Here is a 71,215-nt window from a genome sequence, read left to right on the forward strand (position 1 = left end):
GGCTAAAAATGAAATATAAACTTACCAATCTGTAAAATATCTCAAATATGTGTGTAAAAGTAAACCTCAAAACGTTCTGTAGGTGACATTTGACATAACTTAAGAATAATAATAACAATAATTTAGGCAAATATAGCCTTTTGAAGATTTGGAATTGTAGCCTAGACCTTTATTAAACGGTCAAAATCATGCAATTGTATGCTTACATATTATGTGTTAACGAGTTACATATACACAGTTGCACACTTACAAAAAAAAAAAAGAGTAGAAAACAAACCAATATCTATTTTTGCACAAGTTTTCTGTCCATTAGTCTGACAGAAAACATGTATTTGAAGCAAAGTGGCCCGGTCTAAAAACTGACCAGTGTAATGAGAAAAAAGAAATACATCTTTGCCTGTGTTGTCTACATGTCCCAAATACAATAAACTTCCTCTTTGTACTGTACACTATTTTACTGGATTTATTCGTAATTTGGCCAATAAATAATCAACTCATGGGACTGGAGATTGACTTATAGTGTAATAAAATGCTTTTTTTATGCTCAGTGACGGCTGTGGTAAATACATCGCCGTCGTTCCCTGATAATCGATTGGACAGCAAATCACGACGGTTCGGGATAAGCGGCCAACACTGCAGGCGCACGCGCTGCTCGCGCGCCTCCCACGAGCACACATCAGCAGTGGACACTCTCTCTCGCCCCAACAATAGAGTGGTTCATACCATTATCACTGATGGACATGGGGACGCCCCTCTCTGAATAAGCGTCGTTTCACACTCGTTACATCGCAAAAGAAAACGTACGTCGCACAGGAGTCAGTCCGGTTGATGTTCCGCGTTACGGAATCTGCGGTTGGCTTGACCGGACGAGATTTAATGTCAACTGAATCAACATCCACGCGGAGAATCCCTTAAAAAAAAAGTGGCTGGATTCTTCCTCGCCGCCGCCTCTTCGAGCAGGAGTGCATTTGATATCAGAGACTGTGCAGCCATGGATCTGACCCGGGGATTTAAATTCTTGGACACTGTGGCACGCTGTGCTGCTCAGTGAGGATGGGAGACAAATAAGTGGAATTTTAACAAACGTATCAGGTATTGTTTTAACATCATGCTTTTTCAAGTTGGAAATCTGACTTAAGTAGCGTTCGGTTAACCTTATTGCATGTCAACAAAGCAGCATCTTACTGCCTAAGTACCGACTCACCATGTTGTAACATTATACTTAAACCGGAGCTGCCCGACTAATAGCGGTCTTGGTAATTCAACACTGCATGGCCATCTCGAGCTTTCCCATTAACCCCGCATAAAGATGAGAGAGAAAAAAAACGTGGCAATGTTGTCAACGCTAGGATTCCTAAGTGGTCAAATCCTGAAAATAAGTGCAAATCGTACGTTTATTGATTATTAAACAAAGGGCTTTTTTTTTTTTTACGGGACTACCAGTGGGCGAGAAAATGCAGATCTGCATGAGCTCCCGCTGCAGCGTCTTGACATACAGTCTGAAGACTATCACATTGGTGAGAAACCCGAGGGCATATTTGCAGCGTCCCACCAATGATCAGTAGGTAGTTATCCAGTGTGTATCCGATTCGTCGGTGCGCGTAACCGGAACGGGATCGTGGAGTTTAATTTTTGTTACAGTATGATTAAGCCGAAAGCATGCTGATAATCCCCCCCCCCCCCCCCATCAAGAGCGCACCGACTTGACTCTCAGGACTGGAGCTGAGGGTATATTCCTGCCCGCTCGGTTTGCACACTGATATTGAGAAGGGGGGGAGGGATGGTAGCTTGCAGCCGGGTGAAAAACCGTGGTGTGTGAAATTCGAAACCTTCTTTGTACTTCTTCGAGTGCATCGAAGAAAAGTGCACTTTTATATCTGGAGACAACTTTAAGATATTCGTTATAATAATAATTTTTTTTTTTTTTTTTGCGGTGAGATGGTCATGCGTGGTGTTTGACTTGCAGTTCATAATATTTTCCGCAGCATGTCAATTCAAACCCAGGATCCTATACCGGGTTGATGGTTTGCCAGATCTAACTGCAATGTCAGAAGTAAGAGCACGAAGATCTGTTCCTGGTGAGGACCGATTTCTCTCGCGAAGCATCGGCCGAAGAGCCCGTCGTTGAAAACCGAGCTACGCTGTGGTGCCCGCTGCTTGCAACAATCGAGTGAGGCCAGTTTCTGCCTCTGATTTATTGAAGCTGTCGTATGTAATGATGACACATGTGAGACACGAACTGGGGCGAAAATGCAATTGTGGCTGCATGTGAGAACTTGGTGGTTGATTTGTTTATTTTATAATGAGATCGGTCAGCAAAGATCAGCTCTTTACTTTCTTGGAAGAAAGAAAGAAAGATTGTGGGGAAAAAAAAGAAAAGTCTTTCACAAGACACCAGTATCTACAAATAAAATGACTGCAACAGTAACATTCGCAGCCACAGCTGGCTGAGCTGAAACAACTGTACAGGCCAGATCTCACCACTTCTAAAAGGCACAGAACTTTTGCTACATTGGCTGGATTGCAAGTTGGCTTTAAATGATGCTGACAAATTGAGTGATGATACTCCCGCTCGATCAGCGATGAGAGGGTGTTTGATGAAGGATGCTTGCTGTGGTCCAGAATCATGGAATCATGGAATCATAACCAGAATCAGAATCCTCATAGAACCTCTGTTCTATGCATGAGCTATAATAGTAGGTGCTGAGTTGCATGCATTTAACGGACATGCCCACAGGTGTATTCCTACAATAGAACAGAGCATATCTGTTTTTTTTGTTTTTTTTTTGCCTGTTTTCTGTGAACTTTTTGCTTTGAGGGATGACATTTCTGGAAATTTGGCACTTTCTGTGTGTTTTCAGAGCCCCCCCCGTGAGAGAACAGTTTTGGCATGCCTCCCATGGAGGCTTTTTGGACCTCTCTTGTTTGTTGACATTGCTCTGATCCTCTGCCAGTCTCCGGCTTTCTCATGCTAGCAAGAACAGTATCTCTCTTTCCATCTCTGTCTTTTGTCATTCCCCTCAGAGGTGGAGTGGGGTTATAGGAGGACAAAAGAATAACACAGGGCATATTGAGGGAGTATTCTGTTGGAGGGGGGGGGGGGCAAGAGCAGAATGGGGAGAACTTGGGAAGAAGGTGGGCCAGAGTTTCTGTTAAAGGCGAAAGGGAGCAGAATTTAATTTGTGTGCACAACGTGCAGTTTCACGTTTACGTGCCATTTAGTGGAGCCACAGACGGACCTCCTATCTCCCAGCTGTTGGGATGCTCCCGAGGATCCGGCACACTGGAGCTATTGTTCTTCCTCTTGGCCAGGCCCACAGCTCTATAATACTGCTTCTGTCCGCTGACTGAACCGGTCTGACAGAGAGACACACCAGGGCACAGTTTAGCCTGCCTGACTGGTGCTCCTTGTGTCTTACTACCACTGCCTCCACCACCTACCAGTAGTTAACAGCAACTGTCACGCTGCATTTCTATTCCCCATTTCTCTTTCAATCTGTTTCCTCATAACGGGACTAGTCTGTCCTCATTCTCCCCCACGTTCCAGTAATCCTCTACAACTCCTGAGATAAGGGTTGTCAAAGTGCTCCTTATTCTAATTCTTGATATCTGGTCTTACAGCAGATATTGTATTGTAGAACGTTTTTAATCTTACTTTGGAAAATGAAATTCAGACTTTTTATAGAGCCTGAATTCTTTAGCACGTTCATAGCGGCGCAATATCATGCAGAAAGTACTTCTTGTTCTTTTTCTAATTTCCTTCTCTTTCACGGTGTCCATCACCTTTTAGTACACCTAATCTTTTTCTTCATGTCTTGAGCAGCACCCAGTCTGTCTCCTCATCTTCTCTGCCTCCTTTTTTTTTTTTTTTTTTTTTTTTTTTTTCTCCCCACTTAGAGAAGCAGAGGGCTGGCAGGTTCTTGACAGAGTATCTCTGGAAAAGACATGCCTGGCCATCCCTGTAGCACTGTCAACGTGACAAAAAGGCAGATGTTCCAGCTGAGTTTTAAGGGCCCCCCTACAGTACTCAACTGTGGGAACAAAGTCTCATCTGTTAATCCCCTTTCATTTATGTTTTAACTCTGTCACAAGCTTCCCAGTCTCTTCATCCATTTTGCATCACTCGTACAGTATGTCTGTTTGCCTTTCGTTACATGGCAGATCCATACTCCTTGTGAGGCAACACTCTTGGTGTGAACAAGCTGAATCACACCTGCTGCAAGAAGCCTGTCACTCACACTGCTTATGGCTCAGATGTGTTTGAAAAAGGAATCTTGCTCTCATACAGTTTAGTCTGTCTTCATGTTATATCTGATCACTGCAGCAAAGAGCTTGTGCTTTAACAGCCTGTTGTAGAGAGAACTGTCAAAACCAAAAATGGGGAAAATGTTGCCATTACATAACGGCCAGTTATTTGGGAAATGAAGCCCCATAGTGTCCTGTGACTGACCTGGTTTAGACCATTAGCTGAAAGCCAAAGTGAGCCTCAAAATGGAATAAACCATGGACTGTTAAGGCCACTCCCAGGGTGTCATGTGTACGTTTGGATGGTAAATGCAGTCTGATCCCCTTCTCGGCACAGCGCAGCCTTGATTTGCTCCAGGGGGGAATCGGATACACGGTTTTCTTTGGAAGTTTTCGGCCCAAGCACAGAAGGTAGGCGTATGTGGGCCGTGTATTTGTACGTCCATGGTTTGTGTTGATGTTGGTAGTTAGTTAAGTTGTGCTGAGATGTGCTTGTTCCGAAGGGTCGCCCAAGTAGGCTACTTTCTGTCTATTTTGTTGTCATTCAAAAATGTGGTCTGTTGACTTCCGACTGATCTTCTTTTAGAGCATATCTTTGTTTGAATAGATTTGAATATTCAAAGTGAGGCAGAACACAGAACAAGGATAGGAAGCACACAACACATGCTCTTCCTTTTTACCCTCTTTTTGAATACCATATGCTTTTTGCTTTCTCTTGGATTCTGTGTTCCACTCCTCAGTCTCCTATTTCTGCTCTTTAACCGACTGGTTCTTATTGAGCTCCAGTGGCTGACACCATTGTCGTTGTGGTCGCATGCGAAGATTGATGGTGGCTGGAAAAGCGGGAGACGAGGCACGTTTATCACATCCACAGTTTAAATCCCTCTTGTCTGGATTTGCGTTGGCTTTATTCAATTACATACACATTGAATTTTCATCAGGATTTTCACAAGTGTTCATTTTTCCTCTCTGCTCCTCTCCTTATGCTGAGTAAGAGTTCTGGGAATTAGAAAGAAAGGGTACAGTAGGGAAAGACATTGAAGGATTAGAGTCAAGAATTAAGTAGAAAATAAAAGACCCATTGACTTTTGTTTCCGGTACATTATGTACCGCTTCATTTCTTTTGTTTGTAACGAGCCCAACATTGATGCTGCACTCTGCACTACATGCACAGTTGAGTCAAGCTACAGCTGCAGCTAGACCTGTGCATTTAACTGGACCGCCGTCCTCATCCCAGAATATATGCAAGAGGTGAAGCTGAGTTATTGACTGGAGTAAGTCCGACATCACAATCCTGTGGACAGTTTTGAGAAAATGTACAAGACATTCTGCTGCTTTAAACATTCTGAATTAACTGCACAGATGTTGATTTTGTGAGATGATGCTGCAGTTATGAAATCAGGATTTTATTAGAGCAGAGAGACTGGAAACGCTTTAAGCAACTGCGACACGACGTGTCGTCCAAATGGGCTGATTTTCAGTCACAATTTCTGAATGTGAATGAGAGCAGCTTTATGGAGAATTCCCCTATTTCAACATGTACTTAGGATTACAGTTGCACTGTGATTCCTTTTTGTCCAGTGTCACGTAAACGTGTTTATTGATTTACGTGACTCGGAACAGTTTAAGAAAACCACAAAAATCTGGACCAACGGCCTTTAAAACAATTCAAGACCATCGCCACTGCTCATATAAAGATGCCGGAGGACTCAAATAAAGTGGTGAGAACAGCTTAGAAGACCAAGTGGGGAAGTGGCCTCTTGGTGTCCTATTGTGTTTGTCCACAGTTTCACAGCAGGGGAGCCTGTGCACGCAGACAACTGCTGCCTTCAATTAGGAGCCAGTGTTTGGCTGTTCATTTGCAGCTCACTGCAAGAACTCAGCTCTGCTTAGGCCTTGCATGAGATCCCAGTACACAGCCCGGCAGAGTCTGCGAGCATAAGTTGCTTCTTAAGCTCGCCATCCTTTGGTCTTTGATGGTTAGCAGGAAATGCCAAAGTCACTTAAATCCTTTAACAAGAAAACGCACTCGTAACAGCCTTATTTAGCAGCTGTTTCATCTGCGTTATCACGTTAATCATGCAGCCATTCTGTCAGCTCTCCAGAGCATGGGTCTCGCAAAGGTCAGAAATTTCTTACTGGTGAAAAACGCATTCAATGATAGTAGATGTCGTTGGAAGGAATTTATGGCTACGTGACGAGGTAACCTTTTCGTTTAGTGCTGAGCCAGAAGTAGTGGAAAGATTTTATGTCTTCTGTGAGGCATAAATATTTAGCCATATTAAAAAAAAAAAAATCCAACATCTTAACTCATTTTAGACTAATGGAAATGGTCTGAGACAAAGCAGTCCCTTACATAACTGTCTTTCATTTATAGACACATGCCCACAGCTGCTGGTAAAGTGTCAAGACTTATGTAACAGAGGGAAAACGCTGTATTTTTCCCCGAACACGCATCAGTCGTATTGCCTTCTCTCTGCCCACTGGTATCGCCCCTTTGTCCTCGATCTGTAGCAGGGGGGCATTCGTTTTCACTCATGTGTGAATGTTTGCGTATCATGCGTGAGATCACACGTATCCTGCGTCATATTTTTTTCAATGCAAGATGGAGATGAGCGAATGTGATTTATTGCCTCGGAGGTCAGAGTGTAGCTGGCGAGAGAGCTTTAAGCAACGTCCTTTTGACCTAGACAATCGCCACTGCATGCCCCTCATGAACGTCGACACTGGCTACAGACTGGCCCAGCCTTTGGAATAACACCACAACCTGGAAGGAAGGACCGGTACGACCGTGGCAAAAAGCTTTCGGCGCCAACAGTCATCTTAGGTGGCAAACGAATCAGTTTGCACGATGGCTTATAATAGGAAGATAAAAACGGATATTTAACATGCTTTGATATGAATTCCTACTTTGTCGTGTTGCTTTTTGCTAATTAACAGTCAGTGGGGTAACATGGCACTGAAAGGATCGGATAATTTGCTAAATTGCAATAAGTTTGAGCTATTAAGTGCATATAGACACCTTAATCTGACAAGAAATTGGATCGGATCGAGTTACTCGCGATCGGATTAAGACCCCGAGATAACTCGGTTGAAAGTCAAATTAAACGTGTTTGCAGATGGATGAAGCACGTGGTGAATTAGAATTTGCGTTCTGCGCATGCTCGAGATTTTTTTTCCCGGGGTCGTGAACCGGAAGTCGGAAGAGACTATATCACAATTGTTCGTCAGAAAGAAAAACACTGCGATGGAGAATGCGCCGTTGTGCATCGCGTTTGTGCAATAAGCAGCTCATCACAAACAAAATGTAGAGGGACGTAGCTTCATCTTGCTCTTCATTCGCCATTTTCTCGAACGCCTGAGTTTGTTATTGGTTGTTGAAGGGGTCAACCGGAAATGGCTCTATTAGCAATAGTTGACATAGGTACAGCGCCACCTATCGTATCGGAGTATGACATGCTTTGTGCCTCCAATCCGATTCATTCACCGCCATATATCCAAGGATAATTACCCTTGCTCAACTCATTCTTATTGTAATTTAGCCAATAATCCAATCCTTTCAGTGCCATGTAACCCCACTGACTGTTGCTGTATAACTTGCTCACTTTCTATGCATTTGCGTTCTCATTTACTTGGTCTGTCAGTGTATTCCTATGTATGCGTGTTGTGACAGGTGCATATCCGCACTGGGGTATCGCCTCAAATTTAACTATGCACATATGGGATATTTGAAAACTTTGAAACTTCATTTTTAAGGGCAGAATGTGAAAATGAATCTGAAGGAAAGAAGAAATTCTGTATTAAATCGGGTCTTGACTGTGCAACAGATGTACTTTGACAAACCTGAACACTGTAAGTACATAAAGACTTGATGATTTCCCAGCCTTCTTGTAAACCTTTTCAATATGAGGTGTCAAGATGAATTCAGTAGCACAGTGAAGAGCTTTTTTGAGCAGTGGTCACTGACGGGTGTGCAGAGCAAACAACACCATCCACACGCACGTGCAGAGCGGTGAAAGTTGTCCTGTGTAAATCCTGTTAACGGCATAGTGTATGCGGTGCTAAGGTTGCTGTTTGGCAAGTAGAGCTTATTCAGTTTCCTACAGCAAACCACAAGAGGAAAACTTCAGAGATTGCAGATGATGGTCACTGATCGTTGAATTTGATGAACATTCCCAATGAGTCCAAACTGTCCCACTGATGAGATACAAAGCATAATGTCATGCACCAAGAACTCTGTCTTGTAAATGTCTTTGTTTGCCTAATCAAGCCTAGAGCTGGTTAAATGCCAGAGCAGTGTTTGGAGTTAAACAAGCTTGGCATAAGCTTCCTGGAGGACTGCCATCTTCCTCCAGCTAAACGGTAAATCTGCGGACCACATGGATCCATCCTGAAGTGTAGAATAAGGTCAACTTGTGACTTCACCGTTGTGTGTGGTTATATAAATGTTAGTGGCAACTTGAGGCAGAAGCATGGTCTGCGTAGCTGAGTCTCAGGACAGATGGGTGCTGACAGACAGCCCTGGCCTCACTGCCGGGACTACTGCGGACCCTCTATTTATCCCCCCACCCCCCCATTTCTTTCTCTTCATTATTCTTCACGCGATTCCTATATATTTATTATGTCTCTCGCGCTCCTCTCTCCCACGGTCGGCCTCTTGCTGAACAGTATGCCATTTCCCTCTCCTTCATTTGCCCTAGTTTTTCAAAACCAGGGCTGCACATTCAGAGCTGACTGCTTGCAATGAGGCTAATGGCGACTGTCAGTTTTGTGGTCAAGATCATTGTCTTCGTTGGACACGAGCCACGTCTTAGTGGTTGACAGTGAGTTCACGTGAAGGTAATAGGGGAAAAAGAGGAAACAGAATGATTAGGGCAGCTGTTGCCTGGAGCTTCAAATAACTTTTCCAAATGTGGTGTGTATTAAGCATAGGAAAAGAGGATTTATTTTTATTCTTTTTGTAGGCTCATTTAAGAAATATTGTGCCTTTTAGTTTCATATAGAGTCTTGCGTTTGGGAAATCTGCCACTTAATTACCACTAGAGCTTTTTTTTTTTCTGAAAGAGTATATGGCCTCATTACTGTTATGAAGAAGGGGAAAAATCCCTACCACACTCAGAGAAACAATAGCACGTGCAACTCTTCAAACCTTTCTTGGTGAAGATTCATAGAAAGGACTGGGCTCAGGTAGTTACAGATTTTAACCCCAAAATATTTGTATTGCAACTCGACCTGAAGAGTAAAGAGGCAGACATTCATCGCATTGCAACAGGAAAGAGAGACCTGGTGCTACACCAACATGGAGACTGTGATTGACAAAGGCATGATGACTCCGATATCCTCACCAGCGCAGGGTTAAAGTGATGAGGGGGGCGACAGGCAGGCCAAAGTCTGTCTGACCATGATAGACAACGTGGAATTGTGCGGGCGCACAGATAGCAGCTGCTATGGATTCTGTCTCCCTCTGATGTTGTTGCCAGTGCATTTGTGCACTCGCACACACACTCACACTTCAGCCTCACTTGATACTGAAAAGAGGAATTGGGGCTTGAAAAATGGCCACTGATGAGAGGTAAGCAGTAGAGACAACTTAAGGGAGAGAATACACCCATGAGAGGCTTTCCAACTGCAGGAAGAACATTTGTTTTCTTCTTCAAGATTTGTCAATCGGAGGTGAGCAGAGAGCATCAAAGTCATAAGCAAGAGGAAGAAAAAGGACCACGAGATGCTTTCTCTCCATCCTCTCTGCCCCACTGCCACCTTTCCTGCCTTTCCTAGCGGCTGGACATATTTAGACAAGTGGAACATGGGTTTGTCAGCTGTGTGGATGCACTGTATTGTGGCTCATCTGTGATCTTAGGACTCACATTCACAGCACTCAGCCTCCATCTAAATATAGCAAATTGAATCAAGCAGACACCTTAAGTAAAGTGTCTGCCACAATGTAAAAATCCCTTCTCACTGCATGGATGAAGTGTCGGACATGGCCAACCAGTCTTGATCATTATTTAGACATATGGAAGTGAATAACCGAGGCCTCAGTAAAAAGGATAACAATATTTAGCCTTCGTGTGTTGGTAACACAAATGTGTTCGATCACGTCTTTTTTTCTTCCTTAACCCCCTTTGCTCTGAAGAGAATCACCCTTTTCCCCCACCCCAACTCTTATTTCTATTTACTTAGAGAATGCAAACTCACTATTTGCCTTTGCTGCGTTTTTTTTTTTTTTTTTTTTTAAGTGTGGCTTTCAGAGCTGAGTGGTGTGCAGTTATAAGATGGAAACTGTTGTGGGGGTTATGAGAGGATACGGGTCACAAAAATCCTGCAGCCGAACTCGTATGCAAACGTTGCTTATTTTATACATGTATGCTTTTATCAAGCATTTAAGCCTTCAGCATAGGAAAAACTGTTAAAGTTACATTGAAGTACTATAGAGTTCAGTCACTGAAAAGCCAATCAGATTGATCTCTCTCATTGCTTGACCTGACAGCGATTTAACATGATGAATCGGGTGAAAATAAGGTTTGATGGGGTCAGTCAGAGCCAATACTATCGCACACCAAAAAGACAAGAGAGACAGACGCTTGGTGTATAAGAACCCTCAGTCCACCTGACTTGGAAAGCACTTTGGATCAACCCCGTGCTGATCACTTCTGAGGCTCACTGTTCTGTTCCAACTGGCACAGCCTCAGGCCTCCCCACAGCAAGGGCACCTTAACTGACCATCAATGCACTAATCTGCAGGAACTTTATTCCCAGAGCTATCTCTCTCATGCATAGATACATAATGTGTCATTGCACCCAAGTTCAAGAGACTATATGAGAAGTCTGCACAGCGCCTGTGGACGCTGTCTAATTGGTCCAATTTATCCATAAATCCCCCATGCTTCACCTCTTGAGACTCTGCTGCCCCCCCAAACCACCACACACACACACACACACACACACACACACACACACACACACACACACACACACGCACACACACACACACACAAAATGGAAAAACCAAACACTGGCACCTTACATACCAAGTCGACAATCTGCCATCGTTCATGTTCGGAGCATTGGTTGTCTCTCTTGTATTTTCGGTGTGTAATACACTGTACACATTGTTATTCTCTGTAAAGGGTCTGGCAGTGAGAGAACTCCCTGTTCCAGTACAGTGAATAACTGCAGAAGGGTGGCAGTAGTGATGTAAGAAATCAAACGGCTAATTTATCATATCACACACTGTCCCATCTCATTTGTCATCTTCATTTCTCTCAAACGCATTTTTCGCAACAGTAAATAGGTACAACTGATGTTCATGATTCCAGAGAGACCACTTCTGAATGACCCTTTACACACTGCGGGGCTCCCATCTTTTTCTTTTTCTCTTTTTTTAATTTAATATTCATGGTCTGATGTTACCCATATTGTATAACATACTTACTATCTCCTATCTGCTGTACTTGCAATGTCTTCCCGTTCAGGAGTCAATTGTTCGACCAGAATTTAGAAGTCATGCTTGCTGTATGTTCAGATGCCCCCCCCCCCAGACGTTTGTTATGTCAGAGACAGCAGAGGGGGGCTCTCGCCAATGTTGGTTCTACACTTTGGTTTGGTGTGTAAGAGCCTTAAGAGAGGCTCTTCACATTTTTGATGCCACTACTTCCACAATTTCTTCTTCTTGTTTTCTTTTTTTCTTCTTCCTCGTCATCCTTTTTATTGAGGCTAAAGCCGCTCCCTGCTTCCCCTTTGTGGCTCTGTCTTGACAATTTCCATGTCTGCACAAGAGCTCTGAATAATTTTCATAACATGCACCCAGAGCTGAAGGTCTTTTTGAGAATCTGGAACTCATTGTATTAAAAGAAAAGAATGAGTCACGTGTGGAACTGTGGAGAGGTTTGACTCATATAGTCTTCGTATGATAGCTTTTCCAACTAAGACCTCACTGAAAACCTCACATGACCCCTATGTTTGTCAAAACCACCCAGACAGTTCAGTGTAAGTTCCCTAATTTTTACATAGCAGCTATTCAACAATAGTCTTTCAACAAAAGCTCCAAAAAAAAAACAAAAAAAAAAACAAAAGAGCAGGAATTTGCTGAAGCTACACTTTATGTACTTTGCCCCCTGACTGGCTTATTGGCTGGACTGAATCGCCTTGGCTTTGCAAGTATCCCCTTCCCTTTTTGGAGATTTCTTATTGATAGGGTTATTGTTGTTTGAATTGACAGGGGTTGGTGCAGTGTTGAGTTTTTTTGTGCTTGTCTATCACATCTATGTGAGCAGTGTGGGAGTTGGTATAATGAAATTTCCCTCACAGGCCAAACAAGTGCATCTGTACGGTGCAAGCATGCAGGCATTTATTATTGAGCAGCAGGTTTTCATTATTCATATACCAGTGGGTTTAAATGCACTCAGCAGATAAACTTGTGAGAGTCTGTTTGTTCAGCAGACACTTTACTCATTGATGTTGCCACACAGATGTCCATGAATATTTAGTAATCTACTGTGGGAGAAAGCATGATTGCTAAATGATCTAATCTTTTGTTGTAACAAAATACAGTGTGGGCTGTGTCCAGCCATTCAGTCAATGTCAGTGGACAGACGACCTCTGTAACAACTTCTTATACGCTTGTGATTCTTTGTTGTTTTATGAAAAAATATTATGAGGCTTGGTTTTATGGCTCCTTATAACTCTTCATAATTGGGTCATTTTACAGTTTGGTACGTTCATAAACATAAAGGAAGTCTTCAGCATGAAAGAAACAAAACAGTTGCATGATTTCTGACTTGCATATTGACATTTTTTATTCTCCAAAGAGCTTCGTCAACAACTCAGTTTTTGAGAAAAGGAAATGGAGCGGGGGGGTGGATCTGTTTTTTTTTCCCACAACCCACAAACCTAGTTAGCATAGCTATCTCGGCCCATCCTGACAGCATTAGTGCTGCAGGTATATTTTTAGCCCGAGATGAGTTTTGTGCGTGGCAGTGTGTGCTTGTGTGTGTCTGTTCCTACAGTACAACACTGTTGAGAGCGTGCGAGGTGTCATCTCACCCCTGGAGGGATGTCGGCTGGTACAAAAATTTTAATTGGCAGGAAGTAACACAGTTTTATGCTATGATATACTCTGCCAACAGGTTCTGTTGTGACAGGTGGGTTGAGAGGTGGTGTTGGGGAACAAAGCTTAATGTTTGTGTGTGTTGGGGTATTGTAGTAATGCTGGCCTCAGTCAATTCAAATTCTGCTGCCTCATTGGTTTCCCTCCAAAAAATGTGCTGTGTATATGTGCATTTTATTTGATTTTTAGTCCAAATTACACTGTCCTATCTGATTTCCATTCACTTGCAACACAAATCTGAAGCAATCTTATGAAAAGCAGCAAAAAAGAAACTTAGATGAGACACATTTCCTGGTTTGAATCAAATAAACCAGGTTACGTAGCGTCGCCATGGGATGGCAGTAAAGGCTATAAAGGCTACGTTACCAGTGGCTTTAATTCAGTTGATTGAGTTGTCTTCTTAACCAGAAACTAACCTCGAGGAGAACCATAATAACAACTACTGTGGTGGACATTCATGAGACAAAAAAAAAGGAGGGAGCTCTCTGTTGAAATGATTTTTATCTCTCGGAATATCTGGAACATAAATCGAGGAAGATGCCGTTCAGTCACAAGAGTTTATTGTTTGCCAGCTCAGACTGGAAACAGCTTGGAAGTCCTGTCATTTTAATCTGTGCCAAGTCGGATGCAATGTTTCGCAATGTTGTTCTTGACCCGCCCCCCTGCTGTGCATCAAGTCTTCCCTAAAAGAAGAAATCAAGAACCACTGAAGTACAGTAGCCTATATGTGCTTATTTTTTGTGCATATTAGTGTATTAAAACAAACAAACAAAAAAAAACGATAGACGTTCCCTTTCACCTGTTCTTATTCAGATCTTAGGCATTAAGGCTTGGGTGAGCTTAAAATGATTTAATATTTGTTCTTAACTGTCATTCTCAAACATCCGGCAAATAGGTCACTATCCTAAAGAAAGATCATATTCAATACTGGAATGGGACTATAAAACTCAAGTGAAACGTAGGTTCATTTTCTATTACGTTTATGTACAATCCGACTTCTTTTTGTAATCGCAGGAGTCACCCCCCTACTGGCCATCAGATAGATTTTAGATTGAATGTTTTTTGCATCCATCAAATTGAGCCTCTAAAATACGGACTGACTCGAGCAGAAAATGCGATTGGTGTGCCGCCCCCTTTAACCCGCCGCTGTTCCTCCTTGTAATTCCCATATGCCAAACAGTGGCGGCTCGGCCCCGCATCACTGGTGTTCTTATACACAGCAATCTGGCATTGTGGAATCAGCTGAGTGATCACAACAGTGCTGGTTAGAGTTGCGAGTTCCATGATATTGGCTTGATGTGTGCAAGCGCACATGAGGGCCTGTTTTGCCAACAAATACCTTACTTGCTGGCTTCAAGGCATATCAGCGATGGATCAACTTGGTGATTGTTTAAAGAAACACTAGAGAACCTGGAAATTCTTCGTTTTTTTTTTCTCCCCCTACAGTTTTTGGATACAACAACATCGTCATAAAGACCAATCTCTGTGTGAGCCCTGCAAATGTACACACATGAATTTTTTGATATGCTGGAGTGGCCAAAAAGACTCCACCAGAAGCCCACAAAAATGTCCAGCATGCATGAAGCAAAACGATGAAGTGCACGGTTGGAAACCAAAGCCGTGAAATGCAGTGTGTTAGCCTGGGCTCTCTGGGGCCATTTCAGGCCCAGGTATGTGCATAGCAAAAGTCAACGCACTTCAGAACGAGTCATAATTACATAGTTTAAAGTTCAAAAACTTCTCTGGTGTTTCTTTAAAGCATTTCCAGACCGTTACTCTGCTCTTGTAAAATCCTGATTTTTGTAACCGTAGCAATAGCGGACAAAATCATCATTGGAGTAACTCAAAGACTGATTTGTGCAGTCTGTTTGGCCATTATGTCCCAGAAAGAAAGTTTGATGCAGCAGAATGTCTTGAACTTCTTTTAACACAGTCCATAGTGTATTGGACATGATGTAACTGTAGCTCAACTCAACTGTGCTGAGGGATTCCAAAAATCTGACTTTTCCCAAAATTTGTCTATGATCTCTGAAAGACTTCTGAAAGAAGCAAATTCACCATTTTAGTATCTTTGAATCTGATCTAGGTCAGTCTGATAGACTGTATTTCCTTGCATATCCAGTCATTTATATGATTACATTTTTACATAGAAATTGCAAGAGCAAGAAAATGAAGAGATAGAAAACATTTTAAAACGTATAGGTACCTCACAATAATAATAATAATAATAATAATAATAAAAAAACAAAGAATAAAACAATGTATGTTTGCTGTTGAACTTCTGCATTTGCAAAGAAGACATTTTTAAACCAGCAAAAGGAAACCGCGGCCCACTTGATAGATTTTGCACATTGTCTTTCTCTCTTGTGTGCTTTCTGTGGAAAATGAGCCGGTTCTGTCAGGCTTTGCAAATCTGTATCGCTGATTTAAACCAGCTGCTTGTATGTTTTGCCAGCTTGATCTCCTCTGCCATTGGCTGCTGCAGCTCTGCCAGTTTCCCCGATTAGATGTCTGCGTTTTTATGTCTGCAGCTGTTCATAGTTGCAAAAGTAGCCCGAATCCACAGTTGTAGAGTAATCTCCCGGAATCACTAAACAAAGGACAAAATGCAAAGAATCATTTTACAGGGTTATGCAACCATCTCAAAGCGGGGGGATCGAGGCAGCTTTTAGGAGCCGAAAGTGTTATTGTGAATTTAATTTACTCTATGGCTGTCTTTCAACTCCTAGAGTAACATGTACCGAGGGTCTTTGTTGTTGAATAATTCACGGCTATTGATGCACTCACAGGCCTTAAATTGTGGGCCCCTACAAGTTATCCAATGCTTTTCAATAAGTAAGGACGAGCTTCTATTTATAAAGTTGCATTTATTTGAGATGGTGGCGAAGATCTGAGAGTATGAAAAAGTGTGGAATTAAGTTTCCTCAAAAATGCTAGAGAAGACGAAAAAAAGATGTTGCAAAATATTTACTTTCGCCGTTATGGGTTTGCGCGACTGCGTGATGTGAGGAGATGTAAAAGAATCATGTTGGGGATTTTAGTCGGCACCATCGGACAGTAAAGCAAACTACTATTACTGCGGGAAAGATTCACCGTCTCATGATGAAGTGTCGAGGCAAGGAAAACTGAATAAACGTATGAATAATTGTAATTCGTCTAACCCATTTTTCTATTTCCTGCTCCGGTATGGGTCATGTTAGATATTAATCATGCCATTAGAAACTATTGTTACTTCTGGGAAATGGTGAAAAAAACATGATTATAGATAATTCAAATCCTACCAGGTTTCCCATTATATTTTCATGCTTTGAGTGCTAGGTCTGTGGGACAAGTATGAAACGGCACTCTTTATTCTGGTGAACCTGAGAGGAACTCAGTTTGTGAGCCTGTGGTCAGAACCCGACACTTTATCTCTGCCTTGTGTCAAGAAGGACGCAGGAGTCCAGAGTACCAGCGAACTGAAAAGATGTATGGAGAATCGGGAAGACTGGAAGCAACGATGGAAGGCTCGTCTGAGGACGACCTAGAGAGAGTGTTGGATTCTGTTTCACGGCGATCCACTGGAAAAAAAAAATGTAATAAAAAAATTTGCATTCACACCATGAACTAAACATCAGTTGATGATAAGATCTATTAAAAGCCAGAGGCTGTTTGATTTACAGTTCCAACCAGCTTCCTTGCTGCTTGGCTGGTGCTTGCTTCTTCTCATCTTGGGATTTTCTAGATTCATGGAGCGAGACAATGAATGCAAACTGGGGATGAAAATAATTCACTGGTGGCTGGGTGTTGTGTTTTTGGACATTTTAATTCATGTCTGGTCAGAGTTATCCTTTTTTCTTTTTGTTGTCCTTATGTAATTCATTTTTTTTTCATATTCTGCACAGCAAAATGTATGTGTATTTGGTTCAAGCTGATGACATATTAAGAGTCTGGTGTGTGTGCCAAGTTGTCTAAATACAAGGCCCTTGACCTCCACCATATTGAACGGTCTTTGGTTGTATTGTGAGTAAGTGAATACTCTATTAGGATTCATTAGGGTCTCCAGTTGGACATATTCTTCTGGGGGGAGTGAGCCGCACCGCTGGAGGTCCTCTGCTCCCTTCTGGCATGTGCCGTCCCTCGACCTGCTTTGTGCTTGGACACAATGGATTAGCAATCCCTGATCTGTCCCTCATTCGCTTTCTCATATTGCGTTCATTCATCAAGAGCTATTGCTGCTCTGATGAATGATTGTGGCCTATTCACTCCCCTCCTTTTGCTGCCCCCGCCCCCCATTTTTTTGCCGTCGTGTCTTTGAGGATATTATAAAGTGACCAATGACATCCCACCACAGCCGTTGTCATGGTTATCGGTGACAGTGCGAAACACCTCCCAAGATGAATGGGCCATTAAAAGTGGTAGCAGGACAGCAAGGGGTGTGCAGATAGGAGAGAGCCTGGCTGGTCTGTAGACTCCATGGAAAAGTGGAGCAGAAAAAGACAGATAATTACAGGTACCGTACGTTAAATGCTTTTTTGTGCAGTAAACATTCCTGATGATTTGAAACCAAAATTGAACCATGTCAACATCCAAGAAAGCAGAAAAGCTTAGCAGACTATATAAGAACAGTTGAGGGGAACGTCGGTTCTTGTCACATTGGTTGAATGAATATTAAACTGAAAATAAATTTTAAAAAGTGTAATTTTCTCAGTGTGTTACTTCTGTCATCCACATCTTTTTGTTGCACAGTGCAGCTATTGGGCTGCATTGTCAAAAATATGTCTAAAAGTAAATACTATCCATTTTTAAATGACGTGGGTGATAATTCTTTGGATATGCTGCCAGTGTGCTACCACCCAATTTTGTCTTTCGTTCTTCTAACGTTTCTAATTACATTTGTTACCAACAACTTTTGAATAAGTTTTATCTTTCCATTTGTGTTAAAATAGTTCTCCTCACATAGTTGGGAAAATGCGATGGAAACAGTTCAGAAAGTTGAATTTTGAAAAAAAATCATCATTAGAGGTGCAATGATCTACTTTTTTGGGTTCTGTTCCAATTCCAAGACCTTAATTTAGATCTCTGCTGACGCATTCTGATGCCAGACAAGGAACACTCGGTCCTCTCCGCCACTCTAAAGGGATTCTAAAGATATGACTCTGTCGGCTATTACATGAAGTTTTAATAGGCATTTGGAGCAAACTCTCCGATCATTATGTGTACTGAAATGTAGACTGCCGAGGTGTTTCTTCTCCTTGGAGGGAGGGTGTGACAGACTGAGAAAAGAACTGCTAAGGTGTTCTGAAAGTTGTGAAATCCAGTGGTGAAAGCGCATATTGGCTTTGGAGACAGGTGGTGGTCGTATTCATGTATGACATTTACAAAGCTGAGTCAGTGTGCTGCAAAGCAGTAAAATAAGATTGTATTATTGTGCTTATTCGTGTTTAAAACAGTTTCTTTTAAAGTCGCTTACTGTTATTACACTTGTTCTATGCATCTGTCACAGAAAGGTCCGTGTATTTACTGTCCAAGAAATCTAAATTTCCACAACAAATAGCGGTTGATTGTTCAGAATGATGGCGGAGAGCAACTTTTCTGTAAAACCACTTAATCTTCCTGGAGTTTTGCCTTTTTTAGTTGTCAATGTTTCAAAATGCAGAACTTCCACCTCTCCGAATGTTTACCTCACACAAGAATATTTTAAATTTTTTTTTCTCTTTCTATGCTGAAATACCTCAAAGGGAGGGACATGCTGAGCTTGCACGCTCTCTGGCAGTGGGCTCATGGTGGCAAGTTCTGCCTTCACACGATATCCGATCCATGAATCACTTCAGTATTTTTATACTGGCTCAGATTGGTCCCAACGCTAGTCACCATGAACATCCTGTGTTTGCTTTGTGGTTGAACACTGTTTTTTTTTTTTTGTTGTTTTTTTTTCAGCTTTACAGGAAGTGAGTGTGTCATCTTGCTCATGCACCCAGCTTTTAGTCTTCACACATATTTAGTTTTAGGAATTTAAATGGATTTGAGATTAGCATCCATCATTCCCCCGCTGTTTCTCACATTTTGACTTTCTCTCTCTGTCAGCTCCATGATGGTATGTAATTGATTTCTCATGGGAACTCGTGAGAAATTACATCATTATTCCCTTTGGGAATAATGCTGTCATGTGTAATCTTGTCATAGTATGGAAATGGAAATAGAAGTGGGGGAAAAGCTGCACGTAACTGAGTGTTCATGCGTGTGTTTGTTATGGATAATCAGCCTCCCGTGTGCACAGAAGTCTCCACTTATTTAATGCCCAATCTATAAAGCAGTAAGTGTATCCTGCAGCTTTTCATCACACCCCAAAACATTTTCACTGCGGCAGAGCAGCCAGAAGTGAGGCTTTACACTTTTTGCTTACTTATGACGTGTCAACGTATATATCAAGAAAATGTAATAACTCGTGTGTGAAAATGTACCCATCAAAACGAGCAGCAGCTGCCCTTTGAAAAGCCAACACTTGAGAAGAGTCGATATCATTACTTACACCTATTTCGAAGTGCTTCCACGTTGCAGCGCTTTGACTGACTTTTCTCTGTCGGTAAAGCTGGAATTATGATGATTATATTTATAAGAGTGAAAAAAAAACGTATCACTTGTGCGGGCTTTTCGACCTCCCTCCTTTGCTTAAGATAGTCGATTGTCTCTCTGTGTCATCTTTATTTCACTGCTGTCAGTGTGCTTAATTTGCCATCATTGGTATTTATTTCCCCAGCCGTCATTGTCGTCCTCAGAAATAATTCTTACAACCCACTAGGTAGGAGGATGGTTGTTGGGAGAACAACACATTCCTTCATGGGGAGATGGGGGAGGAGAGAAGCCTTGAAGAGAAAAAAAAAAAAAATTGGCACAGAGAAGAGCACACCAACTGACAACTGTATGTGTGTGCTTTTTAAATAAGCTAGTGTGCATGCATGGCAGAGGAGCAAACAAAGATGTGATTGACTGATTTAAACTTTTGTTTGGATCTCTGTTTATCTGCCTCAGTTTCTCACTGTACCCCAGTGATTTGCTGAATATAAGAAACATAGAAACATTTACTGTTGTTCTAAAGTAACCTGAAGTTGAAAGGTAATTGAACACCTTATCAGTGTTTTCATCTGTTTAGATGCAACGAAATAGCAAAGGGAAGCGGATGATTTAAGGAGGCGCTGAAAGCTGTGGTGTGATAAAGCTGCGATTAAGATCGTGCAGGAAGAGCCCGCTTCACTTTAAGGAAGAGTAGAGGAAGAAATATATTGAAGTTTTGTGCATAAAGTGGGGATATATAAAATGAATGATTCAGCTTATTGCTATTAAGTATGTGTTGATGGCATCAGTGAGTGGCCAAAGAAGGACTGCATAATGTGTTTAGTCTGACATAAACCTGGCTTTAATTATCTGCTGTCTCATCTCCTTCATAGACTTTCATCATATTCCATCATAGTCCTGCAGTGGTTACTAAAGCTATCACTTCTACTGCAGTTTAAAGTCCTTCCTCTCTCACTTCTTCCCCTCTGCTCTTGCCAAAGTGAGATATGCGATTGTTGCAGTTTTTTCCTGTTTGAAACCTTGATTGCAAGATGAAGCAGAGATTATCGAGACCATTTTCATTGAACTTAGCGGAGAGTGGTATATGATTACCAGCTGCTGCCTAGTTTTGAGTGGCACAAAGGATAGAAACAGAGGAAAGAGCTTTCAAGGAATACTCATGATGGATTTGTGAGATAACCTGTAGGATCTGGTGGAATGTGTGGCTGACGGCTGGTCAGCTGCTGCCATCTCTGCCAGTCACACAGGGATGCGCTTCAGTTTTCCTGAATGCTCCATACTTGAAGTCAACCTGATGTCATTATGTGCCAACTATTCAGTTCAATCTTTAAATATCACAGCTTTTACCACAGGCTCCACATCCAGACACAAACCTTCTGGAAAAAACCCTCTATTTCCCAACCTCTATTGACTGACATGTTTTTTTTTTGTTGTTTTTTTTTTTGCGAAATGTGCTCTTTATTTAATGAATTACTAAATAGAAGCTCAGACTAACATAAAGCCCAGTAAAGATGCCTGCATTTAGTTGCTTTAATTAGATATGATGTCACCTTTGCTTCCGTCCTTTCATCCGACTTGCATGTTTATGCTCAGAGTAATTCAAGGTCTATGTCTGCGGTCACCGGCCCACGACAATTGCAGTTAACTTTTTCAGCTTCACTATGGGTGCGGCGCTCTGAACCACAGTCTCTGCACAATGTTTTTTTTATGGACTTCAGATCTGATGTAACGCTACTTTTACTGTCCTGGTGATTTCTTCCTTCGGCTGCCGCTGAACAACCTGCATACATTTTTCTTTTCATTTACTCGCTTCTTTATTCTATTCTCCAGAGATGTTCATTTTCTTTTTATTCACCGTTCACTGGGTGTTCCTTGCACCCACAAAATTTGAACCTCAGTTTAACTCTGGCTTGCCATTGTGCAACTAGCTATTTTTATTTAATGAAAGTTAATTAAGACTTCTTTATGCTTAAAATATGATCATGCTTGTGGGTTATAATATTGAATAGTTGATGCATCTGACTGAAGATAACTGCTGCTCTGCTGAACACTGATTTATGGATGAGACAAAGATTGTTAATTTCCAACAGTCTCAGAGGAGAGTTTGGTTATATCAGCCAATTAATCAGCAAAGAGCTTTTTTCTGCCATCAAAAGTTTTCTATTGGTTTCCCTCTTCTCTGCCACGGTTACGCTGCTTGTTTATTTGTGTTTTTTTTAGCAGAATATTATAAAAGAGTAACACACAGAATTGCACAAAGTTTCCACCAGAGGTGGCGCATGGCTCAGTTTGGAACCACTTTATTTTGGTAACCAGTAGATATTCCAATAAGTTACTGGTGTGAGAGTGGTCATAATCTTCTCATCTGCCAACCAAAGAGAATAAGTTTAAATCTCAAAATGCTAAACTTTGGTGTTAACTAATTTTACTCACCGTTTGTGTTTTGTCCAACGTAACATCCACTAATATCTGACTTTTGAGTGTAATGGAAAGGATTTAATCCAAACTCGGTCCTACATTCAGTCACATTTCGTTTTTCTTTTAAAATGGCCACCCAAAATGCTGTGGTCAAGGCTACCAGGAAGGGCACCACTCATATTTCCTTTGCATAAATACAAATTTATCATTAGTAGCATCTCATATGGAGGCTCATATGGAATCTTACGAGGCAAGATGGGTTGATAAGATTTATTGATTTATTTGCTCTTTCGTACCTATTGTCATGAAAGCCGGCAGCTTGTTCTCTGTCCTGCTAGGTGGGGCTGACCTCTGTGGTCCAATCAAAAATGGTAAACTGTGGTTATCAGAAACACTATAGGATACAGTGTATATTCCATCGGCTTGCTTTAAATGGATGTTACTTTTGGTGTAAAGCTGCTATAAGATGTCCGGAGTAAAAACGGTCAGTTTCATTTTGAACATGAAAGTGAGCCTGTGTGCACATGTGCGACTAATGAAGCAACTGCAGGAGAGAATAGAGGCTCTATAACTCGGAGAGGATGTCTTTTTATTTTACAAATGGACAGAGATTTGAGGCAGTGCTTGGTTTGTGCTATTGAAACATTGCCTGCACATCTCATTCTAACAATTTCAGCAGAGGCTTAGAGAAGTGCATGTTTTCCTTTTACAGTCTCCAATGCCCCCATTTGAGACACTTCCAAGATGAGTCACCTCAGCACAGTCACCATCGCATAGCTGGGCAGCTTCCTAGAATAGCCTTTTCTCGCCCTACATTTCCATGAATACTGTCAATAACCATGTTTATTCCTCACTGACTGAGACTAAAAATACAGCGAAACATTAGAAGCACCACATGTCAATTAAAGTTTATGCTTTAACGGGGCCTAGCCAAGCAGCCGGGGCTGATGGGGCCCCCACCTGATCTCTGCATCATTGCACGCGCTTCCTTTAATTAAACACAAGTCAAAAGCAGAGACACAACATTGTTACCATGATTAACTGGTGTTGTCACAGAGGGAGTCACGCTCTAGATGGTGTTAGGCCCTCCTCCTCCATTAAACCCTTTGCTTGCAATCCTCACTTTTCTTTCCCTCCAATCCTTGCGATTCTCTCTTTTTTTTTTTTTCTTATATATTTCGATCAAACGCTTTTCATGCTTTTGTCATTTCATCTTTACACCCATGGTGTTTAAATTGTTACGGGCTCTGACATGTTTTGGGTGCAAGTGGATGGTAATTATAGCCTGTTGGTCAAATCCAGTTCAGAGTGAAATATTTCAACAGCCATCAGTGTAGGGATGGTACATTTTTGGACAGATATTAATGGTTTCTTAATGGTGTTTTCACTCTGGAGATTCTCTGACTTTTCTCTCAGTGCCATCATGAGTTTGACAGTTGTTAGTAGTTGGTGTTTGAGTATGTCAACAACTATGGGTTACCATGAGACGTAGGACAGATTCAGTCTGTCTCGGGATGATTATCTTTATCCTCTTCTCTCAGCACACAAGGTCAACGTTTTTGCTTGGTCCAACCTTTATGATCATTGTTGGTGCAAATTTGCATGCTAAACTAAGAATGTTAACACGGTAAACATATTACTTGCTGTATAAAGTATGCTGCGTGCATAGATATTAGAATGGTTAAAACATTTTTTCTCATGTAAAACATCTGGAGCATCAACTGGAGCAATTCTGATTTCTGCAAACATACTCTGTTGTTGTGTTTCAACGATCGTGCAAAAGCAGCACAACGTAGTCTAAACTGCCCTACACTACAACTAAAAGCCATTAGCGGGGCTGAATAGGCAGACAAAGTGCTAAAAGTACCTTAAATAGACTGTGAAATTTAGGACAAACTGTTCTTAGTGTGTGAAACCAATGAGGCTCCACCATTATTTTATCGCGTCATTTTATTTTTCTCTGAAGATCATGCTGCCGTTGTGTTGGTGGAATTTCCTCTCTCGTCTTGTAGGCTTCTACAAAATCACACTATCTGTAGGAATTTGAGCACTAATGCAAAGTTTCCTCCTTCCCCCTCCCTGCCCAACCTCTTCCCCCTTGTTTCTGACTCTTGTAGGTAGCGGTGTTGCAGCAAAAGGATGCCGCTGGTGAAGCGCACCATCGAGCCCAGGCACCTGTGCCACACGGTGCTGCCAAGGAACATCAAGAATGAGCTGGAGTGTGTGACGAACATCTCCTTGGCCAACGTCATCCGCCAGCTCAGCAGCCTCAGTTAGTAACATTAGGAGTCTGATGTACACATGCATATGTATTTTCCTTTGATTTTACAAACGCAGCCCTTCTCCCCTGCACATTTAGCCATGGTTGCAGTTTCTTTTTTGCATTGGCAGTGATAATGCAGTTATTTTTTTCCTTTAGTTTTTTTTTGCTGATATAGTCGGAGTGAATCAGACATCATAGTGCAAAAATGTAGTTAAAGAAATTAAATAAATAAACATTAAATCTTTTAAACAAATTGGATAGTTGGATAGTTTTCCTCCAATATTTACTAATTAAATTGCGCAGATTTCTAGAGTTCCAGCTTGTCTCTTGACTATTCAGACTCTAAACGTGATTTAGTGTTGATTTGTTTTTTTAAGGCCAAGCAAATTAGCACAAGGCTGCTCGTAAATGCTGGAATGTCAGTGGCCAGTTCTTCAGGTGATCTGTAAATATTGTGCTGTGAATTCAGACACAGCCAGCTCATTTCAGTAATGACCGAAATATTTTTAACACGATCATTGCAAGGGACAACGAAGTCGAAGATTTTCTCTGCTGTTATGTTCCTTGTGAAAAAATAAGCGGTAGTCCCCCAGTTTATTGCTGTGCTGCTTGGCTCTGATTAGAAACAGACTGTACATCTCCTTACTTCATTTACTTCCACATGAATGGGATAAGACCTCAGTCTTCAGTTTAATTGCGTTTCCTATTGTTTTAATGGTTCAGGACCATGGACAACGCACACGTGTGAGGTGATTATTAAGTCATTAAGGCCTAATGTGTTGTCTATGTAGGAATAAGGAAAACATTATGAACAATATTAGCTTATCAAATAGCCAGCTAATATGACTTTTATTCTGGAAAATAAATTCATGTGAATGTAAACCTTTCATGGATTAAAATCCTTTCTAGACTCCTTGGGGTGCCTCGAGAAGCTAGATAAATCTAAGCTTCCCATCAGCGACCTCAGGTCCAGGGAAAAAATAACAAGTGTAAAACCTGACTATAAAATTTCAGCTCTAGATACCAAAGTATGTTTAAAGAAGTGGGGGGAAAAAAAACCCAAAACATTTACAAGTAGTTTTAGTGCAACAAGTGTTTTGAATTCCTCTCCTTTGTGCTCATTTCCCTGTTCTCATAGTTTATTTCTTGTCTGAATTTATCCAAATGATTGAAGTTTTATATTATTACCATTAATATTATAGTTGAAGGTCCCAGGTCCTCGTAGAGTTCCAGGAAATTAAGAATATGGAGTCTTGGCATTCTATTTTAAAGCTAGAAAATGGAATATCCCATGAATACAAATGCACCAAATTTAGGCTCCATGCCCAAAACTGAGATTGGACTAGACGTAGAGAATTTGTTAACTTGATAAGCCTCCCGATGTAAGGTTTTGGATTAGAAGAATGAAAAAACTCAGCTTATTGGAACCAATAGGCCCAATATTAGCTCTGACAGGAAACCGCCTCAATCTACAGAGGCTAATGTTGTCTAACTTGCCACGTGAAGGCCTATAATAGAACGGAAGCTGGAGCGCACATCTTTATTAGAGCAGTTAGCCTGCACCACCAGGTTCTCCAGAGTCACCGCTGACGCAGTGTTTCAGCAGCTCTCTGTAACTACATATCTTTAAAATGGGAAAAGCTGAGACGGCGGAGGAACAGCCATGTTTGCTGTGATTGTGTTTGACAAAAGGACTGAGTTTTAAACCCAAAGACCCACAGAAAGTGTTACCTGCTGTAAGGGTTTCCAGAGCCAATTGTTGTCAATCATAACTGATGGCTACATTAAATAAAAAAGAATTCCCAGTTTTCTTTATCATAGCCAATCGCATGATTCAATTAGAACTATTTCATTCAACACAGTTCATTTGAAAACATTCATTGCTTTTGTTTGTAGGTAAATATGCAGAGGACCTGTTTGGAGAGCTGTTCAATGAAGCCCATTTGTTCTCTTTCCGGGTCAACTCCCTGCAGGAGCGGGTTGACCGTCTCTCCATCAGCGTCACACAGCTGGACCCCAAAGAGGAGGAACGTGAGTATTGTAGCCACTCAAATGTACACACACCATTCGCTTATCTCTTTATAGCCATAGTGTTGGATTGTATTAAAAAGTTCAACTTTACTCTTGAAATGTCAATTCTCTTAATTCTTGACATTTCAGCTCATTACTTTTTCTTTAACATGCCGCAGTTACTCCACCACGGCGCATATCTCTCTGCCAATAGTTAATGGTTCCTATTAGAGGAACAGGTAGCTGTGAGATGGTGTCATATTTCACACACAGTAGAAGTACACCTTCAAAGCTGAAAGAAACATTGTGTGAGAGTTTCAGTTTGGTTGGGTGCTCATTCACCCAATAAAAGTACTTTGTGAGAAGAGGAGCTTTGGCAATGGTTGTGAGCAGTAACAGAAAAAAAAAAAAAAAAAAAAAAGATTGCAATAATCTGTGTGTACTGTGTGTCGGGTAATCCAGATTTCCTGAAAGGGAAGAGGCAGAATGATAGGATAGTATATGTACTGCAGACTGTGGCGAGTGCATAGTAAAAAAAAAAAAAAAAATAAAGAGAGAGAGAGAGAGAATCACAGCAGGATAATACCACGCTCTGAGGCACCGTATCGATTTCCCATGGGCCAGCAGTGTGTTTACGGCTTTGCACAATGCTACTCTAACTGTTTCCTTGTCACGGACAGAGACAGTAAAATGCTCACTCAGTTGTACTCGCTGGTTATGGCTTCTTTTGAAAATACGAGTAGAGGCTTTGGAGTTTTTCGGACTCTTTCGATTGTTTTTGGTCTACCCCCTTTCCTTCTCCCTGTTTAATAAAACCCTCTCTGGTTTCACAGACTTTCCTTCCAATTTCCTTCTCCATTTTGCCTCTCCTCTTCCTGCATCATCTTCTTTCTCTCCTCTCCACCACTTTCCCATGCCCTCTCCTCCTTTCATCCTCACCCTCTCCTTGTAGGGTAGCTGTGCTACTTGTATAATTGAGAGTGATCTAATTGTAGAAGTCTGGTGTGCAGGTCTCGTCTGCAGAGGTTTAGGGGCAAGCACTCATGCACACAACAATGTATCTTTTTGAAATGCCCACAAGGTTGCCTGCAGAGGATAAAACATTAACATTTTTCTTTTTCGATAAGCATCTATAGATTTACTTTTGGAAACTAGTGATTTTAGCGTTTTGGCAAAAGGTCACTTGTTCACTTCGGTGTGATGTTACTGTGATTAAGACCCAGATTGTGTGATGGTTAATCCGTATTTAAGCCTTTCTGCGTGTGTGTGCAAGTGTGCATGTGGTCCGTGGCTTTATCTCACTTCATAAATAATCCCAACTGTCCCCTTCTAGCCTAAAGTGTTGGCTTGAGAGACGGTGGATAAGAATCAGCTCAGTTGCAGTTTAAGTGAGTAGTGTTGGGGAAAGTCGAGGGGAGGAGAGTAAGAAAGATGGAAGGATCGAGGGAAGGGTGGATAAAACAGGGCACTGCAGCAAAAGCACTGGAGTGTAAAAGGATTGTACCGCAGAATTTTCTGGGCCTCCTCTGCAGGTAACGAGATTTCCTACTCAGTTCAACTCCTCCACATTAATTTATGACCAAATGAAATTGCCCTGAAAATCGAAAAACTCACACTTCCTCTTCTGTCCTATGACTCATTTAAGATTTGTGAAATCAAGTGATGAAAGTAGCCCAGTGTGCTTTTAAGTGCCAAAGAGAGCTGAATGCGATACAAGGATGGACAGCTGTGGGAGGGGTTCAACCAAAGGGTTTGCTTTCCCGTAAACGCCACCCTGTATCTCCCGTCCCCACCCTTTGCTCACCCGTATATGGCCAAACGCACACCCCTTTGCAAGTGGATGCTCCTCCTGTAAGCAGATGACTTGCCTTGTAATTGTCGTGTGGCTTTGTGGTTGCCATGAGAGGAGGCGTGAAGGAGAGGGGGAATGAGTGCAAGCAAGGATGGGACCATAAATCAGGACTGTGCAGGGATGAAGATAGGAGGATGGAGGTCAGGCGGGGGGGTGGAGGAGAGTGCAGCACACAATAAGCACGTTCTAGATAGTGGCTAGAAAACCATCACAAGATTCTTTGGAGCTTTAAAACATTAAATGACTGAAGTAAAATTTGGTGACCAGCTGATAGTTTTGTGCTGGGAAAGATGACAAACATATAATTATGTTCTATGACATGAATTCACTTAAGATAAAAAAGCATACCATATAGAGTTTTAGTGATTAGTGTTTGGAAATGCAACACTTCAAATGTGTCCCTTCTTCCCTGTTGCGGCTGCTGCTTTCAAAGTGCCTCAGAAGATGTTAGAAAATATTTTAAAAATCTTGTCATTTTCTATCTAAATTTTGACCAAAAAAATTAAGTATTTTTTTGTTTTAAAATGTTAGCTGTCCTTTATAGCGTTTTCTTTGCTTATTTATTTTCCTTGTCTGAAATCAGGAAATCTGAGTGCCTTGTTAGAGCCGGATGAAACACACGAGGAAGTGATACACAAACACGGAACAGAAAAAGAGATAATTAGTGAAATTAAATGCAAATTACATTTTCTTTTTCATCTCTAAAACACAAATAAACATATCTGAACTTCCACACAAACCCATTTGAAGATTTTGCTTCTGCCTTCAGCCTTTCTGAAAGTCAATTTCCTGCTGACAAAGTTCACGTGTGTGTGTGACAACAATTTGAACTGATTGTTTTTTTGTTTTTTTTTGACCTCACATTTGTCTGCTGATTATCTCTAAGGACAATTAGTGTAAAAATTTGCTCTTGATTCACAGTTGGATCACATTTCCTGATAAGTGCTTTTTAGGTGGGTGGTATGCATAATTAAAAAAAGCAGCCATTACAGCGTTATTGTACTTAAATGTTGATATCTACTTAAAAATCATATTAACGTGTCCAAAGCTTGAATTCATGGGCATTAGTTAAATATATATTTTGGTGAAAAAATGTCCATAATTAGTTTTATTGCAATCTGTTAAATGACATCCCTGATTAAAGAAAAAATATATATAGGTTACACCATACTGATCATTGTTTGTCGGTGGGGAAAAAAACAAATAGATGTTGACATTAATGACACAATGAACATGGGAAATTTTGAATGTACTCATTTGGTTAAAAGAAAGGGAGTCAGAAAGACAAATTTGTCATCTCGTTGTAATATGAATTAACAGTATATAATCAAATTTAAGCCCTGTATCTTCCTGTGTGCTCTAGTGGCTGCATGTATGTACAGATTAAAAAAGCCAGAGCCATGGTGTCTTGATTTTATTTACACAACGATAAGGACGACAGTGCAGCAGGGAGGTGCTCTGAGGGGGAGACAATGCCATCTGGACGTAGAGGTACCTTATTCCAGGAAAAAAAGCCCTGCAGTGTAAACAGCTCTGATGAAACTGTCAGCTTTTTGCCAAGGTAGCGCCATCCATCTCTGTGTCTTTCACCTGTAGCTACTGTTGGTGAGTTATTGACTTGGTCAACATTCACTGTGATCTGCTAAGACCCCTCAGCTCTGTTCACACTTGGCATTAGCATGTATCTTGGGTGATCCGATAGAAAGTGGGCAGCTCAAAGTACATTTATGAATGCACCCAAGACGCATTTAAGACATGCTGAAAGCTAAAGGCTCAGACTGCTTTCAAAGTAGTCTGAACTGCATATGGCCAAATAATATAAACATAAATTATATTAAATCCACATTCTCTGATGTAATTTCAAAGTTAATATGTTCTGGGCTGCATTGAGGTACCACCTAAATTGGTGTCATCTGCATAAAAGGATGCATAAACTAATTTGCACTGCAGTGGTATTATATTAAAGCAGGACAATAGAACCAGTTAGCAGTGTTATCTTTTTCTTTGTCCTTTCATTTCCAGGAGCCTACACTTAGGAGGTACATTTACTGAAAACAAAAACCCATTTGGTCTTTGCAAACCAAAATTATGTAGACTGGCATAATGATTTGCTTCTGAAGCAGGGAAGTGCAATTGAATCACATGTGGGTCGGACTCTGAGCCCGTCCGCCTGTGATCTGATCACATAAGATGGATGCAACTAGCAGGACAACTTCCTTTTGACTTTCAACCAAAACATCTATTATCTATGCAACGATTTCTGTAAATTGTGTTCCTAACTACATTTGCCAATATGATTTAGGCCTGATATAAATAGCAGTGCCTGCCAACCTTATCAGATATTTAACCTGCTGTAAGTGCAGGTTTGCACATGCATCTTTTGGAAATGCTGTGGTGTTAAGCAAAGAAATGTAATATTACCTATAATCAAAAATAAAATGTAATATCTATCCTGTTTTGTTTTCATTAGTTTATTAATTATGTAAACTTAAGGGTTGTTTTTGTTGTTTGAGAACAAACCATCTGTATTTTTACTCTGAAGACCTAAAATTTTAACCTTTTGTTACATTTTAGACTAAATTAAGTATTAGTTATTAGTTATTAGTATTAGTTATAAAGATCGGTCGTGTTATTTATGTACACTCCCTGTACCTCGTAATCGTCGCTACTGTTATTAGTGTGCACTGCAGCCTGGTTAGACCACTTAAGCAAATACACTACAGTGGTAAATTTACAGGGGTTCAGACATGATGTGGACAGACACACTGAGGTGATCTATGTTTTATCAGTCCAGAGCATAAGGTTACTGGGTGGAAGACGGTGGAAGAGATGAAAGATGTTTGGCTAAAGGTCAGGCAGAGATGTGACACGGAGGGATGAATAGATTGATATATGCAGTGTCTTTGGTGGTGTGGTGGTCGAGGTCAAAGAGCTTTATCTATCACATGGATTTATACATGTTCAGTCTGACACCTAAAGAGCACGCACACACACGTACACACACACACACACACCTTGCCAACATCCCTGACCCTTCAAAAGGTGTCTCCCCAAACTTTGCCTAATAGGCCTCCACTACTGCTCCCTGCAGATGGCCAACTGCACTCTGCACCTCTTCAGGCTTTACTGTCCTCCCCGGTCCTCTCATCTCTTTGATTGATCTGTGCTCTCCCTTCATCCTGCATGGATTCTATTTGTGTGCTGTCAGGCTCTCTTCCCCCCCATCAACCTGGCCAACTAAACTAATGTCCTGTATCCCCTATTTAATGGAACCGTTACATCACTGTACTGGCTGCAGGCCATTATAGAAAGCCACAAAGCCACACCAAGTCCCTCTGGGCTCTACTGTCTTATTATTTCCCCCTTGTTTTCTATTAGTTTGTCTGGGTCTGTTCATTGCTGTACTTATCTTGTAAATAATTTCTGCTTTTATTCTTTGCGCCTCTCCCATGGCATATTGACCATTTGGTATTTGCATTTTTCTCTTTCTTTTTTTTTTTTTTTGAATTTTACCTTCAGTTTCCTATGAGCCTTCTGTATCTCTTTTTTTTAAATGTATTTAGGGTTTGTCTTTCAAGTTTGTTGAAAATAACTAACCGAAGAAACGCACGTATTCATAGCCTATAAAGATTTTTCCTTTTATTTGTCAAATTGTAAAAGGTCGTCTCTTTTTCTCACATATACAGACTTCATTTACACATTCCTCCATTTTTCACATACTTTGGGAAAGGTGATTTGAATAAAGGCCCAGTCATTGTCATTCACTCTGATACTCTGTGTAGGCGACAAAATTGTGTTCTTCCACGACATGAATAGCTATGATTAGAAAAGAAAAACAACAGTAAAATGCAGGCAGTAAGCAGTATAAACTACATTCAAATGCTAGATCTCATCATATTGTAGAAATAATCTATCAATAAATCAAATCTTTAAAGCAAATATATCAAAGAAATATTAACATATTAATCTTTGCAAATCAACAAACTGTCTGCTGGACTTCTGTTCCAGTTTTGTATCAGAAGACACTGATTTCTCAAGCAATCGATTTATTTGATTAGAAAGAAGCATTTCTGTCTTAGTTGTATATCTATTTTTTCTTTCTCAGAGGAGCTACTATGACGGACAACCAGCTTCATCCTTTACATCAACATCGTGATCGTGGCATATAAAGAGGATTTTACCCATCACTCACGCATGTTCTGGGAGTCTTTCTGGTCTGCCTCATTATTTAGCAGCCGATAACTCGGCTGTTAATGAACATTTACGCCGGGTTCACATCGGGAGCATTGGTGTGTGTGAAAAGTGTTGACTTTCATTTCTGCTCCCCTGTTGTCCCCCAATACACCTTTCACTGTATTTTGAGTATGCAGGCAACAAGTGAGAGAAAATTTCAAATATAACTTGTCAGTTAAGATCATGATAATTTAAGCAGTTTGATGTCACAGCTCTTAAGTTGCAGCCTGGCAACTGTCATGCTTTCACCCTATGAGTGATATCAATCCCTGATTACACTGAACTGTGTTCATTGTCATTATCAGAGGCGTCCCTGAATTAAAGACAAATGTGCGAGCAAGTCGCTGCACAACAGCAGAAAGGTCATTGGTAATCGTACAAACGTGTAGCTGCGACGCTGCAGTTCAGCAAAGGACATGCCATACAGAGACTATGCTGCCAGTTTCAACCTGGCCTTACATTTATGATCAGTGAGCAGATTTTAGAGATCCTCTTACAAATCCTCTTATTTCAACCCCAAACCGATATGCCCACTGGTACACAGGTTCATAAGTCCTTCTTGGTATCAGTATGCACAGTTGTATTGTGAATGCTGAGACAGTGTCCAAATTTTCATTTTTAGATGTAGATCATCAGTCTTCCGGCAGTAAAAGACTTACCTGGTTTATTTACTTGCTGTACATGACGCTGTTTGTCTAGGTTTTTCTGTGCAAACTGAGACCTTCTATATACATTTCGAGTCAAGAAGAGGAAAAATGAATGATGGAGGTTTAAAAAAAAAAAAAAAAAAAAAAATCGGTCTGCGATGCAGAAGCAAGGAGGGATGCGAAGAGCTGAGTCAGAGAGCAAAAAGTGAGCCAGGGTTGCAAGAGGAAGTGTGCAGGAGGCAAAAATTTAGGGAAACATTTACATTGAAGTAAAACTAGGGAGAGAGCCATGCCTGCATGCTAAAAGACAGCTTGGCCTGTGACTTTCCTTATCTATTATTTCTGTGTGTGCGCCAAGACTACATCCCTATGAATGGTTCCTGCTTACAGAAGAAAAATAAATGAATTTTCCTGAAACTTTCAGGGCAGCTGAAGTTGTGTGGGAGCAACAAGAACTTACTCGCCTCTCTGTAGTCAAAGTGATTCAAACAGATGGCATCTGTTGAAGTGAAAGATATGAAGGAAAGAGATAAACTATCCAGGCCTGGTTTGCTGATAAGACACTTCACATCCTGACATCAGAGGTCTGCTGCAGCACCTGGTGCTGCCTGACCCAGACACACACACCAACACACACACACACATAATACACAGGCTTCTTTTCCTTGTTGTATTCCCTACATCCATGACCCAAAACTTAATGAGTGCAACTAATCCTGACTTAAATAGTCCAGCCTGAACCCTGAAATCAAGTCTTGACCCCTCAAACAGCCCACTGAATGTGTTTACAAGGTGTGAAACTCAGATTGGTCCTCACAAAGATGGAAATGCAAGTTCACACACACAAACACAATTGCTATCACTATTATACTCGTTTATTCAACAACACGTAAATTTTTTTCTCATTGGCTTCGTTTCTTCACTATATGGACTAATATGTTAATTCTGTCGAATGACACTTTTTAATTATGATATAAAAGATTGTGTTAAGATATCATCTTAATAGTGTGTGCAGCTGATCCTTTTTGTGTGTGTGTGTGTGTGTGTGTTTCCTCCTGCACTGTTTAGTGTAGTGTGCTTTTTTTTTTATGAGTTTTAAGCCACCACACTTAGCACTCAAATGCAATCTGGCACAGACCTCTGCGCTGTCTGGCTTTTGCTGTTTTTGCACCCACTTGTCACATCATCTAAAAGCCCCGGAAAGTACCTCAATTTGTTTGGGCGTCAGCACACTGTGCTTCAACCCTCACCTGTTGGCTGCTGGCTGCTCCTGGCCCTGGCAGGGTCGCCCGTGTCTAAAATAATACTCTCTCAGGATGCATTTAGTCAAGTTGTAAGCAGTGAGCGGGAGACTGTTGGCATCAGCTCCTTGTGTTACTTCTCAGACTTTTGCTGCGACTCTCCTCTGGAACGGAGGTAAAAAAAAAAAAGTGAGATGCCTTTTTGGGATCACCAAGGCCTTAAACTAAGCCATAACCTCAGTGTTCATGTTCTCACATCTTTATCTGTCACTCTTACTCGTATTCTGAACTTAAAAAAAGATCTATGCAGTAGTTTTATAGTAGTCTTATCAACTTGATTTCACAGAATTGTGTGGAAGAAGCACAGCTTGTTGTAATGTTTTGACATTTTATGATGGCACCTCAGAGACAATATCAACGAAAGTCGGGACCCTGCTTTGTCGTGGTGGACTCGGATTTAAAAGAAAAAAATAAATAAATATGTCCACTTACAGAATGTCTGATGTAAAATTCATCGTTTAGACCAGCCCGCAAAGGTCCTCTGGGTCCCTCTGTTGCCAACAGTTTAAAATCCAAAACTTTGTAATTATGTGGACTGTGCTCTACAAATATAGACACACACACACACACACACACACACACACACAAAACACCAGACAAGAGGGCAATAAACAGAGGAACAACAGAAATACTTGTTTTGAGGAGACTGCAGTTTTCCACTCCTCCACAATGCTTCTATAAAAAAAACACAAGGACTATAGAATGATTAATTGCAAACATTCATACAGTTTATGAATAAGGACTTCCCCAGTAGATGTGATCTCTAGTTGCCAAAGTTGGTTTTATAGCATTATGTGCCATGAAATGTATTGCTTCTACATTCTACCTCCACTGGCTCTGACTCCCCATGTTTCTTCCCCCGTCTTTGATGTAACAATGTTGCATTGTTCCCAAATGAATGTTATCATCAACAGAAATTGGATGGCGTTTAATCAATGAATGAATCGATGAACACGAAAGGTAGCTGTTTAAATACGCAAGAGCAGTTCATGTAATTACAAAGCGCTCATTGAAAAGCAAGCCACCGTGCAGTGGATAAGCATTGAAAAGCAAAGAGTCGAGCAATGGATAAAAAGAATCTCAGGCATCAGATAAAGCTACCGGTTATTTTGATCACAGGTTAAGTTGTTTACAGAAACTACAAAGTGTTACAGCCATTTTTAATGTGCACTCTTTTGAAGTCTTGTAGTTGATCCTAGAACCAGACAAGGGGGCAACAGATCTCTTGTTTTTTCCTGAGGTCATTTTTGTCTAACAAAGAACAGTCGGTTGTATCTGATACAGTTTTTCTTTCCGTGTGTGTGTGTTTTTACTGTCTAAATGGCTGCTGTAGTTCCTCCCTCATGCTGTCTTTTTGAAGCCTAATCCACCCTCAGGCTCTGCTCAGGTTACTGCACTTCTCTCATGGGACGCTAAAGCCTTTGTTTTTTTGCCCACCCCCCCCCCATACTTTACCTTTTTATACCTCTTTTTTGTGCCGCTCTTTGCTTGCACATTTTCATGATAGTTTAATATCTGACCTTTTATTTTGTCTTCCTTCCTTTCACTATTTCTTTGCAAGTATTTCTTCGATTGGTGCATTTATGTCAGCTTTTTTCTCTTTGTACACATTTTATTTGATTCGACCTCTTATTTCCATCGGCCTTTCTCTGTTATATCCATGCAGTTTTATTGTATCCATGTTGCCTTCTCTTGCCTCCTTACTTTGTCCTGTTGTTTATCAAACCAGGGCTTTCTGAGAGCGTTAGTGATGATGCTTCAGTGCCTCAGGTGGCTGGTCCTTCACTATCCTCTGAGAGGGTATGGAAGTCATTATCCAGCTATTTTGCTTCAATATAGATAATTGAAATGGGCTAGTTTGTACATTAAAGTGGCTCTGTTTGTCTCATTTTGTACAGGCGATGGTTAAGATATAGTTTTGTTCCATTTGTTATGGGTCCTTTGCAGCATCCATTGGTATTACTATGATGAAATTGTTTTGTGTTTGTTTTTTTGTGTGTGATAGAAAGATTCTTTTTTTTTTTTTTTTTTTTTTAGTCCTCCCTTGGGCAGCAATAAAATGTACCCATTTATCACACTCTCATGTATAATTCACATCTGGTTGCAACGTTCTGGATCTCTTTCCAAGACCTTTTGCTCGCCAGCTTTAACGTTAGCATTGGCCTGGTTGTTCTTCCTTCTTCCCTTCGCAGCTTCTCTAACCCGTTGTTGTGAAGGCTTCAGCTGTGCTGCATTGACTTTGTTCCATTCTTCTGTAAATGTCATTTATGAAGCAATTTCCAGCTCTTCACCAAGCACAGCTTATCTTAGTTATCATATGTGGCTTTCCTTAAGGCGAATCCAGATGAACCAGAGAGGACAACAGTATTGTTGGCCCAAGGGAGGAGGATTAGCGAATTATAATGGACTTACTACTCTGTTATGTTGATTGTGACTCTCTGAGTGATGATGCCAGGGTCAGTTTTGATGATGATGGTGATGAGATGGAACCAGATGGCAATTATTGTGTTCATTAGTGTTGTTTCTTCCAGCCCCACAGCCAGCAGACATGCAGGCATGAGATACTTAACAAAGAACCTTATTTGATATCTACAAGTGCTTATTTCTTCTAATCTTTTTCTCTCTCTCTGTCCGCACCCACAGTGTCTCTTCAGGACATAACCATGAGGAAGGCTTTCAGGAGTTCGACTATTCAGGACCAGCAGCTGTTTGACCGCAAGTCACTGCCCGTCCCACTTCATGAGACCTTCCACACTTGCGAGCAGCCGCCACCCCTCAACATCCTCACACCGTACAGGTCAGAACAAAGTTACTGACAACTGCACCTTTTCCCTCCTCGTGAATTTGGTGACGCTGACCTTTCGCTGTATTTTTCTAAATGCACTCTGTAGAGAGTGGAAAACATAACTACAACGTATTGAGAGACTTGCTGCTGTGACAACACAAAGCACAGAAATGGTTTTGAATTATAGCTTTTACGCAGCTCATTCGGTTGTTTTAAAGTCCTGCCTGCTCTTATGAAAAGCTTTCTATGCTAGACCGTGACGCTCATGTTGATGCACCACACAGAGAAGGCATTTTGACCTTGGTTAGCAGTAACCTCGAGGGGGGTGGGAGGTTTGTACGCTCACTCTGATCAAAGCTGTTGAGGCTGATCACTGAGCACACTGTCAATACAACGTCTTTTATTTATCGTGCAGTCTTTACTCGTCACTATTCTCACCAACAGTGTTATTTTAAGCATCATTCTTAAGAGATGATGCCAGCACATGCAGGGCTTGAAGCTCTGAGCCAGAAACCTCTTTGCAATTCAACTGGAGAGCCAATTGGAGGTCCCAGTTTCCCTTAAGGCCTCTAATATTTACTGCATCTTTGTGATGGTCAGCTGACCCGCTTTGAAATAGTCACAGAGAGCGGGAGATGCACAATTGGCACACAATGCACAGCAACCGCAATTGCATAACTGCAAAAGGTGCGCACATATAGAACCAAGGGCAGAAAAAGAAATTACTCAGTCGCACATGTATATTTCAGTGCCCATTACAGTGACATGAGTAGAAAAAAGCTGCACGTGACTGAATTTTAACTGCACTTGCAATTTCGATCACGTATGGTATACAGATGGCAGCAGACACTGGACATGTGAAATCCCTGAAATGCAACGTGCTCTGATCGTGTGTTCTGCTGTATCTGGGCCTCTGACTGTCACCCTTCTCTCAGGAGTGAAACACTACTGCAACACATCTGCACTTATCAGATCAGAGAACTTTGACACTCATTTGAGGACTGTAGCTCCAAATGAAGCAGAACACGCACCCGTCTTCTTACAGAGCATGGTTCATTTCTGACCGTGAACGGGGATTTCATGCATCCTGAAACCAAGGTTTTCATCCAGTGAAAGCTAGAGCTGTATAAATGCAAATGTGTTTGGATAGATGGATGTGAAAGTGTGCAATAACAAACCTGACATGTAGCCGAAAGGAGCATGTGCTGCTGAATAAAATACAATGCGGATGTCATAACAGACGTGTCCTAATCAAGTAGCTCTTCATTGTTGGCAAAAAGAAATGGGGGGGGGGGGGAAGAAAGAAAAAAGATCAACAGAATTTGGGCCGTCTCTAAGTTGATTGTGGGGTAGTTATGACATTGTTGATCTGCTTCAGTCCATGAAGTGACCTGACCCTGACACACATTCTGTCTCGGCCGCAATTGGCACGATAGTACAGACGTGGCTAAAGAATTACACTGAGGCATAAGAAATTTGAACTCTTTCCCACAGGTTTTTTTTTTTTTCTGTTTCGTTTGGTTCCTGCATACAGAAGAAAATTGTTCGGTTTGTTAACAATTGTTATTCTTTCTGCCTTTGAAATAATTGTATTTCAAGAAATACTCCACCTGCCAACAGCAGCACATGCCACCGTCAATAGATTCAGCCGAATGTGTTTAAAAAAAAAAAAAAAAACCTTGGAGTCAGTATCTGTCGAGCCTTGTACTTGACTCATGAACGTTTATTGGGTCGCTCTTATTACATTTACAGAAACCTAATAAGTTGTTGGCAACTCAATTAGCATTTTCTTCATGTCACCGCTCTCTGTTCCACTCTGCCAACTCTCACACAGTAAAACAGACACAGGACTGTTTTTTTTTTTCTATTATGATCGTTATGTTGACATTAATGGGTAAGCGCAGAGTTTCTTCCCCGACACGCATGTGAATGGACCTGAATAGAGTCCACTACGCAAAACAGAATTACCTCGGTTTGTGAAGAGAATGATGGAGCACTTTATTTTAGGAACTCCTCTCTTGTATCACTCCAGCTCACCATCTTGTTCAAAAACGAACATTTTTGCAGTTCATTTAAAAAACTAGTTATGTCTGTAAACGTCCACTATTTTAAGCATAATGCATAGCTGTTTTAATGCGTGAACATCATTGATTTTCAGGAGAAAATTCAGGCAGTTTAGTCGTGCAGGAGGCAGGATGTGATGCAGAAATATTGCAGATGGGGCTCCTTGTTGTGTTGATACCAGTATGCTTGTACTGTATGTGTGCATGCAGGTTAGCAGAAAGGAGAACGATTGAGCAGCTCTTAACAGCAGGCACCCGCGCTCGCTTGGAAACAGGCGTGAAAATGCTTTGGAATATTTCCCGCTACGTTCATACATGGTCTCACCCGCTGATGTTCCGGAGATTTTAGGAGGGCGCCGAGTGGGGGGAAAAAAAAATCTCTGCAAGAAATCCAAAGCGAATGATGCGGACTCGCGTGTTCACACAAGCCACCGCTCCCAGAACATCTCTAGAACATTTGAGGAGCCCACTGTTACCGGAAGGCAGAGAGCTGGTGTTCTTGTGAAACTCAGCCCAACGCTACATGAGTCAAAGTTTCCAGCCAGCATGAAAACAAGTCATTGAGAGTAAGACGGGGAAGAAAGGGAATGAGGCAGACACACACACACCTGATCTCACTTGGAGGAGGCCGTAAGTTTAAAAACACCCCGACCATATTCTTGTACACCACAGTCTAAACATGGACCTGTATCCTTAAGGGTGTCCGTGCTGAGTAGCATCCCGTTTTCAACCATGATATGGAAAATCTGCTTACTGAGATGAACCAATAGTCTCCAATTGAATTAATGCAGAGGCATGCAGATGTAAAAAAATTTTTTTTTTTACCTTAATGGATGACGGAATGGATGATTAGGTTTATCACTGACGATGATTTCATTCTTTTGATTAATAATTAAAAATATGGCCTGCTTTTTAATCCTTTCGGTTATTATGCCGCTCAGTCTCTCCCGACGTTCCCTCTTCAACCACTCCTCTCTTTTTTTTTTTTCTTCTCCTCTCTTCCCCCATATCACTCTTAAGAGGCTCTCTGGGATGCCTCCCCTCGCTCTTATTTCTCAGCTGCACCCACTGTAGCTCTTTTCCTTATGCAAACACACTCTGAATATATAAAAATACCAAGGCCTAATGATTTACACAAACTCTTCCATTTCACCTGCAGAGCACACACGGATGCGCTACAGGAGCTGTCTCCCTACCCTTGCCTCATCTCATTGTTTGAATTATTTTTCTTTCCCTTTGTTGGGTTGCATATCATTAAACTTTCCACTCTTGTCTTTTGAAGATGTGCCTTTTCATCTTCTATGTGCTTGCACTTATTGGTGTCATTGCCAAATAATTGCCTCCCAAGACATGGCCAACGCTGGATGAAGGCAACTACCCACAGATTATAGTTGGAGGCCCCGAGAGGCCAGGATACATCACATTTCTTTGTAGTCCTTTTGAATGTCAAAGGCGAAATAAAATGTGCCCTTCAGCCCTGTTCGCAAAATCTGAGATGGAGTTAGAGAGATGATTTGCATTACCTGCTTGAATTTGAGCACGCTATTATAAAGCAATCCTTTTTTTTTAAAGAACGCTTGCTGGCAGCGTTAATCACATCGTGTAGACAACCTGTTGTACGGTGTAGTTCTGCTCCTCAGGATCGTGAAACTGAATTTCTTTGTGATGTACAGTCACCAACAAGCTTGCCATCACAATCTTGGCCCTCTGTTTGCTGCACATTTAATACATTAGATGCTTCTTGTTAAAATACTCTTTTGTAGTAAAATTTCCATTTCCAGTTCACAAGCCTACAGCAATATTTATTTCTTAAAGTCTAAATCATTTCTCAAGCAGCAATTTTTTTGTGTTTTTGTACTCTTAATGAAACCTTAAGCTGAATATATTTGAAACAACTAACGGCAGTTTAGGCATACGCCATACTGATGCGAAATGACATTTCCAGACATGTTTGGGCTTGATAATTTCCTCATCAAGAGAGACCATTTTGTCGCGATAACTGCCTGCATCTGTCTGAGGTCCCTTTTCTTTTTGTTTCCCTGCCTGTTATCACAGAAGTGTTCTCTCCCCTGTGACCACTCGCCACAGAGAGGCTTCTGTGATGTCAGCGAGCAGTAAAGGAGGAAGGGGCTTTAGTGGAAATGAACGATAACACAGAGCAGGAGTCAACAGACGTTATTTTCCTCTCATCCTTTACGATCCATTTCTCTGTATTTTTCAAATTCTGCAGGGACGATGGGAAGGAATGTCTAAAGTTTTATACCAATCCATCGTACTTCTTTGACCTGTGGAGGGAAAAGATGCTGCAGGACACAGAAGACAAGAGGAAGGAGAGGCGGAAGCAGAAGGTAAGTCTAGAGAGCCCCGGGTGTGCACATTTTATTTATTTATTTCTTCTTCGTGCAGCAGTTTGAGGACTGCAGATTTGTTTCTAAGCTGCTGAGATAGATTGAAGAGTTTGTGATGAGCAGAGAGGTTGGAGAGCAGGAATAGTGAAGTGAGGGTGAAGGGGCTTCCTGTATTCTCCACAAGTACAGACTGATGTGTCCTACATGAATTAGCTGACAGGGTGACTCACTAATAGATTCACAGGCATGGCTTCAGACCATGTAGCCCATTGCATTAATTAGTCACCACTCATAGATAAATCAACTCTTCCCTCAGTCAACCCTCGTAGTTATTACTTGTGTGTTCATAACATCTAATTAATGGGAGCATCTGCTCCTCACGGTGCATCTGCCTCTGCACAGACACACGTACACACACTCAAACACGTGGCCACAGATAAAGAAAGCCCCCCCCTTCCTCATCAAGTGCAGGGCTGGGGTCCCCTACTCAAGACCGAGGGGTTTCCCACCCTCCGCACCAGGAGCTCTAATCAACACCAGCTTGTGTTTCGCTGTGTGGGAAGCAGCTCCCCATTTTTTTTTTTTTTTATTCCCTCGCAGTCAATCAAAACTTATTACAGCCATGTCAGTGGGGAATAAAGAGAGTGATTTTCCACTGAGGGTTTATGTGAATGCAGAGGATATAATTGGTCGGTTATGAGGTTTTTAATGATTGTGGGAATGGCGCAGAGGATGGACAAGTTTCCAAAGCTGAGAGAGTCGAGAGTAAATGCGATGGTGTTTGTTAGTTTAGCATTGATCAGCTCATTATATCTTGGCCATGCATGTATTGTTTCAACCCAGAAAATTAAATAGAAAGGTAATTTGTTACAGTAACTGGACCTCATGTGCTTCCAAGGGCTAGGTTGGTGTGGCTGTTTGTAGCAAAAGCTCGTTCCACTGATTTCATTCTAATTAAAGCCCCGGGTGGGTTGAGCTTGGAAAGCCATGTTCATTTCCCTTTTCACCACACTGGCAGCCAGACAGACCCCATGGAAAGGCCTGGAAGACATTCACAGGGAGAGCAGGATAGATTAAGAATTACACAGACATATTTGTTGGTTTGCGTAACCATCGTGGTGGATAAATGGTCTGAGTCAGGATCAGTGCAGACACTGCGGAGAAGTTGTGAGTGTGTCTGTGGAAAGCGAGCGGAGTTACTCAGAGGAAGGCTTAAGGATAGAAAGCGGAGCGATATGCGCACTCGCACACAATACAATGCACAAACAGGTTTGTTTGAAAATTGGGGTGTAAATCTTCACACTCGATTGCTTAGTTCTCTGAGTGGTTCTGTCGCATCATCGTAATGCGCCTCTCAGTCATACTGCTCTGTGTGTGTCTGCAGGGCTGTAATTACGTGTCCTTTGTATTCCACCTCATTATTTCACCAGAAGACTCAGCAGATTGCAGATTGTTTCCATTTCATCATTTTGCTTCTCGAATTTTGTGTATCTGCTTCATAACAACTGCTTCTCCAATCTTCATTTGGACAGACACACGGGGGCATGTATGCACACACAAATGCTTAAAAAGATCTAATACACCATGATGTGCCATGCAGCCGCAGTGTCGGGGACCTCACATGCCTCGCCACCTGTCACTCGGTGTCTGTCATTCAGTCTTTACTCCTACTTTCTCTTTTTTCCCCCCTCATATTTATTTTTCTTGCAGCTTAAAATGATCAGTTGCATCCGAGGAATTATGCATATATCACCATGCACATATGTATGCAAAATCTATTCCAATATTTAGGTAATAAAACCCGTACCATTGTAAGCAGATTATCAAACTGCACTTTTCTTAAGTCTTTCCGAGCACCTAACATTTAAACAGAAAACGTACTCTCTTAGGAATTTTGACAATAAAGTATGTCCACATTCTTACAGTAGAATACCACAGTAAGTCAATGAATGTGATATTGTTGCCCTACCATATTACAACACATAGTGATCTGTTGAAAACTTATAAATGTTAGATATTCAGATCTCTACAAAGCTCCCCCACTCACTCCTTGCTTACCTGAAGACCAATCTGCATACAAAAAAAAAGGAAAATTAATTCTACACGAAAAACATCAATCTAATACAGACTGTGAGTGTACGCGCATGGGACGTTCCTCACATGTTTGGTTAGTAGGAATGAGGTTTTGTCCAGCTTTACTGATTTTAAAAATAAATGAATAAATAAGTAAAAATAGATCACGCCTTGGATTCACTGACCTGAGATCAGTGATGCCTTTCATTGAGGAGCAAAGCAGCCTGAGTTCAGTCGAGGTGTCAGGTCAAAAATCATCTATTTTCATTCGAGGTGTTGGCGGTTGAGATCAGTGTGTTAAGTGGCAACAAGGACGTTCATTTTGGACAGTTAACCTGGAGTTATCAGAACTTGAAACAAATTTTCAAGTCATTTTACACATTCATTTTGCTTAATCTGGCAAATTTCTCTATTATTATTTATTTATTTTAATCAGTGTGGATGCGAGCAGTCTGCACAACAAAAAATGGAGCTTCTTGAAAATATGAAAAAGCAAAATGTTGTGAAATGAGGATGGAAGAGAGAAAAAGACAACCTAACATTTATGCAGGGGCGGTCCTAGAGGCCAGCCGACCAGGCTGGCGCCCGGGGCGGCATCACGGGGGGTGAAAAAAAAAAAAAAAAAGAAAAGAAAAAAAAATTGGTATTTTATTGATATTGGAGGTGTTTCTACGTGCCAGAGGGCGACGAACGTGGTATCAATAATAGTACTAATGGGAAAGTAAAGAATTAGCCAGCACAGTATTGCAGGTGGTGATGGACCAAACGGGTGAAAACAGAGAAGGAAATAATGACAGGTCAGTCTGCTAACCTAACACTACACTACACTGATGCTCCCACCACAACGCACAGTGAAGTGCAACATCTCTCTGTGAGCAGTAGGGGGCGCCAGCACCGGGTTTCGCCCGGGGCGTAAATCAGTGTCACTGCATTTATGGTATAATTTAATGAATAGTCAGTGTGTGAAATGTTGAAAAAGTCATTAAAGATAATAGTACAGAACCTGCAGGATTGTTTAAGAGAGGCCACGTTTACCAGAAATCTCCAATAATGATGAGATCTGGAAACTAACAAAGCAAGACTGCCACATGAAATATTTTCATTTACAGCGAGCTTAAACTTATTTAATCACCAGTAATTTTCTTACAGAAGTGCAAGACTGATAGTTAGTTTAAAATCAGATTTAACACGCTGTTGCTCTCCGACACTAACAGTTAGGCAGCAGTGATAAATGAGAGGAGCACAGAAAGCTGCAGTGTCCTAATCTTGTTAGCTCCTGTGCTGGCCGTGGCCTCAGTGGATTTGCAGGAGACTGTGCTGAGCCATTCAGAGGAAAGACTCTTTGACTGGGAAGGTCCCAGGGATGGAGTTAGAAAAAGATCGTTGGAGAGGAAGTTGGCAAGCACAGGAGGAGGAAAATGTTTCTGCTTCTCCTTTAGATCAGTGAGTCCAAGATTTATTTAGCTCTCTCTCTCAAGCGTCAGGATCCCCTACGGAGAATCCCTTTGGCTCATCATCTCTGATTCCTGTCTCATTATAGCACTGAGAGGCCCTCCTATAGGAATATATTGACATTCAGATTTTAGCCTATTTTTCTTCTTTGTAAATACTTGAACAAAAGAGGCAAGGATGTTGTGTGATATTGGCTAAGTGTTGATTAAAAAGTTGTTTTTTTGCCAGTTCTCATTAATGCCAGGGGAGGCCAATCACAGCATGCTAATGAGCTATTTTGACTGGCCCACTTTAAAAACTTCTCCTTGCATTGTTACAGCATAATGCATAGAGGAAAATTACTCAGAGAAGACATTACTAAAACATTAAAGGATAAAAAGAGCTAATTTCTTTTTCTTTTTGACATGTCACATGAATGGATTTACCTTTGTTAAAGAACTGAAGTCCCACTCAGGCTGCGGAAACCTGAACATTTGTTGATTTTTAGTAGTTGCAAACTGTTTATATATTTACAGATCAATTTGTTCCTCACCTGCAAACATCCAAGTTTTTTAATGTTTTGGTTTTTTTTTCTTCACTGTCAATGTGGTGGCACATGGCTTTGCACATGTGTTGCCAGTGACTGTTCTGATCTAGGGGGGGGGGGGATTTCAGAAGAAGAAGAAGTAGTCCAGTTGCCCTTAACCGAACTCTTAGGGTTACCATGACCTGCATGACTGAGAATCTACAAATTTGTTAAATAAAATATCTAAGCAAAAAGTTTGTGTGAATCCCAGCATTAAAAACCTTGACAGAGAAAGTATTGAACAGTCCATATACATATTTCAGCACCCTAACTTATTACAGTTGCAGCTTGCACCAGCGAGCTCTGGCTACTGTTTGACCATTGAAGTATACTTTAAATGATTTAGAATATAGCTAAACACCTTACCGAAGCAGATATTTACATGTATTTTTACAAATAGAAGTGGGTGTCTTTTTAACCGCAAAGAATTTATAGAAGTGGATGGTACAATAAGCCACACAAGATGAGAAAATGTAGGATTCAACAGTCGTAAACCTCTCACGGGGGATATTTCAACAACTCTACACCTTGTCCAGCTGCTCTTGCAAGCTGGTGCAACTGTTTAGTTCAGCTAAAAGGGGAGAGCCAAAACAGTTGTTTGAAAACCTGTTTCAGCTGTCTGTCTTCTTATTGGCTCAGTGTGGCAAAATGATACTCAAGCATTGCAGTCGGTGCATTTTCAGTATTGCTGCCCCTGGACCTCGACTTTTCACCATCTAAAACCATAAGGTGACGGTATCATGGTTTTAATGTTTCAATAGTCACGAAAACAATAGTGATACTGCCGCAGAATTATTTATCGTGGCTGGAAGAAGATTGTTAAAATACTGCTTTCGGACCTCTCCTCGTCTGTCTTCTCTCCTGTCAGCTTTTTGCTTGTCACTCTTGTCTGAATCCTGCTCTTTATCTAACTCTGTGCAGCTGGAAATGCCTTATCTTGTGTGTCCCAAGAGCCTTATAAGAGCCCTCTCTGAAACCCCTCCTCCCTTCCTTGCTCCCCCCGAGGTAAGAACCTTCTACTCTCCCCACTCCGTCAGAGCATCTGCTCCCAGTGCAGCAGCCTGCAGCCCTCACTCCTGCCTCCACACTTTCCACTCACCCCTCAAGTTTGCTCCGGGCAGACGAGCCGCCCACTTTCAGCCCCTTACTAACAAGCCCTTCAGCACACCTGCATCCCAGTTCTTCCTTCAGGATAAAGACTGCCAGTCCTTGACACCGATTACTTTTTGGGAGTAATTTCCCTGCAAGTTGTAAACATAATCAAAGCTCAGCATGCAGACAGCTGCGATCCAAATGAACTGCAAGTCAGTTCATTAGTTTTATTTAAAAAGATGGCACAGTTGATACGGTTTTGTTACTAGACACAACTGTATCAACTGTGCCCCTGTCTGTCTAAAAGGTTGTTGCTAGAAAATAATGAATATGAAATCTCAGCCCAACCTTAAATAATATATTTTCGTTCCTAAATTTAGAGTAAACGATCAGTAAAGCTTTGTATTGTAGTGCATTTTGCCCATACCTGTCAGATTATTGTCTCATCGATAAAGTAAGATGGGATACTGTTGAAATAAAGAATTTGGGATCCAGCCATTGATTACAAAACTTTACTAACATTAAGATATCTCACAACGGTCTCCATATGACTGCAGTTTTGACTAATCCGCAGTGTTTTTTTTTATTTAATTTTTTTTATTCAGCTCTTTGGTCAAACTTTCTGGCACATTTTTTTTTTTTTTTTTAAGACTAATGTCCTCTCCTTGTATTGTAGTTGCAGGAATGAACTACAGATACCAAAACACATATTATAGACAGGCATTTGTTCTTCTGACACCATTATTAGATATTCGAAAAAGGATGATGATGTAGGATATCAATAACTGTACATCCAGTATTTTTTAGATAAACTGTCAAAATTAGAAAAAGCAGTACCTTCAAGGTTGCTACTCTTATTGCTCTTTGCAACCCAAATCTAACAGATCAGCAGCGCTACTGTATGTGCAGTTTGAGTGGATTGTGTTATCGTCAGCAGTGGGGGTGGTCCAGTGGCCGAATGCCTCTGCAGGCCTCCCTCATGGGGTTATGTAGCTCCAATTCTGCTGAGTCTGTCACACTAAACATGAGCAAAAAAACAACCAGACGCATGATAATTCACCTGCGGTGGGTGTGCCCATCTGCGTGTAGGCACACACAGAAATACATTAATTAAAACGGCAGTGTCTCACTCGCACAGCAGGGCTCTCTGCGCCAGCACCTTTCCATTCAGATGAAAGATGATGGATTAGCACAGCCATGAAGCTCACTGAAATTAGCTACATTCATTCCAATGTGACAAATACAGAAAAGCGCGATTTCTCAATTTCTTTCATGTACACACACTTTCCTCCCTTGTTTACCCCTTCATTTTCTCTCACAAAGACTTTTTGTCACATTCCTTGCATCATTAAAACCTCCACTCTGATGATCTTATTTGATCAAGTCCCCATAAAAGTCATATTTTTTGTTACAACACTGATACAACTATCTTTTCAGAGTCAATGGTCGATAATGCAGCGAAGCTTTCAAGGCTATCCTGGAACTGATAGAAGGCCACAAGTTAAAATATTCCTGAAACGTGATATATAGTTGAGATGTGCAAATGTGTTCGAAGAGAGTTTAAGGCGATGCGCGTGTGTGAATGTGGGTGTTATGGGTGTTTGAGCATGGAGGTCTCCCCACAGCCGATGGCCTATCAGGGGACAATGTGTCGTTATGAATTAGAAGCTAATCCATGTGCATTAGTGTGAAGATTTAATCCTGCGCTCGCTCTTTGCGGCCCGGCCGCAGCGGTGGACAGACAAGGTCAACATCATTTAGCCACGCCACAGGAGATGCTGTCCATAAGTGACGTTGTGTTGAATCAGCCGCCATGTTTTATTGCGAGACCAGCGCACACACAGTTACTGAATAAGAAGGGTAGGTCACCTTACAGGACTCATGTGACATCAAAGATAGATTAGCAACAGTGTTACAGACATAGAATTATTGAAATACGTTGCATGGCTAGAGGAGACCCCCCCCCCCCAAAAAAAAAAAGAAAAGGGGCATCTCATCTTTGAAAGGGGGGGGGCCATGAAGAGGAAGGTCTTGGAGCATGATATTAGCTCTTCATCTACATGTTTTATTGTAAAGCAAATTAAAAACAACACTAACGAGCCACATTGTTTCACAAGTTGACAGGTTCTTAGTCGATTTCTCACACAGCATCTTGCTTCTGCAAATACATCAGTTAGTGAGTGTTAAGAGCCACACTGCTCATCTTTGATGTCCCACAGGATCTATTGATAATAAGACGATAGAAGAATAGATCAGCTTTGTCTTCAAAATGTTTGCCTTTCAGGAATGTTGTTTTTGTTTAAATTGTGAAGACGCATGATATTTTTCAACACAAATGCATAGCGGTAGCTGATTTAGCTCGATTAAAGACTGTAAGGTGTTCAATGCTGTATGTGTATCTACGTAGCTTAAGTGACACATGTGCCTTCATCATATTCTTCTTCTTTTGCAATAACCTGCCATCTTATTTTGAGTTGACCAGCGCATGTGTGTGTGTATATTTGTTTTGCATGTCGGTCTTCAGTGTGTGCTGTAGCTCTGAAAAGTTTCCCTCTCGTGCAGAATCCCACTTTTCTCATTTGTCCTCCCATTCCAGGGTGCTCTTTTCCTTTCTACCCCAGTCCTCTTTCTGTTTGGGATGAGGCTGGGTTCTGTTATTTCTGTCTGTATGTGTGTGTGTGTGTGTGTGTGTGTGTATGCGGGACTGTGTGCCGTAGCGTCCTACCTGCATTGTGACGTCGCTCATGCTGTCATTTTGTGTTTAACAGCGTTTTTCTTTTCCCCCGTTTCCCTTTTGTCTCTCTTGCTCTCGCCACCCACTCTGTTTTTGTCCCTGTTGACTGTGTGCAGCGGTGTTGTGCTCATTGCTGTGCCGTATTGGGTTTTGTTTTTGAACCCCCACCCCTCACCCCCCGGTGCTTCTCTTGTGGTTTTTGTTTTTGTTCTTGTAGTTGCAGGACCCCCGCATGTATGATCAGGTCTATAGGTACTTAGACCTTCCAGGGCAGGTATGTGAAAAAACAGTGACTATTTTTAAAATACTGTATGTAAAATATTTCTGCTTCAGCAGCTCTCTGCTCAGTTTCTTTACAACTCTGTGTGTGGCAAGTCAGTCATGCTGAAGTCTGAGAGGCAGGGAGTGCTGAGAATTTGACCGATATGAATATAACTGCATTTTTTTGCCCTCTTTACTAACTTCAATGCTTCAGTCAACAAATATATATATATGTACAACAATTTGAATTGGTCAGTGAATGAGCACTCCCTGTTCTCAAGCTTGATTGGTGCAAAAGTCCCTTTCCTTTATACAGATTCTCCATAACTTTGCGTGCGATTTGCAAAGAGCTAAATCTATACTCTTCTTAGGTAAAGGAAACCCAGTAGTGAGTTTAAGGGTGGCAAAAATCTGAGATGTGTTTGTTTGTAGCTAATTATGTGCACGAGTTAAGGTAAATCAGGTGCGTTTAGCAGAATTTAGTTTCAGGAAAGGGTGTAATGTCTGAAGGGACACCTTCTGCTTACACGTTTGGATTTCATGGTGGTGGTGGTCGTGTCTGTGTGAATATGCCTAAAATACTTCTTTCTTTACTCGTGTCTCTATTTGTATTAATACATTCAAGTGCAAATCTCAAGCTTACCTGTTCCGATAGTTTGTAACAGGCCCTCTGTCATTTTTTTTTCTTGAAGAAATAATCTTCTTGCCAGCTAACCTGTAATCTTGTCTCCCTCTCATGTCCTTTTATTATGGTCTTTCTCCTCATTCTAATATCATCTGTTGTGCGTTTGCCCCCCGTGCATTTCTCACCATCTGTGTCTTTCCCTGAACCATCCCATCCCATCCCATCCTCTCTTTCTGCCTTTCATCACCGGCCCCACCAAAGCTGAAAGCAATCGACCGTCCACCAGAGCCAGAGAAAGTACCACGGGCGCCCCACGATCGGAAGAAAGAGTGGCAGAAACTGGCACTGGGCGCAGAGCTTGCCCAGGACATACCAGAAGACAAACACAGAGAGGCAAACGGATCTGCCGGTTACCACGACAACAGGTAAGTGAGCTGTCAAACGGTGGGAATAACATGAGCACACAACCACGTGGACATAAATACAGAATGTTTGACTAATTCTAAACTAAACTGGACTTAAAAAATTCTGATTGGACAAACACTGATTTGTCAGCATAATGTAATCAGTCACACCAACAATGACAAACTGTGCCCAGTTTACACAGAAATTGGTTCTTTGAATTTACACTTAACTGCCACTGAGGACAAGCAGCCACAACAGAAGTGATTAAGGTTCCTCAAAGTAGTGATTGTACTTATTGTGCCTCAAAGCTCCAGAGCCTCTCGTGTTCAGTAATGTCCCTGCCAGTCAGGGTAAGTAATTTCAGAAGATTTGATGCAAATTGGTGGATTTCTTGGATGTATCAGCACCACAAACACCTGACAGAAAATCTTTACTGCAATGATGAGGATGGATTTCATGGAAATGGATACCATTGTGTGCCTGATTTTAGATGGTTCTGAATGAATTATTCTTGTTATTCCATGTTATTGACATATACATATGTCAATATACTGGCAGTGCTAGTCTATGAGAGCTTCGAGTTAGTGACTGTTACAGCTGCCGAGGCACATTTGCACTAAATCGTATAAGAGATGCAAGATGTGGCTCTGGACGTAAGAAGAAGAAAAAAAGTTTTTATTTTTATTTTATTTTTTTTATCAAAACCTGCGTGAAACACTTGCATATGTTTCTATAAATGTATAAATTGCTACTTTGGAAATACCTCCAGGTGTGCCAGGGTTAGATGTACAAATCATGCAAAAATCATGCAAAACCGTGGGCACGCCTTTTTATGCCCCTTTTCAAAATGATTAAAGGAAATAAAAAGAAAGAAATGAGAATGAACCTTATTGTAATAGACTTTATTTTAGTTTTTAATCATTTGCGTTTATAATATACTACTAATATACTACTATACATAGTCGTAGTCTTCATATGGCTGATCCTGTTGAGTCGGCTGTAGCCCTGCTGCCGTCTTTGTGTGGGCTGATGATGCTGCTGCTCTGTCTCGTTTGTTGTGCGACCATTTCTTTTGCACGTCTGCAAGACCCGTTGCTCTGACATTACATCTGTTGATGGTGCTTCTTTTTTTAACCCCACTTTCATTGCCATGTCTTTTTAGTTTTCTTTATACTCAGATGACTCAGATGTAGTGGAGTGTGTGCACTAGAGTTGGGCAATCAGGCCGAGTTTCATGATTGAGATTAGTAAACAAGTTCTTTTGCATCTGGCCTCTAATATATTAGAGGGTTACTTCTCTTTAACCAATAATACAGACAGTTTTGAGCAGCTATTCAAGTACAGAAGTGATTAGAAGATCTTTGAAAAACATTTTTATTTCTAAGTTTTCTCTATACATATTTTTGATTTAGAATAAAATATAAAATAGTGTAAACTGAAAACAGAGATGTAGATATAGGGCTGCACGGTGGTGTGGTGGTTAGCACCGTCACCTCGCAGCAAGAGGGTTCCAGGTTCAACTCCCAGCTGGGGCCTTTCTGTGTGGAGTTAGCATGTTCTCCCCGTGTATGCGTGGGTTCTCTACGGGTACTCTGGCTTCCTCCCACTGTCCCAAAACATGCATGTTAGGTTAATTGCTGTCTCTAAAATTGTCCCTAGGAGTGCATGTGAGCATGCCCCCCACGACCCGACCGACGGATTAAGCCGGTATAGAAAATGGATGGATGGAGATCTGAATATAACCTCTTATTTGTACTAGTTTATATTATATTAGTTTATAGGTTTTATAGGTTTTGTCTGTCACATTGGTTCCAAACACGGTGATGTGGAAAACCAAGTTCTGCCACCCAAAAATGTACATACTTTTATCCTTTTTCTGACTCCTACAACATCATTTTAGCAGATCTTTGATGTGCGATTCGAGTCCTGACTTTATCCATGTTAGAGTTATCGCAGAAACATGAACCAAAGCCAGAGTCGCCAAATGGCAAGTGATAAAGATCTTCGTCTCCGCTCAGGGCTCCTTTGTACATGGAGCATTTGGACGGGCCATTCTCGCTGGCAGCACTGCCCTACACCCAGATGAACGAGCTGCTGAACCGCACCGGGGACAGAATGTATTCCCGACCCCACGACCCTCCGCCGCCGCCACCTCCCATGCACCCACTGGGAGAGATCAAGCCACCCTCTGTGATCAGGTGGGGTACGACACATGACCTCAGATTGAACAAGCGCTCAGGCATAAAACTACAATTCTATCCATTCTCTTTGCATTGCTCATCTATTTTTCCCTTCATATAGTGTTTATCAGTTTGCCAGAGTGTCTGCCATGTGAATACTTTTACTTCCCATTTGTGAAAGATCTTTTGCTGTTAGAACAGACCAGAAAAGGACAGGGAAAGCGAGACCGAGAGGTGGATTTTGTGAGCCAAAGATTTGAAGAAAACAAAAAAAAAAAAAAGAAAGAAAAGGCTTTGAAAAGGGCAGGATCAATAGTGTATCAAGGCCACTGAGCATATCACAGGCTGTTTTTCAGCTGCTTGCATGTTCTGTCGTTGGTGGGTAAGAGAGATCAGAGGGAATGATTAAGGCAACACCAGAGAAATGTAATTGATATTTTATTTACTTATTTTTTGCTGTTGACCTTGAAGCCATCCTCCCCTTTTACTCTCGGTCACTTCTCGTCTCTCGTCAGCTTTTATTTACCTTTCCGTCCTCATCTCACCTTTACCTCTCGGGCCTTCATGTCTTCTTTTGTGATTAGTTGCAGCCATTGTGTTCTCATCCTCATTTTCTCACTTTCACCCTCCTCCAAAAAACTGCACTTGCCATTAAATGCAGAGAACTGGGGAGACATACTACCCCCCCCCCCCCCCCCCCCTTCGCCTCCGCCTCTCGCTGCGCTTTCTGTCTGCAGTGAAATTTTCTCCGGAGGAGGAAACATTATTGTGAGCATGTCGGCCTTTATGTTGCCGTGTCCCAGTTAGTGGCTATTTTTACCCTCACGGGTAACAGTGTCAGTGAATGACCAACGTTGTTGAGATTCTGTCTTAAAAGTGCGAATTACAGTAGAGTTTAAACTCTGAGAGTCAAGCAGTCATTCCTGATATGTAGCTTTCTTTAACCGCTCGTGTGGCGCGCCCACATCCCTGAGTGAAAACTCTCCCCAAACTTACGAAACATCGCGATTTCAAAAAGTCTTTCACCGGTCCCTGCAGCTCAGTCGGTGATGAACGTCTTGTCTTGTCTTTTTTTTTTTTTTCGGGTGTTGTCTTTCGCTTCCTCTGAAACCTCATTATCAAACTTTTGGTTTTCACACGGCATATAAGCAGCTGGAAGATATTTCTATCCAAACAATGGGTGCTTGCCGATTTAATCAGCTGTAGCCTGTTAGCTAATTAGGAGGATGTTGGCTGAAAACTGACTTCTTCATTTTTTTTCCCCAGCCGCTTCATTTTGAAACAAGAATTTTGATGGTTACATACATTATGTTGTATGAAAAGACAGAGGCTGAAGGTGGATCTCATGTATTGTTTTACTGGGTAGAAAAATAGTTGTAATGGAACCACACCATTGTGTCTTCATCCTCCCTCCAGCTCCAGTTCAGGTTTTTCCGACAGCAGACCTCAGTCTCCGGCCAGGACAGCAGGCCTCAACTCCAGCACTCCTCCTCCTCCACCTCCTCCACTTCCTCCTCCTCCTCCGCCCTTACCCTCCACAGGCATGCGGGGCACCCCTCCGCCTCCCATTCCTCCTTTACCTATCCAGCAGCAGCCTCCGGCCATCCCGCCTCCTCCTGCTCCACTCCAGATCGCCCCGGGAGTGCTCCACCCAGCCCCACCGCCCATAGCGCCTCCCCTCCACTCCATATCCCCGGCCCGTCTGCAGCACGTCCTGGACAAGGGCCAATCTTCAGGCTTGGGGACTCAGTCGGATGGCACCATCCTGCCTCCTCCCCCACCACCACCTCCTCTGCCTCTCGTTGGAGCACGGAGTTCATCGCCCTGTCCATCAGGCCCTCCACCTGTGCCAGCTTTCCCTTCAGCAGGAGCCATGGCGTCCCCGCCACCCCACACCATGCACGATGTGGGGACCAAGAGGCACCATCCAGCCAACTTGCCACCCATCAGCGATGCACGCAGTGTCCTGTTGGAGGCTATCAGAAAAGGTGACATGTGGTTTATGAGAAAAATGTGCAAATGTATCTTTCAAGTCACGATTGTCTGAAGAAAAATTCTGGGGAATTTCATGTTTTTGTCATCCATTTTATTTAATTATTTTCTAATTTGAACTTTTTCCAATATTCAAGTTACTGATGAAAAATATTAGGTATTCACATCCAAACTGGAGAGAAGGTTTTAGAAATCACAACTTTTCAATACGTAGAAATCTTCTTCAGGCTTCGTTTCCCCATTTTCAGTCCTCAATCTAAAATCCTTTGCAGTTAATCACTTTTCTGAGGCTTAAGACTCGTGGACTTCAACAGAGAAAATGTTTCCTTGCGAGGCTTAGGTTCTCTCCTCATGTCTTTCCATAGTGTCTCCGTCCTTTACACCAGTGATGAGAGCATAGTAGGTGAGGACAGAAGCGAAGGACGAGACTGACAGAAATTTGACATCCTTGCTGTGGAATTGTGAAACCGTTAAATATAGCCCTTTACAGACATGAGATGCGCAACGTTAATGGCCTCAGTCAGTATGTTAAAGTGTTGGCATCAAGTCGATCACACATTGGTCACTATTCCGCTAATGTTTCTCACCCTTTATTCAAACATGAAAGTGACAGAAAGAGCCACAGCGTGTGGGAGATATTTGAAATTCATACGGGACTGAACAGTGCACAAATTCCACAGGCTATGGCTATAATGTGCAATATGATAGTTTTCTTTTAGCCATGACAATTAATTCCGGGTTATCAGAGGAGAAGAATCAGTTTTTGTGATGATGCAGCTTGAGGTAGCTTATAGGTAATGATGTCTGCTCTGGATCAAAGACAGCTGTTTCAGAAGTTGTCTTGTTTGGCAAAGTCGAATCCTGCTTTCATAGCATTTGAAGTTTACAGCTTGTGGTGCACCATCTGTATTCTAAAGTTTTGTTTTATTTATTTTTTGCTAGACTTGGATAATGATATTACCATTTCCTGGAGAGTGTTCTTTAGTGGACTGGATATTTTTTACCAGTGTCTCTTTACCATGGAAAAGCCTCTTGTGGTCATCCACCGCCTTTGTCCTCAATGAAAAATGGCCTTTTTAAACTGATGAGCTCACTAGCGCATCTCTTAGTATGTACCAAACTGCTGATTTATCCACTCCTAAAAGCCTCTACATCTCTTTTGTGGTTTGTTTTAGTTCTTTAACTTAATGCAAATGCTCTGTTGCACTTGCTCTGAAAGCTCCTTCCAACGGCAGGTCATAGGGCCACAAGAAACAGCCTTTTACTTTAACTTATTCAAGAGTATGTAAGTGTTGTCATTTCTAAACTCTCCCATCAGTGTGGATTAGAACGTCCTCAAAGTAAGAGCCATATGTGTACTCAGCATATATTCATCATGATAAGAAATTTGAAATCTTGTCCTTTTTTAGCAGCTAAAATAGCAAATGTGGCATCATTGTCCAAACATTGTGGACCTAATTGTATATTAAGAATCAGATTATCTAATATGGCTAGTGATCAAGTCTGTTCTCATTTCCCTGCTGCAGGCATACAGCTGCGAAAAGTGGAGGAGCAGCGAGAACAAGAGGCTAAACACGAGCGAGTCGGGAATGACGTGGCCACCATTCTCTCGCGCCGCATTGCCGTTGAGTACTCGGACTCCGAAGATGAGTCCGAGTTCGACGAAGGAGACTGGATGGAATGATGGCGGCGGGGTAAAGAGGGAGAGCAGCGTTGGCGGCAGAAGACAAACACGGTCAGGTGCCCATCTCTCCACCAGCACCACACCCCTGCACTCCAAACCTCGCCATCAAAGAAGAGGAGCATTGTTGTTGCCCACTTTTCCTCAGTCGAGTTTTCTTTTTTCCTTTCTTTCTTCATCTTGTCATATCTCTGTCTCGTTGTGGTTTGTGTTGGGCGGAGAGTCTCCAACATCCACCCTCGTCGGGTCTGTCTGTGGTGTTCCAAGAGAAGTTTTTCACTCATTCTTTTCAGCACTGCCACAGAACGTTTATTCTTCTGGATTTCTTGTGATGAAATCCCACGTTTACCGTTATACATGAAAATAACTTTTTGGCGAGCCACTTGATTTGTACATTAATGTTGTTGTTAAAAAAAAATTTATAAAAATACTCAAAGAAGGAAATATGAAGACAGGCTGCATTTATCTTTAGTTCTCATCATAGTTTTGCCACTTGGTGGCTCAAAATGGCATTGAGTGAATGCCGTTTTATTTTTATTTCTTTTATTTACATCATATTTTTAAAAAAAAATAAAAAAAACATTTACAGTTTTGGCAGGCCAGTAGTTTTCCAATTCTGATCTCTACATGAAAAGTTTGAACACCAGCTGGGGTGTATTTGTTTCCATTGTTATCTGGACTGACTATTCCACTAAGAATGAGCAACTGATTGTGTTGTCTTGTGATGATTTTTATATGGTTGAAATGAAGATGGAGGTGAGGGGGGGGTCGTATGGCTGCTTTGACCACGTGTGTACATATCCATCCACTTACCTTAACCCCAGGGAAACGTACACCAAGAGATTGCATTTTTCCATCTTACCAGGTTCAGTGGAGCCACTTCTGCCCACGATGACATTAGGAAATGTCCGAAAGAAACACTAAGCCATTGATTGATTTTTTTTTTAATTTTATTTTTTTAAGTATACTCAGCTTCCATCATTTTTTTTTCCTAGCCATTTGCCACAAAAATGTACACTGGAAGTGATTTGAAGCTGTAGCTGTACATCAGAACTCCTGCCTCTCTTTTTGTTTCTGATAAATATTAAGTGTTCAGAGGAACCTGACCGGCACCAGGTACAAACCATTCAATACCACTGAAGGCAGCTTTTCCCCCGGATCCCCCTTTTTACTGTGTACCTGCCCTCTAACGAGAAGCCTCTCCTCGTTTGGTACCGCAGCAGCAGCAGCTGATGTTAAGAAAAAGAAATTCTGTGTGATTCTGCCTTTTTGAGGCCTAAAAGAGAAGGATACATTATGCCTTGTTTTGGCTCATTTCTAAGAAAATGTCTGCCATCTTTTTCCATTATTATTATTTTTTTCTTCTATTTGCCTTATTGTTCGTTCAAAACGTATCGTTGAGTTGATGAATGTATTGTGCTGTTACTACTTACTTGCCTGCGCTTGTATGGATTTGCTGTTTCTATGTTTGGGGGTGGGGGGCACGGGACAAACACCCTGGTTTAAAAAAAAAAAAAAAAAAAAAAAAAAAAAAAGATTAGATCAATACTGTTTAACATGTAACTTATGTAACTGTTGACTGTAACAGTTTGCTTGACTTAATAAAAATCTAATGTCATGTTTCAGCTCTACAGGTGATGGTTTTGTTGTTAAGCTGAGTTTGAGTTTCACAAAAACACAAAGGGCCCGCTCTGTCGCCAACGTATCTTTGGTCCATTGTGGGTGGCCCGTGATGTCTTTGGATATAAACTGCTTGCTCTATGTTTACGAAAACAGAAATGACTCCCCCGCCTCCCCTTATATTATGTTGCCAAAAGAGGGCTCTAAATGTTGGAAACTCAACGTTCAAATTCCAACTAATTATGGACAACTAACTGTAGGACTTAAGGTGAACCTAAACTAAATTTCAGAGACATTTCATCCTCCGCCTGTGCTATCCTCCAAATTTTAAAGAGAAATATCTGGATCCATGCTAAAACTTTGTTTTCTTCCTTTCTTTAAGATTCATTGATGTGGCAGTTGGAATCAGTTTTACTTCACTTTTGATGAGTCTTAAATCATAGGTGAGACTCACTGCAAAGCTGTTGAAACTTCCAACTTTGATTGGAAGCTTTGCTGTTGCTTTTATTTCAAAATGAGTACAGAGATATTCGTTAATCTCTTCCTGGATTAAAAAGACGATTGACTGCTTTTAAAACTACGCCTAGTGAGATGATGTGAAAACGGTGCATCCTTTTATTCAAATGACATGTTTGAAGAATGGAGACTTGTCTGTACTAAAGCTCTTAACATATATTTGATATACGACGGAAAGTCGTTATCATCGTCAGGTCATATGTCATGACAAATGGAGCCAAATGATCCACATCCGGACCTCCTATGATAAACCATCAGGTTAGAAATCATCTCTGATTTTATTAGACATACCTAAAGACTGGAAGTTCAACCTGAAAGCTCACATGTTCTGTCACACTTTCACATTCCTTCATTTCCATTTTTCCCCACTTGCAGTCTCACTTTGCTCATCTTCTCACCTCTCTTTTTGACACTTCCTTCCCCGTCATCTCTCCAAACAAAAGACGCTCCTTGAGTGTTCCTGTTTACTATCTTGTCACTCTTGTTATGATCTCTCTCTCTTTTTTTTTTTTTTTGTTCCGTCACTGTTTATCTCTACGCCTGCAGTTTAAAAAAAACGCTTTGAGCGTTTGAGCTTTCATGTCTGGGTGGCTCATGTCAGCTTTGGGACAGCATAGATTAGAACTTCAATACACTCAGCGCAGTTTGCAGAGTGCTGGTAGGAGGAGGCTGATTAAAAAAGCAGAGAATATGTGTAGCTAAGGGGAGGTGATGAAAAAGATTTAATTAGCAGATAAAATGTTCTTTTACTCTGGGAGGTTTCCAACCGTTTCACCTTAGAGGGAATAATTGTCTTGCTTGTTTTCTTCCAAAATATTAAACTGGAGTCAACAGAATATAATTGCCTTTGCAAATAATCAACAGCTAAAGTACTTCACTGATTCCACAGCGGACAGTTTTACAGCCCCCTACTAGAAATGTGCTTTTGCAAAAATATTCTACTTGCCAGCTCCCATCGAGTGACTGCAAAAGAGAACGCTAGAAATAACACTGCTGCCCCCCCGTGTTATCTACTGCAATCTGCCTACAGCTTCCCCACCGAAGAAGAGGTTCGTATAGAAAGCCTTTTGTGAGTCATAAAGGGGACGTAATTGGTTAGTTTTAGACAGACGGCACAATGTACTTTCGCACTGTTGTTTATTATCTATTGACAGTAAGTTCTGGAACAAACCAATACACAATTTTATACTCTAGCAAGTTTTTTGAAAGATTTGTCACATAAAAAAAAAATACCATTACACGTTCAGTGTTGTGCAAACATAACTGCACCCAATTGTTCTAAAAGTTTGAAGGCAAAGCAGCCGTCGGTATAATAAAATAAACGAGCACATACAGACTACTACAAAGATTTTGCATCATGCAGTGCAGCTCGGTCGAAGATTATGATCTGTACATTAATGCTGGTGTAGATAAACACAAGTTTAAATTGGAAATCAGTAGGTTCTAAATACAGTATTTGGCTAAGTTAATGTAACCTAATGGAGACATGTTAATAACACACAAAAGTTCATAATATGCTAAAAACTTAATTCTACCAAGTTGTACTCAAACAAAATACATCAGTTTTTTGGGGTTTTTTTTACCCAAAATGTAGCTAATAAAAACAAAACATGGCTTTAGACGTCCAATAATCGCACCACAGAGAGATATTTACTCTCAAGGCAGTGAACATGGGTTTATCAGTTTGACTGATCAGTTTAAGGTTCCACAGCTACAATCTAATTAACAGTTCTGACAGTTATGTAAAAAGATAACGACCATAAGGAAGTATCCTTTACCCCTTTAATGTCTCTTCCTACACCCTCCACTGTCTGTCACTTAACTCTGAGTGCATTTGTTCTTCTTTGGGGTCGCTCCTTCTGGACCTGACGGGCCCGCGTGCCAAAAGCGAGAGACTGCAGGGACTCTGTGATGAAGCGCTGTGTCGGAGAGACGCACAGCATCACCAGCAGCTTGGCGTCGCCACCTGGTGGACAAGATGGAGAGGAACATAAGCAGATTTAAATTCAAACATGAGACAAACAGATTTCATATCTAATTGCAAACTTCCGCAGTGGTGTTAGTGAGGCAGTGTCGGAATGTGTGATGTGTCAGGAGGTTGAAGACATTGTGGGGTGGAATATCTCTTTACCAGTGGCACACATGCTTAGCAGGTGGCGTTGGTCCTCAAAAAGAATGAGCATTAGTCTGTGTACTCACCTATGGCATCCTGGAGCAGATGTGTGAGTTTGCTGTTTCTGTAGGGGATGTGTGGCCTCTGTTCAGCCAGAGCTCCCAGGACATCGGACAGAGCCGAGAGACTGCGGTTTATACATGACACCTCCCACAAAGCTGCACCCGAACCTCCAGTCATACCTGGCTCAAACATTTAGATGACTGACAGTTAGCCAATCTGTTCAGTGAAACAGTAAATATGTTAGGGGCAATTACAAAAAGCTGTAACTTTGAAAGTGTGCTTTGAAGTCTCATCTTTGGAAGAACCATACGTTTCATGGTTCAGACTTTTGTTAAAACTTGTATTTGAGCAGATTTAAATCTCCATTAAGCAGCATGTTCAACCCAAATAAAGACCCAATGATGGTAACTGAAATTCTGATATCAAAAACTCACAGGTTTAGACTGAAATGCAGCCATTTGAGTCTTAGGCTGCAGAATTATCATGTTTTTAAAGCCTCAAGTCCTATTTTACAGTTTGCCATACTAGGGTGGGTTAATTTTCCAGTTAAATCATTGCCTAATGCATCCAACAATACTCACGGACCTATGTTCCTATTATTCCTACAAATTCAAAGAACATCCTTCAGCACTGAGCTCCTACCGACACATTCGCTTCCTGCCAGGTCCACCAGTTGCAGCTTAGTCCTGAACGGAGCCTGTGAGATGCTGTGTTTTGGGGAAGGGCAAGGAGAAAAACAAGGGGAGGGACATGGAGAGGAGGCAGGGCTTGCAAACATCTTGTCAGGTGAGTGGCGGGCAGCGGGGTTGGCCCGACGACAGCGTGGACTCCAACACTCCTTATGAGTGGAGCGCTGCATGTCCTTTTTGGCACTCTGTAGCCTGTGGGCTAAATGACAGAGGGCAGCATGCAGGAAATGTGTTATTGGTGCAAACGCAAACGATTCTGAGAGCGCTTGTACGAATGTGTCTCACCCAGGGCGAGTGCGTTGAGGCTCTTGGAGGAAATGGTGAGGGTGACGATGAGGTGAGAGCGCGAGGAGTCCCTGTGGACGAGGGTGGGACTGTGAGCCCTGAGCTTCAGAATGCCGTTGATAATTTGCATCACCTCAGAGGCATCACACACAGGCCTGGAAGACAAAGTGAAATCCATTAACATTTTGCAAAAATGCCGTCAATCTTCTTTTTTTCCTATTTGAAAGTAGCTTTGCAGCTGATCTCGCCTGCAAAGGATTTCTTGTCAATTCTATTGCTTGTGTGGTCTGTTGTACTATCAAACTAAAGACAGTAGCATTTAAAAAGATGACAATAACATCCCGCTATAAAAAGGTAAGAATAAAAAAAAGCCCAAGTAGGGCTTTAATAACCCCACTTTTGTAGAAGCAATTATCTCTCTTAATTTCAAGAGGAAGCTCTTTATTAAATGATTTGATAGTTTGATCGAATAACCTGATTATTTTCTGTGCTTCCGAGGAAAGTTTTGCGTTCTTAGGTCAAGAATAAAATGGCTATTTTTCTGTTGCCTTTTTACTCAATGTGTAAGTAGAAGCATATTCAAAATTCCCCCTTTGAGGATGTTAAAAGAAAAAAAACAACCATAACATGGTTAGTACATTCTCTTTCAGGCATGGAATTTACTCATGAAACACAACATTTTTCCTCAGTCAGGTTCCAGCCTTCTTATACAGCAGTTCACAGCTCAGCTTTGCTGGATGGAGCATTGTCATGGACCATTTTATTCTCAGCATCACCAAACTTCTTTTGACTGAGCGAATGAGCAAACTCCAACTGCCACCTCCCATGCTCCTTTACCAGTCATGGTTTTTACATTTGTTTTTTCTGGATGTGAATCCTATTTCCCTCAAGTTTCTCACAGTTTGGTCACAAATGTGAAGTCTTGTGTTTTATCTCTTGATGTGCATTTTTCTATTTCAATTCATATTGCTTTGAGTTTTCTGCCCTGACCCGACCGTCTTTAAACTGCAGAAGAGGAAAATGGAAGTATTTGAGAATAAAACTGCCAGTCAAGTAATCACTTTGGTGTGTTTGGGTGTGAGCTTTCAGGCTTTTACTGTTTGTGCTTTCGTGTGGTAATAATGGGCCTCACGGGTTACTGACTACTGCAGATCTCAGAAGAGGCAGACTCCAAAGAAGAGAATGTGGAATCAAGGGACATACTCTACACTTTGTAAATTCATGGCTGAAAAGGATGCAGTGGTAGTGTCTTTATGTGGAATTTTTACTAAAGCATGCCACATACATTACATTAAGACCTCAATAAATTGTGTCGACTGGCGGGAAAAAAAAAAGAGCATAATACTGTGTTTATTTTAAAAATCAAAAGCTTTGATATCTCAAAAATATCACCCACACAGTCACCTAAGCTCTAAATGTACTCACTCATACGTGAGGGAGGTGACCTGGCTGGCACCAGAGGAGGTGGTGATGATGTCCCGCCGCTGGCCCGCAGCGTTTCCCTGCTCATCTTTGGCAAGCAGGTCATACACCTCGTTGTTATATACCTCCATCACCGACACCTCCACACTGTGACTCTCTGGTGGCTTCTCAGATATAAGCCTGTGTGTGAAAAAGCAAAAAAAAGCAAAAAACTTTTTATTGAGTTTCAGCTCTAGATGTGCACTAGATGTGTGCATTTAATGAACATAAACCTACAGCGGTGTCCACGGCAGAGTGTAATTAACATAATCATATTAACATTTGGCAGGCATTTCTCTCACCGGAAGACCTCAGCGGCCGCCTTGGGGATAATACCCTGCTGAAATTCCTGCTGCATCCCTGAGTGCTCCTCCAACGCCTGGGATCCCATCATGGTGTGAGTTTTTCCACTGCCTGTCTGCCCATATGCCGTGATGCACACATTATAGCTGCAAAGCACGAAGAGATGAAGAGATGATATTCAACTATTAGTGAAGCCCTGCAGCCATATCATGTTGCTCAGTTTGTTCTTCTTTCATGCCTCTCCCTTTCACAGAGTGAAATGAATGTATCTGAATGACACTGTACTTGATCTGCTTTCCGTTGCACACTCACCCGTCCAACAGGGATGTAAGGAGTGACTTGATTTCCTTAAACACAGCATCCTGGGAGTCCTCTGGTCCATGGACCCTAGAAGAAATACATTTGCCAAAATGAAAAGAACAAAAATCTGAAAACAGACTGCATCATTATGCCAGCGTTTTATTTTACCTCTCAAATTCAAACATCTTATGTTGCACTGGAATCCCTGTTCTCAGGCAATTCACCATCACAGTGTCCTGCAAAAAGGCACCAAGTGAAAGCACTGCAGCAGACTAGCACCAATGAATGGGAATCAATTTTGAGTGCCTGTAAAACTCACATCACTGATTGTATGGACTACTTCTTCTGATGATGCAGGCCTGATAAAGACAAGGACAATGATAAACAAATTTTCCAGCATGATTTGCGCTGATATATACGTTTTCAGGCTGTTTTTACGGTGTGGGAGACGCACCCTGATCCACAGCCGGAGGGTTGGACATGGTCGAAAGATAGAACAGGGCGCACCCTGCAGTGAACCCTGATGTTCCCTCTCAACTCCTGCAGCAAACAAAACCAACCGTAAGGCATTGTTAGGTTAGCTGCAACTGGCGTTTATCTGTCGATGCCCGAAACATCTCTCCTCACCACCAGAGCGTTGTGAAGTTCTTTCCTCCTCTGCCTCTCTGCCCTGCACCTCTCCCTCTCCTCCTCCAGAGAGTGCTCCAAAGCTGCAACACGAGCCTGCAGATCTGTACACGAGTTTTTTATCATGAGGTTCCACAGAGACATACAACATCCAGTGCATCTGCCTGTTTTTACACCGCACTGAACACTGGATCCGATCTAGTGAGAAATCTGATGCAGTGCAAGCTTAAAAACTAATTGTAATTTCTATTTTGTGTGGAAACCTATTCAGCCCAGTACAAAGCACAGTTTGTAGAGCCATTAACAGTCTGAGAAAAAGAACACACTCAAAAGCAAAATCCCAAGTGAAACATATATGAAATCCTCTAAACAGAGAAAACTGCAGAAAATAACAGAATTTCTCACTTCTCCCCAACTTTATCAACTAGCATAGACAATGAGAGCTCAGTCAAGAAAATACATTTTCTTTGAAGCAGCTTATGGTACATATGCACTGTGTGCTCAGGCTTATCTTGGCTAGCGTATGTGACAAGATCACTTTCCACCAATGGTGTGAGAGGGGCTGACCAGCTGACTAGTGGGATTGTATAGTGCAGAACAGCTGTCCACCTTCACTGATCTGAAAGGGCAGGTTAGCAGAAAGCGAAGGGGAGGGACTGCTTGAGAGGATTATGTTGACTGAGAAACAGGAAGCATGTAGCTTGTGAATCACTTCAGAATTAAAGATGCACAGAGAGAGATTGAGAAAATTACTGGAAGAGAGTGGCAGAAAATGTTTCCCTCTTTTCCAGCAAGCTCCAACTGAGGAGCTCTTAAGCTCACTGGCTAGCACGTAAAAACCAAAAGTGACATATAATAAGATCATCGTTTGACTTTTTTAACAGATCAGATTAGATTAACATTTTTGAATCAGTGGTCATTTTGGGTTTTCGGAGTTACTTTGCATAACTTATGGGGGACTTTGTATATCCATGCAATCATCTGCAGTGCTTCAAATTGTATAAACTCAAATGCCTGTTGTCTAATTTCATTGTACTTGTACTAATGCAAATTACATATGGATGTATGTGAGCTCTTTCAATTGCCAAAGCTGCCCACATGTTCATGCAGCCCTGAATGAAGACATCATTTTCAGCTCTGTGCACGAAAGCATCAGCTTGTACCATTATACAACTTATAGAACAAGGAAGCTGAGAGGTGATGGATTTACTGTAAAAGTCAAACTTGCACAGTTAATTTGTCATTTTCTAGAAAAGGAAATCAGAGTGGCTGCCTTTTGTTCCATCTCACTTCACCCAGGATTCCTCCCAAAGACCAAATTTTCAAGGTTTCGACAATAACAAGCAGTTGAAGTCAACCTACGTGTCGGCTAAAGAAAGCTTTCCTCAGACATGCGACCTCCAGGTGATGTAAAAGATGCTATATCTATGTTAACATGTGCTTCCATACGTTCAGACACTCACCTTCAAGTTCATCTCCATGGCGACCATTCAGACAAGAGGTAGCTTGCTCGACTTTCTCTCGCAGCAGCTTGCTCTGCTCCTCAAACTCTGAGGCAAAGCTCACGTACGCCGCAAACATTTCACTCAGGTCCTGCTTCAAAGCCTGCCATCAATACACACAGGACAAATCTAGTGTGTGTATTCAGATTACCTGAACCTTGATTTTTTATTTTTTTTTGACATTCAGACCTGCAGAAACTTCCATATACAAACAAAGCAGACATGTACCTGGACCTGAGAGTGGAGCTTGAGAAGGGCTGATTGGGATATGTTCCTTTTCAGCTGCCGATGGCTCTCGGCCTTAGTGTCCCCTTCATGGTTCCGACGTAGTTTCCCTAAACACTGAAAACGATAAAACAAAAGGTGCAGTGATTTAGTAAAACATTTACAAACAGAATTGGAAATACAGCATACAAGGCAAAAACAGAGTTTGCAAAATTCCAGTGAGCCAATATTTGGTATATTTGACCACCATTATTCTACAGAGCCAGAACCCTATTAGACAAGCTTTCTTGTCATTTCTTAAAAGTCTTCAAGAATAGTTCTCCAGGCTTCTTGAAGGACTTTCCAAAGTTCTTCTTTGGATGCCGTAAAGATGATCACACACTGCTTCAATAACATTAACGTCCAGGTTCTAGGATAAATCTCTCCATAAGACCTGTTTCCACTGATTTTCAGTCCAGCTCACATCATTTGTCATACAGCCTTTTCTACCCGTTTTCCCATCATTAGGAATGACTTTTTGATAGCCATCCTTCCATGGAGACCATATCTAAGGAGGCTTCAGTGAACAGCAAATGGACCAACTCTCTGTTCCTGTGTCAGGTCTTTGCTGGAGTTTTTTTTTTAGACACAGTCATCTGCTGAAGATTGTCATTTTAGGGCTTTGCTCAACACACTCCAAATCATGCTAATATTTGCCAAGTTTTCAGCTAATAGCTCTTTGGGAATCACCTTGTTGGTGCAAAGTGCTGCTAGTAAAACAAGCGCCAAATGATCATTGTTCTTCAATTAAATCAGGTGAGTTCTAAGTGGCTTAAAAACAAATTAAACTAAGAATTAGTGAAAAAGTAGTCAACTGCCAGTGAGAAAGTCTCCATAAAGTCTGGAGATCTGTTAATCTAGAGTCTAGACCACTTCAAAAGATTACAAGAAAGTCATGCTCATCATACTCACATTTGAAATTAAAAAAAATAATAATAATAATCACATGATCCCACTCAGTTGTCTACAGGCAAGATAATCCAACAAGAAATATCAGCAAAGATAAAGTTAATTATATATATATATATATATATATATATATATATATATATATATATATATATATATATATATCTCATTCTACAGTAGTGAATGGACCTAAATAGCAATAATAAGGTGATTTCAGTAGGAACTAATAAAATAGGATTGATGGATGGAAGCTTAATCCTGCGTGTAATGAATGGCAGCAATCTCCTTACCTCAGCAAGTCTTAAATGAAGGATAGCGTTCTCTGTCTCCAGCTCAAGTATTCGCTCCTCTTTCCTCTGAAATACAGTGAAATGTGTCCACGAACAATATTACAAGCGAACACAAGTGGAGTTTTAAATCAACTCAAATCGCAATATCAAGCAATAATCCCGCATGTCACCATCACCCGCCGCACACAATCACTTACCCTCAGATTGTGCTCCAACAGATGCACCTGATGTGCAAATATTTGGTCACGGTTTATAAAAAGAGGCATTTTGTCCCACAAGGAAATGACCCCAACGGACTGCAGACTGTTTGCTCTCGTCCTTTTCCTCCCCTCCTGGTCAAATTGTGTCAGGTCATATAATCCGATTAGTAAAACCCGACAACAACCCCTTAAATTCAATTACCCGTAAGGATATGAATACTGCAAATTATTGCACTTAGACTGGAGGTGGTAACCTCTTTGGTGTACAATTTTCTTGTTTTAATGTAATAACGGCTGCGTTTCAAGACTGACCCATAACGCGACTTCCACGCACACGGGTCACGCTCATTTATTGTGGACACATTTCGCAGACAGGGGGCGCCAAAGCTCCCAAATGAGAGCTGCGTTGCAACGGAGAAGTAAATATAACGAAGAAGAATCATTTCCGCATAGTCAGAGCTTGTGTTGGCGAGTTGTACTATCAGTTCTCATTTCACTCACAGAATGACTAAATTAAAAGACAAGAAGCGAGAGAAAATCAGTATCGCCACCGAGGTACAGTATTTTCAGCTTCGTTTTTGCACTTGCTCGCTAGTGGCTGTGAAGTTGACGTTTGTTTTGGTGCATGACATTCATTCACCGTGCCGCCTGCTCCTTCTCCAGGGTTTGTAGTCTTATTCGGGGTACACTAACCTCGCTTCATGTCTCACCTGTGACTACCGCAGATTGACCGTTTGGAGGAGAAACTGGCACGTTGCCACGACAACCTGGAGAGGGCGGAGTTTAAGAGCAGGAAAGAGAGGCTCTCTGAAAAGGAGAGGTGAGGATGGAGCATTGATGCGTCATAAACAAACATACAAACAGGAGTTTACATAGATACAGTGGAGGGATTCTAACCAAGTGGGCGTCTGGGGGCATAAAGGCCACCAGAACTCTTACACTGATTGAAGTTGGCAGACTGAGGCAGTAAAGGCATTTTTATGTGGTCGTTTAACATCTGTCATAAAGTGACAGCTGATATTGTCAGCAGTTTTCTGTTTGTTTTTGTTTGTTTTTTACTTTTGTGGTTATATCTAACAATGCCTTTCTCCCTCTCTTTTCCACAGACAAGAACTAGAGGATGAAATGGGAATTATGAACGAGAGGGTGCAAAAGTTGGGTGAGTAATATGCGATAAATTAGTTTTTCCTTTTCTCTTGAATAATTTCTTAATGAAATGTTTTCAGATTTTGCCAATAGGAGAAAATACAGTATTATACATACTTCTAAACTACTACAAAAACCAGGAAGGACTCTCCAAGACCTGCTAGGCCACATTGTTTGGAGAAACAACATATGACGTTGTCTGCCGTTGCACCCTCACGCCATTTTTGTGTTTTTTCTCTCTAGACAAGGAGCTGGAGTCATTAAGAGGTGAAAACAGGAGGAACATGCTGCTATCAGTCGCTCTGCTGGCTGTCAGCGCTCTCTTCTACTATATCTTTTTCTGCAACGAGGATGAGGCATGACCCCACCAAGGATCTCGGGGGTAGCTACGGGAAACAAGCTCAGGACTAATGTTGTTAAGGATTTCATATTGGACACGAGGGGCTCGTCTCATTTGTCCACTTTGTCTCCATTCTCTTCAGTTCTCCTGTTTGTGACTCAGCAAAACGTTTGAAAAAAGTCTCGCCTCCTAAAATGCACTACGAGGAGAAAGCCAGTTTGGTGTAGGAGCTATAAGTGAGGATACCCTGGTGTATCTTTCAGGTCTTTTTGGCCTCTGCAGTGTCTGAAGGGAGCCAGACATGTTAATCTCACATTGTAAATTTGAAATAAAGCACTTACAGGCACTGGCACAGACGGCTTTAAAGCTTGCCTAACAGAAACGATCGACCTCCCCTTTCCTCGTGTCTTATCTTGCGTCCTTTGTTCACATTGCTGGTGGGAGGGACAAACGCATGAGGAGAAAGGTTGAGGAAAGCAATCATCGATCTAGAAATTGGGAATTGTGATAAGGGGCAGGGGAAGGACTAAAACATGTGGAAAAAGAGCCAAAGAGTTGTGTTGATGAAATGGGGTAAGCTCTGCCTCCAGATGGCATCATTGCCATTTCAATATCTCTTCAGGTCATAAAGCCTGGTTCACCCTGTGCAGTCAGAACCAACCTCAGCTTCATTAACTGTATATATGGATTGTGAACCATGCTTGAAGCTTAATAATTATCTTGCAAATCAAAACACTTGGTGGGGATTCCCGCATGTGCTTATGTGAACGGATAAAGAGGGCTTCTGCCTAGATCTGTGCATCAAATCATTTACTTTAACCTGGGGAGGGAGTGAGCATCTTTTGTTTGTATTGTCAGCATGTACGTTGTTTCAGCTTTAAGTCTCATTGTGTTTAAAGAGCTTGTTGCCGTTCAACACATAGCCTCATCAACCAGCGGAATGTAAAACTTTTCCTCTGCAAATCAGCCTATAATTACAATATATGAAAGAGGTTTCATGACATGGTGCCAGGCATGTCTGCCTTTCAGCCATATGTGCGATGATGCATGGTAAACTTGATGTATGATACATTTGATTGTCTTTATACAGTAAGAGGGAGTTGCAAAGAACTTTTTCTTTATCGTGTTATTACTTTGTGCTATTCATGCGCCTGTCTCCTACAAGAGCTTGGGAAAACGTGCCAAACACGCTCATGAATGTCTTGTTTAAAAGAAATATGAGAAGTTTTTTTTTGAGCCTTTTTTTTGTGTCATTCTTTTTCATGAATACATTAAATAATTTGTATCCATTTTGGAACATATTGTTTGTGGTGCATTACTATTTAAGTTATTTTGTCGACACGTCACAGCTTAGACTTTTCTGGAATTCATCATACTTGACCAACTGTCGGGGCGGTCGGTGGCGTAGTGGGTTAAGCAGGCACCCCATGTACAGAGGTCCTTGCTGCAGCTGGCACCCGTTCGAGTCCCGTGTCAGACAGCCCTTTGCTGCATGTCATTCCCCCTCTCTCTGCCCCCTGCTTCCTGTCTCTTCAACTATCCTGTCCATTGAAGGTATAAAAGCCCCCCCCCAAAAAAAATACTTGACCAACAGTTACTACAGCTGATGAAACCCCACTAGGTATGATTTCATGTGTGCAAAAAGTGAAGTTTGATGTTAGTGGAGACCCCCCACTAATACGGACAGGATGTGGTCAG

At 41.6% G+C, this 71,215-nt stretch overlaps 3 protein-coding genes across 5 annotated transcripts; 2 read left to right on the top strand and 1 right to left on the bottom strand.

The window, feature by feature from the left end:
* The first annotated feature begins 763 nt into the window (after positions 1-763).
* Positions 764-57,646, top strand: wasf1 (WASP family member 1). Of its 3 annotated transcripts, XM_075459062.1 has the most exons (10): positions 765-1,092; positions 24,445-24,599; positions 26,487-26,621; positions 37,277-37,430; positions 41,712-41,829; positions 49,963-50,019; positions 50,893-51,056; positions 53,055-53,234; positions 54,633-55,204; positions 56,735-57,646. In XM_075459062.1, the coding sequence occupies exons 2-10, from the start codon at positions 24,467-24,469 to the stop codon at positions 56,890-56,892; spliced, it is 1,671 nt and encodes a 556-aa protein (XP_075315177.1). In that variant the 5' UTR covers positions 765-1,092; positions 24,445-24,466; the 3' UTR covers positions 56,893-57,646. The 3 variants fall into 3 exon arrangements, with proteins under 3 accessions (XP_075315178.1, XP_075315177.1, XP_075315179.1); XM_075459063.1 differs by lacking the exon at positions 49,963-50,019 and having other exon boundaries at positions 764-1,092; XM_075459064.1 differs by lacking the exon at positions 53,055-53,234.
* A 2,626-nt stretch (positions 57,647-60,272) lies between these two features.
* kif25 (kinesin family member 25) lies at positions 60,273-68,097 on the bottom strand. Its single transcript, XM_075459358.1, has 15 exons — positions 68,029-68,097; positions 67,832-67,897; positions 66,597-66,710; positions 66,330-66,471; positions 64,867-64,970; positions 64,694-64,779; positions 64,559-64,598; positions 64,408-64,475; positions 64,252-64,326; positions 63,939-64,085; positions 63,601-63,777; positions 62,176-62,330; positions 61,844-62,089; positions 61,225-61,380; positions 60,273-60,991 (listed from the first exon to the last, which is right to left on the bottom strand). Exons 1-15 carry the CDS (start codon positions 68,095-68,097, stop codon positions 60,840-60,842), a joined length of 1,797 nt encoding a protein of 598 aa, XP_075315473.1. The 3' UTR covers positions 60,273-60,839.
* A 372-nt stretch (positions 68,098-68,469) lies between these two features.
* ccdc167 (coiled-coil domain containing 167) lies at positions 68,470-70,814 on the top strand. Its single transcript, XM_075458964.1, has 4 exons — positions 68,470-68,586; positions 68,757-68,851; positions 69,138-69,190; positions 69,421-70,814. The coding sequence occupies exons 1-4, from the start codon at positions 68,536-68,538 to the stop codon at positions 69,537-69,539; spliced, it is 318 nt and encodes a 105-aa protein (XP_075315079.1). The 5' UTR covers positions 68,470-68,535; the 3' UTR covers positions 69,540-70,814.
* Positions 70,815-71,215: the final 401 nt, after the last annotated feature.

This window comes from Odontesthes bonariensis, chromosome 24 (genome assembly GCF_027942865.1).
Source record: "Odontesthes bonariensis isolate fOdoBon6 chromosome 24, fOdoBon6.hap1, whole genome shotgun sequence".
Taxonomy (NCBI): domain Eukaryota; kingdom Metazoa; phylum Chordata; class Actinopteri; order Atheriniformes; family Atherinopsidae; genus Odontesthes; species Odontesthes bonariensis.

What these genes read in the sequence shown, in the direction of transcription:
- wasf1 (XM_075459062.1), top strand. Translation starts at nt 24,467, where the DNA reads ATGCCGCTGGTGAAGCGCACCATCGAGCCCAGGCACCTGTGCCACACG. An exon ending in GCCGGTTACCACGACAACAG is followed by an intron (nt 51,057 to 53,054) that starts GTAAGTGAGCTG and finishes GTCTCCGCTCAG; the next exon opens with GGCTCCTTTGTACATGGAGC. An exon ending in AAGCCACCCTCTGTGATCAG is followed by an intron (nt 53,235 to 54,632) that starts GTGGGGTACGAC and finishes TCCTCCCTCCAG; the next exon opens with CTCCAGTTCAGGTTTTTCCG.
- kif25 (XM_075459358.1), bottom strand. Translation starts at nt 68,097, where the DNA reads ATGCCTCTTTTTATAAACCGTGACCAAATATTTGCACATCAGGTGCAT. An exon ending in AACTTCACAACGCTCTGGTG is followed by an intron (nt 64,780 to 64,866) that starts GTGAGGAGAGAT and finishes TGTTTGCTGCAG; the next exon opens with GAGTTGAGAGGGAACATCAG. An exon ending in TAGTCCATACAATCAGTGAT is followed by an intron (nt 64,476 to 64,558) that starts GTGAGTTTTACA and finishes GCCTTTTTGCAG; the next exon opens with GACACTGTGATGGTGAATTG.
- ccdc167 (XM_075458964.1), top strand. Translation starts at nt 68,536, where the DNA reads ATGACTAAATTAAAAGACAAGAAGCGAGAGAAAATCAGTATCGCCACC. An exon ending in AGGCTCTCTGAAAAGGAGAG is followed by an intron (nt 68,852 to 69,137) that starts GTGAGGATGGAG and finishes TCTTTTCCACAG; the next exon opens with ACAAGAACTAGAGGATGAAA. An exon ending in CGAGAGGGTGCAAAAGTTGG is followed by an intron (nt 69,191 to 69,420) that starts GTGAGTAATATG and finishes TTTTCTCTCTAG; the next exon opens with ACAAGGAGCTGGAGTCATTA.